Raw genomic sequence first — 72089 nt, forward strand, 5'->3', positions numbered from 1 at the left:
AATCGCTGGGCTGGCTTCTCTTAGTCAAGCTGGAGAAGGGATGCTCTCGACACTTCCCTGAGGCAGTAAAACAGAGAGGGAAGGGGATGTTTAATAGCAGCCTTCACCTGCCTGAAGAGTTGTTCCAAAGAGGATGGAGCTGGACTGTTCTCAGTGATGGCAGATGACAGAACAAGGAGCAATGGTCTCAAGTTGCAGCAAGGGAAATTTAGGCTGGATATTAGGAAGACTACTACCCTCATTAGGAGGGCAGTGAAGCACCGGAACAGATTACCCAGAGAGGTTGTGGCCAGTCCATCCTTGGATGTTTTTAAGACCCAGCTTGACAAAGCTGTGGCTGGGATGATTTAGTTGGAGATGGTCCTGCTTTGGGCAGGGGGTTGGACTTGATGCCCTCCCGAGGTCCCTTCCAGCCCTCCTTATTTAGTTAGATATTAGGAAAAACTTTCTCATGAGGAGGGCAGGAGAACACTGGAAGGAGTTAGGGAAAGAGGTGGCAGAATATCGGCCCGAGGAGGATTTGAAGACTGAGGTAGACCAAGCCTTGGCTGGGACGGTGTAGTTGGGGATGGTCCTGGACACGAGGTGATCCCGAGGTCCCTTCCAGCCCTCCTTGGCTACGGCTCCCTGAGCACGTGGCAGTGAAACGCGAGGTGGGGTGGACGGGGCAGTCTCCGAGTGCGGCTGCGGAGGGCGGAAAGGGCGGCCGTGCGAGGGGCGGGGGGAGCTGCCACAGTCTTGCAAGCCCCCCCCCGGTGCGGTCCCGCAGGGAGCGAGACTCTGCCAGGCGCGGGGCGAGGGTGGAGGCGGGAAGAGGCGGCGCACATTGGCTGCGGCGCCGGGGCCGAGCTGATAAGGGCAGGCTGCCCCCGCTGTGCTGCAGGACGGGGCCGCGGGCACGGGCACGACCAGGACCAGGACCAGGGGCACCGCCGAGCGCCATGCGCCGCGCCAGCCGAGACTACACCAAGTACCTGCGCGGCTCGGAGGAGCTGGGCGGCGGCGCCCCCCACGAGCCCTCGCCCCTGCCGCCGCCCCTGCCGCCGCCGCCGCCGCCCGCGCACCCGCCCGCGCCGCCGGCCTCGCGCGCCCTGCTCGCCGCGCTGGTGCTGCTGGGGCTGGGCCAGGCGGTCTGCAGCGTCGCCTTGTTCCTCTACTGCAGGGCGCAGGTAGCGGCGCCGCGGCTCTCCCCGGCGGGCGTCGTATGTATCCGGGCACGGGCGTCGGGGGTGGCGGGTGCTCCGTCCTCCGCCGCGCCGCGCCGCTGCCCCCTCCCCGGATGGGCCTCGAGGTGCTCCCTGCGGACCCTCGAGGTGGTCCGTAGGGAGGCGGTCGAGATGCTGCCTGGGGGCCCGCACGGTGCTGCTAAGAGGGGTCTCGAGATGCTGCCTTGGGAGGCTGCGAGGTGCTCCCTGAGGGGGCCCTCGAGGCGCAGGCTAGGGGCGTCTCGAGGGGCTCCCTGGGGGCCGCTGAGGTGCTGCCAAGGCGGTCTCGAGATGCTGCCTTGGGAGGCTGCGAGGTGCTCTCTGGCGCATGTTGAGATGCTCCATTCAAGGTCAGAAGGGTGCAGACTTGGTTCCCAAGTTAAACCCAGAGACCCAAGGCCCCCCACAATGAAGTCAGTCAGTAGGAAATTTAAAGTGAACCAAAGGAAGGTCTTTCCTGCCCCGTGGGACTCATTGCTGCCAGATGTTGTGGCAGCTGGAAGTGTAGCCGGAGTCAAAAAGGGATGGGATAGATCCTTAGAGGAAAGAGGCATCATAGATGATAGAAAATTAGGGCTGGAAGGGACCTCAGGAGGTCATCTAGTCCAACCCCTGCTTGAAGCAGGATCATCCACGACTAGATCATCCCAGCCAAAGCTTTGTCTACATGGGTCTCCAAAACCTCCAAGTATGGAGAGCCCACAACCTCCCTGGGTAACTTGTAGTCAGTAGCTATTGAGCAGGGGAGTTAGGGATATAGCCTCTGAATCAGAACTTCCTAGACCTTAAATGCTGGAGGCTGATAGTGGCAGAGGAACAGTGGGAGGTGGGAAACCATAATTCATTCTCCTTTCAGCATCCGCTCTCTGCCCCTATGTGACACAGGATGCTGGGAAAAGGGGACCTATGGTCCGGACTCAGTAAATGACCATTCTTTATGTCTTGTGTATTTCAACTAGGAAACCAGTGCATTTAAACAGCCTGCCCTTTTGGGTCTTTCTGGCCCTTTGCGCCATAGAAACAGCTCAGTGATTTTTTTCCCCCCCTTGCATAAAATGAATAAAAACAAAGCTCTGTCATTTTTTGAGAGGTGACTTGAGTCTGAACAGGTTGAGAACTGCTGTACATGAGAGGAGGGGATGGGAAAGCAAAGGAAGGGAAAGGGGAAATCTGAATGAAGGAAGAATGAGGAGAAAAACATGGTACAGTATTTTTTGGGTTGTCAGAGCAGTTGCAATGCAGCTGTAACATGGGGCACATGTTTTTTCTCATCTGTAACAGTGAACAGGGGTACAAAGCCGGGTAATGCACTTTAAAAGGGGCACATGTGCCTCCAAAACTTGAGAAGGTGGCATGCATCACCTGTGGCACATCTAAATGCCTCAATACTCCAGGGATAAGCCAGTTTAGGAATATGCACAGTAAGGCTAGTATTGTTTCCCACACATCCACAAACATTCTGGTAAGCAGAATTCAGAAAAATTGAAACCTAACATAGGTTTTTATCTGCATTTTTGTAATACAGTTCATAGTGAATGGCATTGTTAAGTCTTAGATACGAGGGCTCTTGTGCTATGCATTATCATCTTAGAAACAGTAATTTTTATGTTAGGCAGAGCAAAAAGCTGAAATCTGCATTTTGTTTAGGGATTGTGTTGGTCCCTCAGAGAATAATTGCCAATGGCAGGTGTCTTTTGCTTGTTTGTAAAACATTTTTGTGTATATAAAAGGAAATTTTCTCCTAAAGAGAAATCTGAGACTTGTGAATTTGTTTGAATGACTTGTTTTCCTTGTGAATTTGATGCTGATGCTGTTCGTAATGGGACTTTTGCAGCGTCTGCATGGGGCAGAAGTACCTCTGTAATTTATTAGTTCATTTCCACTAGAAAACAACTGCAATTCCTCAGCAGGCTGCAAAACTGGCTCTTATTTAACATTTGAGATAAGGCAGTAGTATGTATGTTAGGATGGGAGGAATTGAGCTACACTATATCTGCTTTCTAGCGGTTATGCCTTTAGCCAGAAAAGAGCTCTCTCTTCTTGGAAACAATACTGTTCATTGGTTAGATTCATTTGCATTACTTCTGTCTGGTACCACAAACTTTCTCAAAGGAAGTGGAGGGGCTGACGTTTCCTTTTTTTCAGGGGCAACATGAAAAAAGGGTTAGGTGTTAGCTTTTTGGTCTTTAAGCAGGCTGCTGAGTAGTAGAGTTTAACATCTGTATTATTCTGCCTTCATAGAACTAGTGCTTCTGTTATTTTCTGTTGATTTGAAGTCAGTGATTAAATAGGAATCAGGTTTTTACAGGTTCCTACAGTTCATTATTTAGATAGACAAACTATCAGTGGGGCCACAGCTGGACCAGAAACATCCAAATAGACTCCAAGACCTGACCATGCTTACTTTGGCTAGAATACAAATGCAAACACATTTAAGCAAATAAGTAGCAAAACAAGTAAAAGTATCAAACTTTTTGTAACATTGCCTATACCTGTTACTCGCACTTACTTTATTCTTTGCTATTCACCATTATCAGCAAATGCTTTGTGTTTGTCACTTACTTTTTATAAGATTTGTAGAAGATTGGAGCAAGTAATACAGTGCTTAATTAATTATTTTCTGTATATTTTAGTGGAGTGACATTTCATTCCCAGAATGTAGTGTAAAGTAGTTACAGCTACTTGTTTCCCTGACAGTGATGTATATTAAGGTATACGGTAATTCAGTTTGTAGAGTAAAAAACTCTTCTGCTACATCTTGTAAATCTACTGAGACATCTCTACCAGAACATCATAATTTGAGGGGACGCATTATAGAAGAGTAATTAGTATGCTTCAAAGTCATTATAACTAAACTGACTTGATATAAGCAGCCAAATTGTATTGAAAATATTCTAAAATGTCATCCCTTCCTCCATAGAGACATGGAATAGAACAGACAACCTTGTTCATTCACACTACGGAGTGATGACCTATTCCAGATTACTAACTTCTTTAAAATAAGGCAAACAGACAGGAATGGTAAACTATTATTTTACTGTCTGACAAAATTCCTTTATTCATGTGCAACATGATTTAATTCTCATTAAATCAATGGAAAATCTCTTATTGACTTGAGCATGAGCTTTGATGAATACAGCTCTGGTTCCATATGATGATGATGCTAGTGGAGTACTTTACTGATTTTTTCAGCATGTACTTAAGTGTTGTAGTATATCTTGGCAAATAACGATATTTTTAATAATAGAAGAGCACAGTTCTCAAAGATTCTGAGCTACTCTTCAAACAGGAGGGGGGAAACCTTTTCATAGGTGAATTACTGGGTCATGGATTAACCAAGTGTGAATTAATAAACTGGATAAATTAATAATGAGGCACTATGCAGGGACGTTTTATGAGTATTTTAAAGCTCCAGAGGAAAAAAAAATTCTGACTCAGTTCCAGATATTTTGTATTTTTATTTGCATAAAATAATTTGGGCTGGATCATGACACACAATGGAGGATGAGACAGTAACCGAAGTTTGGTTTTCCTTTGCTTTGTTTACTTTGTGGCTTAAGCATTTGGAATTTCACAAGACGTATAACTAAGAGTGACACTAGGCATTCATGGGTAAACACATGTTTGTGGGCAAGTATTGCAGCGTAATGCAAATGAAAAAAGCAACGTGTGTATGCAGTTACTAAAGAAACAGCTATTTTATGAATTGCAATGACATTTCAATGGCAATGACCTGCGTTTTTAAAGAATACAATATTTTACATTCTTTTCGTGAGCCATCTTGAGTAAAATTCATGTTACTTGCACCTTCCCCAAAAACCTTGGACACGAGCAATATTAGATGGATGGCCTTAACTGAATTTATCACTTGGTCATGCTTGTACAAAACCAATGAGAAAGTAATGAAAGATTTGCAGTTTACAGTGGAGCAGTATGTGGTAACTACTTACTGTGGCTTCAGGTGTGTTTTATTAGGAAGCACAAATAAATCCTCCTAAAGCGAGAGCTAATTTTTCAGTAATTTCTCATATTGGCACATATGCTGGCCAAGACCCTGGGGGTCTTTAAGAGGAGGCTAGATGTACACCTTGCTGGGGTCGTTTGACCCCAGTACTCTTTCCTGCCATGGCAGGAGGTCGGACTCAATGATCTGCTCAGGTCCCTTCCGACCCTAGAAACTATGAAACTATGTAAATGCTAAAGTACATTTCCAGAAAACTGATACTTTTAGCTTTTGTTTCAGATGCCTTTCATTAGCTTAAACTCAGTTAAAAATATGTATGGTCATGGCTTGATATAGATACCAACAACAGGATCTTGAGAAGATCTTAAGAGATAGGAACTTGCTCTACGGGCAGCAGATCAGGCACTATAGCCCAGTCCTACTGAAACTCAAGCTCATTTTAAATGGACTTGTTAGGTATTTCTGAAAATTCAGGCCTTAATTTATATATTATTTCTTTTAACTTCCCCCAAACTAGCACATATGTCATGTATTCTGTCTTACTAAAAAAAAATAGATGAAAATAAATAAATAGACTTGGAAGATGAAGTTTATTGTATTCATCTGAATGATGCAACTCAGACTTCTGCTACAGTGTATACAGGACAACAAAAAGTCCTTTTTCAAATACATAGGGAGTATGAGGAAGGCATTGGGTAATGTGGGGCCCCTGCAGGGTATGCTAGGCAATCTGGTGGTTGCACCAAAGGAAAAAGCAGACCTTTCTAACAAATTCTTTGCCTCCATTTTTTGTGTGCAGAGACCGGGACTCCCCCACCAAGATTCAGGACGGATTCAGGAGAGACTCCGCCAGGCCTAGGGTCAGGGAGGACTGAGTCAGAGAACTTCTGGAGGGGCTGGACTTGTTCAGATCAGCAGGTCCATATGTTCTCCACCCCAGGGTGTTGAGGGAATTGGCAGGGGTTATCGCGGGGCCCCTGGCACAGCTTTATGAGCACTTGTGGTGCTCTGGCCAGGTGCCAGATGACTGGAAGAGGGCCAATGTGGTTCCCATCTTCAAAAAAGGGAGGAGGGAGGACCCGGGCAACTATAGGCCCATTAGTCTTACTTTGATCCTGAGAAAGCTCTTTGAGAAGATTATCAAGGAGTACATCTGTGAAGGGCCAGCAGTGGGGATGATGCTCACGGGCAACCAGCATGGTTTCATTAAGGGTCCTGTCAGACCAACCTGATTGCCTTCTATGATCAGGTCACAAAATCACTGGACGCTGGTGTCGCGGTGGATGTAGTCTTTTTGGACTTCAGGAAGGCCTTTGAAACTGTCTCCCACCTCATTCTCATTAAAAAGCTAGGTGACTGGCATTGATGCCTACACAGTCAGATGGATAGCAAATTGGCTGAGGGGCTGCACTCAGAGAATGGTGGTGGACGGGTCATATTCGACCTGGAGGGATGTGAGCAGTGGAGTCCCCCAGGGCTCGGTTTTTGGGTCCGCACTGTTCAATTTCTTCTTAGCAACTTGGACGAGGGGGTGAAAACCTCCCTATTTAAATTCGCAGATGACACCAAGATTTGGGGTCAGGTGGGCATGCCAGAAGGGAGGGACAGGAAACAGCTGGACCTGGACAGGTTACAGGGGTGGGCAAATGAGAATAGGATGGGATTAAATACTGCAAGTGCAGGGTGCCGCACTTGGGCAGTAAGAACCAGCAGCATACCTATAGGCTGAGGAACTCTCTTCTTGAAAGCACAGTGGTGGAAAGTCATTATTGATTCCAAGATGAACATGGGCCACCAATGCAAGGACATGGTCAGTCGGGCTAACCGCTCCTTGTTGTGTATCCACAGATGCATCACAAGCAGGGCCAAGGAGGTGATCCTCCCCTCTATGCGACACTGGTCAGGCTGCAGTTGGAGTACTGCCTCCAGTTCTGGGCGCCACACTTCAGGAGAGATGTGGACAGCATTGAGAGGGTCCAAAGGAGGGCCACTTGCATTGTCTGGGGACAGCAGGGCAGACCCTATGAGGAGAAGCTACAGGACCTGAACCTGTTCAGCCTTCACAAGAGAAGGCTGAGAGGGAACCTGGTGGCCGTCTATAAACCTACTAGGGGGGGACCAGAGGGGAATGACAGAGAGTGCCTCCCAGAGTAATAAAGAATAATGGCCATAAGTTGTTAGAGAGTAGGTTCAGACTAGATATCAGGAGGTGCTACTTCACAGTCAGGGCAGTTAGGATCTGGAACCAACTTCCAAGGGAAGTGGTGCTGGCTCCTACCTTGGGGGTCTTTAAGAGGAGGCTTGACATTTGCCTAGCTGTGGTCATTTGAGCCCAGTTTTTTCTCCTGCCCAGGGCAGGGGGTCAGACTTGAAGATCTGTGAGGTCCCTTCTGACCCTACAGCTATGAATCTATGAATCTATTTCCAAACAGTGTCTCCTCAGACTTTTACAAGCATGCCACAAAATAGTAGATAAAGGAAAGCCAGCTTGTATGAGTTATGACTTCAAAAAGCCTTTGTCAAAGTCCGTTGTAAGAAGCTGTTAAGGAAAGTCTTGGGGTAAAATTAATGTTCCTTGATAAAATGGATGTTGGCTAAAGGATATAAATGGTCAAATTGCACGGTGGGAAAAAAATGTGTAGTGTCTTAAGGGCTAATAGTCAATGCATGATTGGGTCAATATTTTATACTTAAGCTGACTGAACTGTGCTAAACTTTTTTCAATGAGTACTGACATTTTTTAATATAGTTTATCTGACTTTTTTTCCAATGACAACTGAAAATCAAAAAGCTTTCCTGTGTTCATGGAAAATAATATGGGGCTTTCTTTCTCCTCTTCCTTCTTTACATTTTCCTCTTTTAATACTTCTCTGTTTTTTTTTGCTTACATGAGAGAAAGGGAAGAGGTAAAAACAAGAGTTTTCATTTATTTATTTTTTAAAATAAACCTTCACAAGGTTTTATGCCATGTTTAGTAAATAAATATCTTGAGGCATCTTCAGGAAATGATGCAAGACCTTTTTATTTGGGCAAGCTATTAGTAGAAGAGGTTAACTTTTGGAGCACCGTTTTATCTGTTGTTTATTACAAACTATTTTATTTTAGTATTTAATCTGTTTTTCTGTTTTTCTCATTCATCTTTTTGTGGAGGGAGATGGGCAACACACACATGGATAGAGAAATAGATATACATATAGAAATATATGTATGTACCTATATCTATATATCATCCAACTAACTTCTCTCATTTACAACATTTCTTACCTCACTGTTGACCCCTTTCCAAGTCACATGTACCAATTTATAAGATGTGATGACTTGGAAAGGGGTGAACAGTCAGGTGAGAAATATTATAGATGAGAAGTTACTTCATAGAATCGTAGAAGTAGGGTCGGAAGGGACCTTGTAGATCTTCAAGTCTGACCCCTGCCTGGGCAGGAGAAAAACTGGGCTCAGATGACTCCAGCCAGGTAGCTGCCAGCACCACTTCCCTTGGAAGTTGGTTCCAGATTGTAGCCGCCCTAACTGTGAAGTAGTTCTTATGGATGTCTAATTTAAACCTACTCTCCAACAACTTGTGGCCATTATTCTTTGTTATGCCAGGGGGCGCTAGGGGAAACAAGGTCTCTCCCAAACCCTTCTTGTCCCCCCCTAATGAGTTTATAAATGGTCACCAGGTCCCCCCTCAGGCTTCTCTTGTGAAGGCTGAACAGGTTCAGGTCCCGCAGTCTCTCATTGTAGGGTCTGCCCTGTTGTCCCCGGATCATGTGGGTGGCTCTCCTCTGGACACTGTCAATGTTGTCCACATCCCTCCTGAAGTGGGGTGCACAGAACTGGACACAGTACTCCAGCTGCGCCCTGACCAGTAGAGGGAGAGGATCACCTCCTTGGCCCTACTTGAGATGCACCTGTGGATGCACGACAAGGTCCGGTTAGCCCTGCCAACTGTGGCCTCGCATTGTTGGCCCATGTTCATCTTGGAGTCAATACTTGAATGAGTTGAAGCTGAAAGACTCATTTCAAATGGGCTTAATCTCCTAGGTTGATGAACAGCAAAATGACAAATGAAATCTTAGCTTGACAAATATAAGGCAAAGGGTAGTAGAAGGAAAAATGTATACATTGTTTGTGCTAAATTGATTGCAACTTCAGGGGGAAAAAAGACCTTGATGATAGAGGGGAGCTAAAGGGAAACACTGTTGTTCAATGCGCAGTGGTCAGAAAAGTAAGCTGACAGTGAAAATGCAATAGGTGGGCTAGAAAACACTGAACATGGTATAGTGGTTTTCTATTAATGGGTATGGCCTCACTCAGAATGCTGTGTTTAGTTGTGGGTTGTTAAAAGGGATCCAGAGACGGGCAAGAAAAATAAAGAAAGGCCTGGAAAGATTTCCTTATCAGGAAGCCAGGAACATTTTGCAATTTCAAGAAAAGAGACAAAACAAGCTCACAAAATAGTGGCAAAGAAGTAGTAAACTAGAAACTGTGATCTATTTCCAAAGCATCCTTTAAAATTCCTATCAATCACTTCTTGCACTGTGTTCTATTTTCAGTGTTGCATAATGTTAATTCACAGCTAAGGTAACCTAGTGAGTAATTTTTATAGATAATGTAAATAAATTCCTGTAAAGGCTGTGTTCAGACTTTACTCTGGCAAGCTAATTGTCAAAACCACTAAAAACATTATGGAGCTGGTGCTTGGGGAGTATTTCTTGAGCCACGGAGGCAAGTAGGAGGAAGGAGGAGAGGGAGCAAACTATATGGCAATCAGCTGAGCTAGCTGACCACCATAAATCACATATTTCCCTATCACACATACCCTGTAATGTTTCTAGATTTATTAGAATGTGTTAATTGATCTTGCAATTGATGGGTCTGGTAACATAAACAATATCTCCATCCCCATCACCTATGTTTGCAATGATGTTTCTTAGGGTTTATTAGATTAGGGCTAATCCAAAAATGTTCTTTTTCAATATGATAATCTCTCTTTATTCAACCAAAATGTCACTGGATGGGAATGCATTTGATTCCCCTCACCCCTTCCTCCACCCTGCCCACCCCCACCCCCGGGCAATGAATGATACGTATAGAACTGTGCTGCAGATTTACTTTGACTTGCTGGGCATTTCTAGCCCTTACAAAGTTCCTGGTCTCTTGCACCTGTATTACAGATGCATTATTAACTTTTGTCAGCTACTTTCAGAAGTTTGTATTTTGATTAAATTGTAAACTTAGGAGTTGCCTTTGAAAAGTGAACATCTACTAGCAGTTATTACTTTTGGCTGTGTGCCCCTCCCCCCAAAGGGACTCAAGTGAATTAGATGCCCACATCCTAGTGAGTAATCCAAATTCTCCTGAGTCCCTCTGTAAATCCCAGTCTGCTTTGTTTGCTGTAGTTCAGCAACTGTTGGCAAATGTTTTAAATGATGACCACTGTATTCCAAAAAGTTTGAATTACTCTCTCTCATTTTGCCCTGTAGTACCACATGGAATGCACTGTGGCAGGCCATCTGGCTAGCTGAGTTGTCTGTTACAGTTTGTTGCCTTATGTTATTGTCTTAGCATTAGAGTGGTCATTGTAAACCTAATGAAGCCTGCCTAATTTAGCTTTAGGGTCCAGTCTCTTTTTTTTTCAACATTACACTTAGTTTAGACTAGCTAGACTCTTTTCTGATTTTACAGAGGTCTTTATGCTTTAATGTGCATGTAATTGTTTTGTGTCTTAATAGCTCTTCTGTCCCACTAACCTTAAAGCTGGTAAATTAAATACTGAGGTCTGTTTTATTTAACTTGGTTCCCTTTGGTTACATGTTACACTGTCGTAACCGGTTTTCCTCTTCTGAATGATACATTTATTCATTTCTGTTTGTGATCCTCTGAGGGGCCTATGTTATTTCTTCAGGATGTGAAATAATGATTTTGCAGTTAAACTACTCCATGACACAGTTGCAATTCTTACAGCATTTAAAGTTGCAATCATTATTTTCAAGAACTTTGAAGAATTATGTCAACTTGGATGGAAATAGTTTCTAAACCCCTGGTTTAAAGTGGTAATGTTTTACTTAATTCAGTCACAGATATTAGACTGAAAATATATATTTTTAGATCTTCCAATCCTTCTCTGTTAGTGTAGAAGTCTCTATGGGCACATTTGAGTGATATGTTCCATCCTGCTCAGTTTGCAGGTCTGAAGTGCTGGGCCTCTGTCAGTTTTCTCAGGTGACTGTTTTAGACTGTTCTGTCTTGTCCACAAGATACTTTTCCTATTCTTCATCTTGACTGCTTTAAATAAAGATACACTGCTTTAAATCATTATTCTTCCCCCTTGATTTTTGCACCCTGCAAATATTTCTAGACAATCACCTTTCTCCATACAGAGATTTATTACAAAACTAAACTATACAGGCACATTTAACTATTCTTAAGCTTTCCATATAAATTCAGCCCCTTTGGGCTAGGGACAGAAATTACACATAAACTGGTATAAGTGATCAGAAACCCATTCAAATCTGTAACACAACAGAAGTTCAGTGCACAGAAACCGCTTTCAAAACAGTCGAAACAGGTTTAAGATAAACCTGGATGGGTGTAATATAAGACTTAACTGATTTAGGTCAAATTGGTTTACTAAACCTCTGTCCCAGATCCCCCTACACAGTCAAGTTAATTTACAGTCCCCCAGCCTTCCAGGGTGATTTGCACCTCTCCTGCAAGCCTCCCCCCACCCAAATCACAGGATGGGCAGACTACCCTTGGCCCAAGCTGTCTACCCAGGCTACCCTTGGCCCAGCTGAGTAGGGAGGCATGCTTTAGCACCTTCTGGCTTCTGGCGTGGGCTACTGCAGGCAAGTGGCTGCATTTCTAGAATCAAAAGTGAATGTCTGTCACTTGTTTATTAGTTCAATCTACACAGCTTAGACTCACCTGCAAAGATTTAATCGATTCAGCCTTGGGCTGTCTGTACTTAGTCTTGATGTACTGATTTTTTTTTTATTGTGCTTTTCTGTACTACTTCAGTTAGTAACTCCTAGAATATTTTGTGTGGAGTTGAATGCAGGGTTTTCCCTTGTCCCACACCAATCACAAGTAGAAAAAGACTTGTTCCTTACAAAAACTCTTATTTTTTCAAGCTTTCTAACTCAAATATTGATCCACATACTGATATCTTCCAATCTTGATAATTTCATTTATTTTTTACTATTCTCAGTGTACTTGGTTCAGTAGCATTCTCTAAGTGAACAAGTTTCAAATTGACTTTTCATGATGATGTGTGTACCTTTCACTCGGTCCTTGTGCACACATCTATTGCTTGTAAATTTCACATTATTCTTCAGGCTTGGTATTTTTTGGGGAGTGTGTTTGTACTTGTGTGCAGGGGAGTCTTATTAAATAAGAGATGGATGCACATGAAGTACAATAATATATTCCCCACCATGATTTCCTGAGATTGCTCTTCCCATTATTTTACATCTTAAAATTTTCCTAGGACGTTTGGGGAAAAAAATGGATGAATAAGTTAAAACAACTTAAGTTTGCCAACAAGGTACTGTGCATGTTAAATGCATATTTTATATCCCCCCCTTATACTAGAAGTCTGTACAAAGGTATAAGATGTAATTCTTTTCTAACATATATTGTAGCCCTGGTGAAGTTCTCTTAGCTGAATTTTCACCCAACTGCTATGTTTGGATTTGATCACACTCAGATCACATGCTTTTTAGGCTTTCATTATTGTTAGTAAACTGCAGCACTACCTCTTTCTTCGGCGTCTATTACATTTCTGGGTGCAGGCCTTTTCTTAGAAATTGGACCGTATCACTTGGCTGTCCTAGGTCTTTGTAATGACTCCTAGATATGTTCTGAGAACCAAGAAAGTTTCAAACAGCCAGTCAGACTCATAAAGATAGGTAAATTTTAACAAAAAAATCTATTAGTCATTTAGATGTTAATGATTAAACCGTACAGATGAGCCATAGCAAGAAACTGATTAAACATTTATAAAATGCACATTCATCTAACAAAACAATCTTGTTAACATGAGACAATTTAAAATTAATTTATCTTAAGTCCTAAAGTCTTAAAAAGCCTCTAACACAGGGGTGGGCAGTTATTTTGGCTGGAAGGCCACTTAATGAGTTTTAGTGAGCTGTCAAGGGCCGCACACAAAAAATCTTTCAGAACCTATCATTTTAACAAATTATAGAAAACAACAAGTTGTATACTAAAAATCAACCATTTGCTATAATATATTTTAATTGTATTTCAAAAAATAATTTTTGTCCTGATTAAGTTTTTTCCGGTAGTGTACATACAAGCAATTGCATTATAGCTCAAAATGGTATTACTCTTGTGTACTGTGGATGAAGGGTATGGATGGGGTGTGTGTGGGGGCTGGGTGTTGCCCCCATGCTAGGTCCTGGGAGCTGGCTGGGGGTGGGGGGAGGGAGGGAGGAAGGGGCAGGGGGGGATGTGCAGCAGAGCTCACCTGGGTGGTGTAGTTAGTGCATGTGCAGTCTGCCTCACACCCCTGCATCTAGCCTGCAGCTGCCCCTGTGGCATTTCGCATGGGGGTGAGCCCCACCCATTCCCACCTGGGGCAGTCCATGCTGTACTTCTGCTTGTGCCTATCAGACAGCGTTGCCCTGGCCCTGACCCTGGGCAATGTGCACAGCTTCCTGGTGGGGCTACTTCTGCAGCTGACTGGGTACTGTTTGGCTTCTCCTTCCCCTCCCTGCTTTAAGCAATGCAGCAGGGGCAGGAAGAGGAGGATGAGGAGCTGCTGGAAGTGGGGGAAGCCAAGCAGTACCTGGGCAGCTGCACAGTAGCCTCACTAGGAAGCTGTGTGCGCTGGCCAGGGCTAAGGCAGTGCTGCCTAGCATTTTGGGCAAATGTGGTTGGGAGTGCAGCATGGGCTGTCTTGGGCAGGGCTCGGCCCCATGTGGAGCTGTACAGGAGCAGCTGCGGATTTGATCCAAATCCAGTCAATTGGTGGGTGCCTGCCTGCAGGCCATATCTGATCAGCTGGTGGGCCGGATCCAGCCTGCATACTGTATTCCTCCCACCCCTGCTTTAACACCTGGCTAGCCTATTAAAGAAAAGGGCTTTTCATCTGAGTTTTAAATTAAATTATAAAATAGCTTATTTTAGTTCATCTGCAGATGGGCTCTTCAGAAAGAACTGTAGTTCAAGGCTGAAGAACTAAGATTCTAAGATGAACCCAGTTTTTTATAATCTATGGCTTGGTTAAAATATCAAAAAGCTTACTGAATAAAGTGAAAAAAAAAACAAAACCAACCCCCCCCCAAACATAAAAGTATTCCTGATTGGTTTTTACTTCAATTAATATTAATGTGCCTGTTATCCCCTATATAAGCTATATCTTGTCTAAAATTAGCCTTGTCTAACCACAGTGACCTCTAAAAAAAGTTTTTTGCCCTTCCAGCCCTCTTGAATTTTTTAAAATGACTGACACTTTGTGTTTTCTGGGCTGATCATTTCCTTTTTGTCCTCTTGTACCCAAACTTTGTTCAAGTAAATTCAAGCAAATGCTATAGCATTTCAAAATTAAGCATCTTAAGGCCTGTTATAGTCTATTATTGGAGCAAATGCTGAACCATAGCTTAAGGCCACCCTGTCCCAAAATGCCAATCTTGTGGGGTTGCTATGTTTATAGTTTACCTCTTCAGGCACACATGCCTGTTGAAGGGAACAGTCTTTATAAAATTTCCAAAAACAACTACTCTTTACTTTAGCTAGCATAATTTCCTCACCACTCTGCTATGTTTTTAGGGATACCCTAAAGCCAAGCTCCCTTTCCCCCAGATCTTGAGAATCCATGAGCCATTTCAAAACTTTTGCTCCAGATATCATTTCCTCCTTTCCCCCACTCTAAAAAGTTCCTTTATCTCTTGAGTTGGCAACATTTTTGCCACTGTGGGCCACTACTTACAGCCTAGCCCCTGCCATGGGCTGTGGCCTCATACCTGCTAGAGATCAGCCAATGCTGTGAGGGGAATAGATAGAAAAAGGCAGGTGCTAGGACCCTGGGGCTTGTGTCCTTTGTTACTGTAGCTGGAGCATGCTGCCAGAGGTTGGATCCAGTCTGTTCGTGGGCTGGATCCAGCCCATGGGCCATAGACCACCAATCCCTGCTCAGTCTGATTACTGTTGGCACAGTCATGCCAGGTGATCCAGAAGTTGTTGTCCTTCTTCACCCCCATTTTGAAATGGCTCATGGAAACTGGTTCATCCTGGTTGTAGTCATCTCTTTGTTCAAGTGCTCCATTGAAATGAGTGATTATTAAAGTTTAACAGCATGCTACATTAACGCTATGCTAGATGTACTCTCACCTCTAGTGGCATTTATTAGAGCTGTGCAAAGCTTCGGTCGCTGATTTGATTCAGCAGAGATTTGGCAGCCAAATCTCCAAATCTGAATCAAATCAGAAGACTCTTTAATCTCTCTGAATCGAATTGGAACCCTCTGAATCAATTCGGAGAGATTCAGAAGGATTTGATGATTCGGACATAGACACAGCTTTAAATGTTTTTTCTACATTCCTTAAGGTGTCAGGTGGCTTGTGAATGCTGAGATGGTGTGGTGAATGGAGCATCCCACAGGAGTGTGGAAGGCTCCCCAGCGTGCTCAGCAGCAAACCTGGAAGTGGGCCAGAAGCACTTCCAGTCTACTTCTGGGTCCACTGCCAAGGGCGATCGGCCATGGGGGGACCCTGGGTACCCCACCTCAAACCCAGGAGGCACAAGTTGCTAATAAACATGAATGGAATTCACATATTATAGACAGAATCCCCAAATTGTCTTTTGTGTGTTACCTTAACACTCATTGGTTTAACATGGGTAAAACAACTATATATAGAAAATCTATTTTAGAGTGGTAGGAGTAGAATGAAATTGTATTATCTGGGATAGAAGTGTAATTTTGGGTTATTGCTTATATTGATCTTGTTGTTTGGACAACTCTTAGACTCTGGATGCTTTTAAATTTATTTCAGATGGACCCTAACAGAATATCAGAGGAATACATACACTGTTTCAGAACATATCTAAGAACCCATGGAAGCACAGATCTTCAAGAAACAAAATTAATGTCTGAATCATGCAAGAACATGGAACAGGCTATTCAAGGAGCGATGCAAAAGGTGCGTGCAAGCTGAGTCAGCCTAACAATTTAGTGCTCACTAGCTCCATAAGCTTGTTCAACTTTAGCAAGCCCTGTACAGAGAGTTAGAAGAAATCAGTGTTGCTCACTATTTCACATAGTAACAGCAGCTACCTTTAAACTTTGACATTGGATACTCCATTGCATTTATTCATGTGCCCCTTGGTAATGGTTAACCATGTCTGTACCCAGGCTATTTGTGCTTTGACTATCGTTCTTTAAAAAAAAAGAAAAAAGATTTGGATTCACGCTTAAAGCACTATGTTTGTGGTTAGTTGATTGTCCCATTTGTTACTCATTCTCATCCAAATGATAGTAATTTATTCCAGCATTTGGTTTTAAAAATGTGGGCATATCTATTTTACTTTGTCTTTCTGATTGCATCTTTGGTGATGCAACTTCATTTCTTCCTAAAAGGCAATTGCTAGGCAGAGAGGAGATGAAATATAATGCCTTTGTCTGCCCTTAATTTAGTTTTTGTAAAAGGCGATAGTGTTCATCTTCTTTTTTCTGTCCTCCTTGCATGGAGTGGGATTCTGGGATTCATGTGACTTCCTTATGCAGGAGGCAGTAGCTCTTTCTCATTTCTTTCCACAAAGTAAACAGTCTTCCACAGTGCCACTTTTTTCTGCTCTCTGTGGGGACCACTCCTACCCAGGGGAAAGAAAGGGCCAGCAGAGTGAGTTGATATCCTGAAATTTGCTCAGCAGTGTAATCAGGAGCAGTGGTCTACTGGGATAATGAGGACAAATACAAGAAATGGTCCCAACTGATGCGAGGCACAAAATAATAGGAGAGTGCCTTACCGTCACTGAGAATGTGTATCTGGAAGGAAGCTAAAAATAGAGAGCATTTTCTTCAAAATCATTTTAGAACAGTTGCAGTGTACAAATGGAGTTTTAGATATGCTCATTAGCAGCTTCTTTGTGTTAACAAGACAGATGCAGTGAACACTGTAACAAGGAAAGCTTAATTAACATGATAACTAGGCAGGTCCTGCCTGACAGCAGAGTGACAACATCCTTCCAATGCAAACAGTGAAATTAGTCTGACACAGACATCATCCCTAATGAAGAAGGCTAGACAAGTTTGACATACTTGACGCAGTCACCAAGGTTCCTGAAGACAATTGATCTTTGATCTTCTAGCACATTTGTACAAGCACTTAGTGCTATTTCAACCTAATTACTGGCTAATCAAAGACTATTTACATGCTGAAAGAGTGCTGACTCTACCTCTTTCAGTTTGTACCATCTGTGCATCACAATCCCTTGGTTCATTACTTCTTTACTGTCTCTGTACCTTTGGGAAATCCTGTAAGGTTTTATTCATAAAATATAATGCATTGCATTTGAAATGCACCAATATGCAATTTAAAGAAGGAATTGGATTTGAATGAATTATACAGACCTATAATTGCACTAATGTATACTTTAAATACTGCACCACATATGGTACAGATTGTTTCTGTTTATGAAGATAATTATATGCTTCCCCAATTACATAAAACCATTAGATATTCTTCAGATTTCAGATGTCTTGTTCCCTCCTTTCTTTCAAAGACTCTCAGGAAAAGTTGAGCTCAGGTGTAATAGGTTGTTTTTCTTTCGGTATTTTTTTAAAATTATTCACACACGTACCAAAGCGTGAGCACTGAAAGCGAGATTACTATTTGTGGTAGGTGCATGTGTACTTATATAGGATATCTTGCTTTTCATGAAGTTCCTTAGTTAGAATGCTTAGTTACACTCATGCAACAGGCAAGGATTTCTTAGGATGATATCTTTTTTGAACCAACTCTGAAGGTCTTGTATTTGAAAGCTTGTCTAACTTTATCCCAACTACAGAGTTGGTCCAATAAAAGGTATCAACCTAGGAAATACTTGCCTGTTATATAATTTCTAGACCACTACAGCTACAACATCACTTTTATGCTATAGTTACACTAATCTGGGAAGTACTCTTGCTTGCTGACTGCTGGCTAATCAACAAAGAGGCTGGCTTTCGTGGAGGCTGCATGTGCTGCCATTGTGGATAGAGGATGAATGCTGCAATGCCCGTGGCGAAGCTAAGTAATGACTAGGAATGATTATTTTGGTTGATGGCTATTTGGTTGATGGTTTCAAAGAACAATGCAGTTTCTCTTGCCAAAATAATCATGTTTGAATTTACTTTGAATATGCTAAAGGAAACATGTTAAACAATGGGTAAATAAGTCTGCATCCTGGTTCCTTTGGTGCCATATGTTAATTTTGAGGGAGGCAAGGCAGACTAGAAAAGAATACATCACTAGGCTAAATTAACTAGGGTTAATGTCTGGGTTTTCCTGGACATGTCCTCTTTTATGGCTCCATGTGCTGCGTCTAGGCGAGTTTTTTAAATGTAAGCAAAATGTCCTGGATTTCCTCCCCCAGTCCGTTTTCAATATGATTGCTACTAGGTAGAACTACAGTTCCCAGAATACCCAGCACCACACCTGCATGACTGGGAGCTGATTTTGCCATTTTGCTTTGCTCCACTGGTGGGAGCAGGGGGAGGGAGATCCGAGGCAGCAGGGAGCACAGAGGGTCAGGAATGAGGGGCACTGACAGGGCTTGGGAAGGGGGGCAGGGGGCTGCAGATCAAGATTGAGGGGCACAGGAGAGGGGGGACAGGGCAGGTGGCTGTGGGTTGGATGTGCGGGGCACTGGTAGTGCCATGGGGCTGCAGGTTGGGAGTGAGGGGCATCAGCAGGGAGGGTGGGGCAGGGTACTGCCTTTTGGCAGTGAGATGCACTGGCAGGGCTGGGGGGTGGGGCTGTGGCTTGTCAGTGAGGGACAGCAGAATGGGCAGAGGCAGGGCACTTGCATGTCTCTGCCCCCCCCCCTCATATTCCCCCTGCCCCCCCTCCCCTCTCCTCCCCACCTCCACAGGTGTCCTCTTTTTTGGACCTGGAAATATGGTAACCTTAAATGAACATCACTCCAGCTGAATAAACTGATAATGTAAATGCTAAAGGGCCATTGGCAAGTTAAAATCATGGTTCAGATTTCTTTGGCCTGTGCTACCTTCTTTTACAGTACTCTCATGCACCAGTCAGCTGAAAACTTTCTGTTGGGTGAAAGTAGCCCCTTATATAAGCAGTAGGTTTTCCTGAATTCTTTGTGCTTAGTTTTCCAAGTGGGAACATAGACCCAAGTACTCTTTTAACATTTCTTAATTTGTGTTGTTTATACCCTATGTTACGAAAATGGAACATTTTAAAATCTAATTTACTTTTTGCCATTCATTATTGTTTCTTCCTTGCAATTCAGTTTGGGCAAGTGAGTTTAATTAGTCTTTATGGTCAGGTTGTGCTTTCTAGCCCATACAGGCTTAAATCCAAAATTGGGGCTGATGCTGGAAGTATCTAAGTGCTCTCATCCTGTAGGCTGTGGAAACTTTGTAGAGAATAGTTTAATGGTGGGAACCAAGACTTTATTTTTATAAAAGACACTTAAATTAATATTTTGCACAATATAGTATTTAGGCCTAAACTAATTCTCATATTCTGGGTGAGAGCAACTTCAGTGGCAGCACATTTAAACTACTGTAGACACATTATATGGTTTTTTTGTCTGGCTAATCTTGATTTTATTTTATTTTTGTATGTAACCCTAAAAGCCCTTTGGCAATCCAGATGCACTGACCGCACTTTCTGAAGTCTCTCATAATAAACTTGGCAGTAAAGTGAGAACTACAAACATATCTGGGGGCAGTTCATGAAATAACAGTTTTGGCAGTGCTCCCAGCCCCTGGCAGCTTGGGGAGTTCAGGCCTGAACTAGTTTTTCACTTGGCAACAAAACACTTTACTGCTAGACCTCCAAGATAGTCCTTATAAAGAGACTGTATATACTTAACAAACATTCTAAGTGCATAAACTTATGAACAACCTAATCTGGACTGAAGATTTAAATAATGGTTACTAGGGATCCTGGTTTTCTCTGGTAAAAAAACAACAACCCCAAAAACCTAATTTTCAGACTGAAAAAGTAACCCCAAATCCACATTTTAATCCACATGATTAAAATGAAACATCTCTAATATATAGATGCATATATAGTTGGGTTTCATTCTAATTATGAAAAAATGTGGATTTTGGGTTACTTTATTATTACAAATATCGGGGATTTTTTTTATCAGACAAAAACAGGATCCTTGGTAATTACTACAAGTTGTCCAACATTTTTAATCCTGATCTCGAACTTTTAGTATCCAAGTGTTTTAGGTGTAGGTAGTTGGGAGACCAATGTGAATCTGAGTTAAAGGTCTTGTTTCTGAAAAATACTGCTTCATGTACTTTCTATTTCATTTCCTTCCTGATTAAAAAATTCTTCAAGGCACTGAATTTCCTGCAACATAATCAGATGTGGCTTTTCTGGGTACCATTTAGTTTTGAAAGCAGAGAGATGGTAGCACAAAATCTAGTAGTTTAAGGGTAGCTTGAGGTCACCTTTAGAATAATATATGAGAATGTTAAAAGGGTCCATTTTGCTAGGCCTCAAGCTTGGATGCTTATTCAGATGCATTCAAATCCCTTTCGTCTAGATTATGGGGTAGGAAATCCCACAAAGTCTATCAAACATAATAATTTGTAGGTTCTCATACTTGGTATAGCTTTAATCTAAAATTGTTTTTCTAGGCATAGCAATACATTTTTCAAAATTATGATGAGACCTGGCCTACTTAAATGAGTAAATGTATTTTGAAAATTTTACTTGTAATTTTTAGGGCTATAGCTAGTTAGCTAGCTATCATCTATCCAACAAGCAGAATGAAATTATTTATTCCCTAATGGTTTATGAGTTACTACACTTTAAAATCTGCCCCTGGGCCATTGCAGAACTAAAGAACATTTTTTTTTAATGAGCGACTGCTTGCTTGTCATTCAAACAGTGGCTGCCCAAAGGTGCTCTGACGTGTGGAATCTTGAAAGCAGACCAGTAGAAATGAATTAGTGGGCAGAGGATGAGTGACACAGCCATAGGTGAACAAATGCAATTTATCACGTGGTCACCGCTGCAGAGTGTATTTGTGTACAGCTTTCTAAAAATAGCTTAACAGCTTGGCAATGAGCCTTCTGCTAACAAGAGTAATTTGAAGAGGTTTCATTGGCCAGATTTTGTGGAAGTACCTAAATACTTTTAAAAATCTAGTCTTAAGATGTTCCAAAGTCCATGGCAATTTGTGTGTTTAAGTGCTTTTCTGAACTGAGGCCTGAATCAATACCTTCACATTTATGGAACTTGGGAACCAACAGCTTTAGATTCTCATCAACAGAAATGCTGGGGCACATTTTCTTTATTAACAATATCACTGTTCTGTCTTTACTTTCTCTCTGCTTTGTGTTCCATGAATCTCTATCAAACCCACAAGACAACCTCTGTTTGCAGTAAAATTATGATCTCAAAATGAAGGGCTAAATATAGGGCATGACCAGACAGCCTCCCCAGTTATGGAGCTGTTAAGCATTATGATCACTGGAAACTCCTAACAGATTTTCAAAGTAAAACCATGTTCAGGTGAAAGGTAAATAAGGACCTTCTGAGTTTTCTGCAGGACATAACATTACTGTCAGATGGCTCTTTCAAGAGCAAATATAAACATTCTGTGGCTATTTGATTGCGTAGCTGGCGTACAATGTTATCTTGCAGTTAAGAAAAGAAATGAAGCAGTTTATGAAATAGCGATGCAACTCTATAAAACAGGCCGTTTATATAAAATGCTACAATTGTTAGGCTGCTGTAGTGGCAATTTACTGCTACAGTATCTGATAACCCAGCAGTGATATGAATGTTATCAAAAAAAATTCACTGCAGAGATAGGATACTCTCGAAGGCATTGTTCTGCTTTACAAATATGGACCTGGCTGGGGCCTCCATTTTGTTTTGGGGGTTGAACTAGATGACATTCTGAGGTCCTTTCTAGCCCTATTTTCCTTGTTTCTGTGAAATGCACCACATATTAAAAATATGCAGTAACTACAGCATCTTACAGCTTTTAACACTGATTAGAACTGAAACCTTGGGGGTAATTTAATCCTTGCACTCTTAATTTTGAAATAAGTTCGTGTGTATGTGTGTAGAATCTGTAAAATAATAAAAAATTATTGTACTGTATTTTAATAGGTAAAAAACTGCAATAATCTCTTAAGATCAGTGGGTTTTTTTACTTTTAATTGGTGTTAAGTATCCACAATAAAAGACTGAATATGTATCTGATCTGAAAATTAACATGAATTGGGGTTTTAACTTGTTCCAATGCCTGTTTCATACATGCTCTATCTAGTGTGCTGCAAATATTTGTAAGATTATCATTATTTATTAACAATATGAGTATATCTGTGAAAGGGTAGATGAACTCTGGTTGGCAAGCAAGAAGGGATTTTGTCCCTATATCAGTTATCTTCCATCTAGACAATTGGGGCATTTATACACATGCTCCAGGAGTTGGGGTGGGGGGCAGGTTAATTAGAATGGCTCTGAGAGTCGCTCTAATTAAAAACCTGGAGTATCTCATGTATGAGGTTTACATAAAGCGCCTCCACTGCCATTTTAAAGTGCAGGGATGGTGATACATGAGACACTGGAGGCTTCTGGAGCACAGTAATTGTCACGCTCTAGCAGACTCAATTAACTGGAATTACAGAGCATAGGAGCAGCCTCCTTGCTTGTGTATGGGCACCCTTGGTTTTGAGGTGAGTGTGGCCTCATGGGTGGCTGATTTAGAGCTTTTGGTACAAGATAAGTAATTAGTTGTCTTCTGTCTTACTGTGCGTCAGTCAAGATTTGCAGTAAATACTTCTAACCTTCATATTTTGGACTAAATCATCTCCAGATTACTCATAAAGAAAAAAAGACACATGAAAACAACAAGCTCAGAAGGGATCTTTCTAGGGAAGAGGCTAAGGACCTCTGCTGCTCACTGGTGGTCTGAGCATCGTGGGGGCATCCTCTCAGAGGGTCTGGCCATCAACGCACTTTCCAAAACTCCCCACCCTCACACAACTGTATTCTTTCTAGAAGCTTTATATATATTAACACAATGCAGTATCCAGTACCCCCCCAGTTACTGCTCCTATCATTTTAAATGAGGTTAAGTGGTGTATGTGGGTGGGTGGAGGCTCATATTCATCATTCAGATTAGCACAGGTAGAGTTTTCTGTCCGGGTTTGTGTGACTAATGCATAGCTTGCATTTCACCTACACGTTCTAATACGAAATGACTTCACTGATATGAAAACAAAAGAACCAGAGAGGGGAATGTATTATATCTTCCCACTGACACTGAGTAAGGAACACGTTTGCATTTTTGTTGAAGTTGCAGTTTGCCTGCTTATTTGCTCTGTTGTGTGATAGAAATTTTCTTAATTATCTTATCTATAAAATCATGTGTTTCACGGCTAAAATACTGTACTTTGATAGTCATACTACAACTTTCATGTCGCTGTGGCTTTCCATTTGGTTTAACATTTAAACGCCTACTGACTAATGTATTGAAAGGAGAAAGTGAGCATTATCTATATGCACTGAGTAAGTTCTTGCACATTACACTGTGGTTGCAAAGTTACATAAAAGCCACACTTCAATTGATATTTAAAAGCTGAATTAACATCTTTAGAACACCGCAAGAAATCAGTGACTCAGAATACAGTGGAACATTTCTAATTGGGATGAATGTCTGGGATTGATTGCAGACACCAAATATTGAGAACTGGCAAGAGAACAAATGGTAAAAGAAGTAGTGCATAACAAAAAGTGTTATTTTAATTTATTTTGTCAGTTTCTATGACAAAGATTTTAATCTGAAGTGTAAAGACATAGAAGGCATTGAGAAATCTCAAAGATGAGCAAATGATTTATGATGTCCAGGTTGCAAAGTCTCATGATACTGCTTTTTGGTAGTGCCTGAAGTCCAACAGAATTGCATTCATGTTATGCTAGGTACTATACAAGCCTAGCAAGCCTCTCCCAAACAATGCATAATCTGAAGAAGGGAGTCTTATCTCCATTTTACAGAGAGGAATTTAGGCAAAATGAATTAAAGGGACGTGCTATATGGTACACGATTCTAGCATAGAAATGGGAACGGAACCTCTAACTCCTGGGTCAGTCATCTTCTTACCTCCAAGACTTTGCTTATAAAGTTAGTCTGTATTAGTTCAAAAGAAGAGTAGGAATGCAGTGTTGGTACAGTCACAACTTATATATTTCTACGTCATGCTTTTGGCCAATAGTAATAGTTTATTTTCATTAAAATTCACCTACATTATAATTAACACTTGCTTTCACAGATGTCCAGACTGCTTGCCTCATGTATGGATGTGCAAGATGCCTTTCCCATCTTATTCTTGTGTACTCTATCAGGGGCCAGGCACATTTTCAGTCCGGAATTAATTTGAGAGTAAGCAGCTGTCCCTGCAAACAGGAACGCAAGCTACCCCAAAGGAGGCACGATTATTGTTCTCCTGCAAGAGACCACATAATTGGCTGGCTGTGAAGGAGAAAGATTGCTGTCCCTCCCTGCCTGATTGCCCATACAGAGTGGTTCAGTCAAGATGCTCAGCCTCTCTACATTTTTAGACTGAAACCACATGCTGGTCCCTACACAGAGCTGCCTCTTTATGGTACTATTTGGCCCCTGTAGATCCAAATTGTTCCATAAACCCTATCATTCAGTGTAACAAATATTTTGCAGCTGATATTTTGTTATTATAATAGTTGAGTAATTTTTGCAGAAATAACCCTAAGTGTAATAATTATAAAAGGTTATAGGCATCATCCTATTAGTGTGATCCTTAATTTTCAAATATTGCCCCAATAATTGCCCAACCTGCAATCTTGAAAATAAGCGTTCTTGACTCTTGGATACATGGTGCTGAAAAACGTTATTTCAAGATAGGTTGTTTATGTTGTGTTATCTGCAGTACGCTGTATTGAAAAAACATGACAGTATAATAAAGTAATAGTTCTTTTTCATTATAGGAGGTACAAAGGATCATTGCTGGAAGAGAGTCACCAGTATCAGAAAAGGGTAAGCACCAGCCTATGATAAGAATCATTTGAAATTCTGCTAATGTGTTCTTTGAAGTAATGCAATTTCTTTTTATCTCTAGCTATAATGGAAGCACCGTGGTCAAACCCTTCAAAGAAAAACAAACCTGAGAAACAGCCCTTTGCCCATCTTATTATTGATGATAAGAACATTCCAATTGGTGAGTCCACTTTTAATTAAATACGTCTAAGAATATTATGTCTGTATTAAATTCTGATATGTCTAAAATATTAAGTAATATATAAAGCATTGAAGCCAAGACAAAAGCCAGACATTGAATGCTGAATAGACAGATAAATAACATTTGCAGTTTGGTGTGTTCAGTACAAACATTGGGACTTGGCTCATCTTAGAATTCTGACAGATGCTTCCAAATCACAGGATGTGGTGCTTAGGGGGATGTTACTAACTGGGACCTCTGCAGTGTACAAGCAGTCCAGCAAATTCCTGAAATGTGTTGGGGATAACTTTTTGGTACAGGCAGCAGAGAGGTCAACCTGGGGGTGAGGGGAGGGGGAGCCCTTCTTGACTTGACTACTAACAGAGAGGAATTGGTTTAGAATGTGAAGGTAACTTGGGTAACACTGACAATGAAATGATAGAGTTCAAGATCAAGGGAAGGAGGGAGGGAGAGCACCAGACTAAGGATATTGGACTTCAGAAAAGCAGACTTTAACAACCTCAGGGAACTTGTAGGCAGGATCCCTTTGGAGGAAAGTCTGAGGGAAAAATGAGTCCAGGAGAGATGACTGTACTTTAAGGAGGCCCTTTTAAGGATGCAGGAGCAAGCTATCCCAATGTGACAATAGCACGGGAAGTGCAACAGGAGTTCAGCCTGGCTTGACAACCGTTTTTTCAGTTGGTTGAAACTCAAAATGGAATCCTACAAGAAGTGGCGACATGAATGTCACGTTCCCCCAGTGGCTGGGCGGGCACGGCAGTGGTAAACATGGAGCTCCCACAGATGCCGCCAGTGCTGTTGGTGCAGGGGGGAGAGGGGGAGGGAGGCAGTGGTGAGTTCTGAACAGGGGTTGGGGACCACTCACAGACAGCGTCGGTGGTGGCCAGCAACAATCACTGACTGCCTGCAGATGCCACTGGCAGTATTGGCAGCAAGGGGTGGGGGTGGCGAGTGGTGACTGACCACAGGCATGGGTGCATAGGGGATGCAATGTCTTGCTTAGGGGGTGCACATGCACCCGCATGCACCCCCTATGTGTTGCCAATGAGTGGCGACTTGGTCATAGTACCAGGGAAGAGCATGCAGGGAGAAAATTAGGAAGGCCAAGGAACGATTTGAGATGTAGCTGGCAAGGGACATAAAAGGCAACAAAAAGGAATTCTACAAGTATGTCAGAAGTAAGAGGAAGACCAGAGAAACCAGCCTTATGGAATGAAGATGGCAATCTAGCTATAGATGATGCAAGGAAGGCTAAAGTATTGAATGCCTTTCTTTCTTTACTCTTCACAAATGGGGGGTCGGGAGCAAAAGGAGTCATTCTGGGGAAGGAGGCAAACAACATAGACTAATGGAAGAGGTAAGGGATTACTTGGAGAACATAGATACATTCAAGTCAGCAGGGCCAGATGGGATGAACCATAAGTAGAGACCTACCTAAATCACAGTGAAACTAAACAGTTTTTGTGGGTTGGTTGTAGCAGAAAGAGCAAATTCTGCAGATATTTCCCAGAACTTCTCCGCTAGCCCTTCTCCTTGGCACTGATTGATGCAGTGGTCCTAATCGGGGAGGAGGGACAAGCTGTGTAACCCTTTCGGCTGGTGTCTTCCCTCCCAGTGAGCTGCAAGTCTGTGCCTCAGCAGCAGCAAGGACCATTGGCTCCCACTGGGGAGCCAGCATCTAAACTTTATGATTTTTTTTAAGTTGATTTTGTGGACAGTCCCAGATTTTGCGGTTTCTGTGAAACCTGCAGAATCAAAATTGATTCCCTAAGCGTAAGGAAAAGAAGGAATTGGCTATGGTCATTTAAGAGCCACTGACTATCTTTGTGAACTCATGGAGGTTGGGTGAGATCCTAGATGACTGGAACAGGCAAATATAGTATCCATCTTTTAAAAAAGAGAAGAAGGAAGATATGGGGAACCACCGACCAGTCAGCCTGACCTTGATACTTGGAAAGATCAAGGATCAGGTCCTATTGTGAAGTATCTACAGGTGATCAGGATCAGTCTGTGTGGACTGACCAAGAGCAAGTCATTCCTGATCAACCTGATTTCCTTTAATAGGGTGGATTGGGGGAGAACAGTGGATGTGATATACCTTAACTTTAGCATGGCTTATAATACCATCTTCCAGAACATCCTCATTAATTAGCTATGGAAATACAGACAAGATGAAAGTAATGTAAGGTTGTATCATTGTATGCAGTGACTAGTCATCAGTGGCTCAATGTTTAGTTGGGAAGAGGTATCAAGTAAGGTTCTCCAGGGGTCTATTTATGTCCAGTATTGTTTAGAACTTCATTAAAGATTTAGACAATGGGATTGAGCGCAGGATTAGCAAATTTGCAGACAGCACTAAGTTGGGTGGAGTTGCAGATACTCTGAAGGGTAGGGCTAGGATTCAGAATAACCTGGATAGACTGGAATGGAAAAACTGTTCACAGTCAACCAAATTAAATTCAGCATGGACAAATGCACTTGTATCCAGGCATGCAATTGTTCTGTCCCAAGCTGCTGAATGACTGGCAAGGCTGCAAAGCTGCAGAGGGACCTGGGGATTACAATAGACCATAAGCTGAATATGAGCCAAGAGTGTACTCTTGTTGCAAAACACCCCACAGCATATTGGGTTATATCAATGGGAGTGTCACTTGCAAATCAAGGAAAGTGATTCTTGCACTCTATTCAGTACTGGTCAGGCTATGTCTGGAGTTCTGTGTCCAGTTTTGGGCCCCACGTTTCAAGAAGGGTTGTGGGCAGTTTGGAAAGAGTTCAGTTGAGAGGAACAAAAATGATTAGAGGCCTGAGAGGTAAGATTTGTCAGCAAAGGTTGAAAGAACTTGGGTTATTTAGTCAAGAGCAGAGAAGACTGAGGGAAATATTTGGTAAAAGTCTTCAAATACCTGCAGGTTGATTATAGACAGGGTGGAGAAGGCCACAGGGAACAGGACTAGGAGCAGTGGCCTCAAGCTTCAGCAAGGGAAATTTAGGTTGGAGATTTGGTGGAACTTTCTGACAATGAGGGAGGTCAAATACCATATTTACTCAAATATAAAATTACACTGATTATAAGATGGACCCCCACTAATTAGATTCTTTATATGGGAAAAATTATAAATTTGTTTTAATTTTCCAGGCATAGAATCTAATTATTGGAGGTTTGCCTTGAATTTGCCCCCCCTCCTAATTCTGTAGCAGGGAAAATAAATCTGGGGGGGGGGCGGTCAGGTTGCCTCTGTACCCTCTGCCTCCCCACAGCTTCTTCCCCCTGCAGTACATTTCCTTCCCCCTTACTGTCAGACTCTACTCTCCCTGAGCACGTGGAAGTGAGGAGCAAATCTGGAAACAAAGACCTTGAAATAAACATGGCTGTAGTAATTTGCATATAGTACCCATACACTTAGTTTACCTAGAATTGATGCATTTTACCTTTTTTGAAACTGTTGCAAATTTTCAGGATAAACACACTTTTAAGCAGCACTTTAGCACTTACTTATATGTAGTAAAAACTATGCTATTAGTCCAAAGACAAAAGGCTCATGACTTACCATATAATTCATTGGGCTGGGCCCCAGTAGAGTTAACAGCATTTCAGACCATGGTGACCCCACAGCTCAGCTCGTCCCCATATGCATGTGTACTCCAAATACCGCCCCCCCCCTCCCTCCCCACCAAAAAAGGATCCATGTGCTAATTAGGCCTCCACTCATGACTGGAACCACCTGCTTTTGTAAGGGACACATGTGCATGCACACATTTGGTATTTCAGTACCTTCAGGCCACACCCATTCCCTCCTGGGGGAACAACTGCCTGTTTACTTATGCGCACATGCACATACATGTATGCACACACACTCCCATCAATATGTTTGCCCAATATGTGCCATGTATTTTATAATCATGCTCAATGTTGGCTGCATTTAATCATCTTCACACTTGGTTTCTATTACTGAGCATATGCTCCTTTTGGCAGCAGTTTAATGATAGATAGCATATTTAGTGAGGTGTTGCTGTGTGTGAATACAAGACAAGGGGCTTTTTTCCCTATGCCAACTGAGGGGAGAAACCTTGTCTTGTATTCAAGTAAATATGTGCAACCCCTGCTTAGCACTCTTAATTGGTTCTGGAAAAACCGAGCGTTAAGCAGACCACTCTAAGCAAAACCCAATTTCCCACCCACTTGCTGCCACTCACCGCTTCTTGCTGCCATTGCCACTTCTCCCAACTCCCCCACCTGCTTGATGACTGGCTGCTCTGGCACCATGTGCCAGCCCAGGCCCTGCGCTCCTGCTGCCCTGCCTTGGCCCTGGGGCACGCCTGCCCACCCACTCACTGCTGCTCACCGCTTATCATTGCTGCTGCTGCTGCTTCTCCCCACTGAAACTAGCTGATTCCACTGAGTGCTATAATGAAACTGGCTGAGCACTCAGTGGAATCGGGTACGAATTTTAAATGAGCGCTATAACGAAATAGTGCTAAGTAAATACCGAGTTAAGCGGGGGTTGCCTGTATTGGAACAAGCTATGTAGAGAAGTTGTGGAATCTCCATCCCTAGAAACTTTACAAATCAGGTTGGACAGACACTTGGCTGGGGTAGATTAGTCAGGGGTTATCCTGCCTTGAGCAGGAGACTGGATTAGATGACCTCATGAGATTCCTTCCAGCCCTAATTTCTTATGATCCTTTTTGAGAACTTTGAAACACTGGATGTGCTGGAAAGTCTCATTGGTCTGTGAGGATCTGAAATACCTTCTTCCATCTTCTCACCAGGTTTGTGTGTTTTACATGTGCATGGACACAATACCCACTCCAGTGTTTGGTATCTGCTCCCATCTCAACTCACCAGACATGCCTGAGTTCACTTGGGCAGTGAAAGCAATGTAGTAATATTAGTGTAGCTCTATCTAGAGCTAATTAGCATTATATTCTGCTTGGGGCAATGTAGCTTTATTGCTTCCAATACCCAAGTTACCTCATCACCACCCTAGGTTTGCAACTTGTCCTAGACTTATCGACCACAGTCAAAGCTGAGGCTTGTGGTATTCACTCAAGCATTGGATTAAGCCTCTAAACAAATGTTGCATGAAGAGACTTTTTAATGACATATTTGGTGTACAGAATGACTAGGAGAATATACAACAGGAACCATGCACATTATTTTGCTGTAGTAGAAATGCACAGTCATATTGATTTTTAGGGGTTTTTTAATCACAAATTAAAACCATGTTTACCTTTTTATTGCCTTCTGTTGTTAAATTTGTAGAGCATAACAAATTAAATATGACAACTTTATAGCCTTTTTATTGGGGGGAAAAATATTACTGTTCAACTCCCTGCACTCTTTTCATGTACTGTTTATTTCAGTCATTCATATGGTACCCAGCATCACAATCTTACTGGTTTTACATGGTAAAAACATTTACGTACACAGGCCTGTCTGCCCTGTTTTCCAGCTCAAAATCTCAAATTTTGTCTTCCTCAAGTGTGCATTCTAATAAGCTGCAGAATGAAATTGATAACCCCGGATGCATCTTACACCACTTTCTGCATATGTCCAGCCTTGGCTTTCCAAGCATTTCCAATAGTGATGAAAGTGCTCCACCTGCTATATGATTTGGAATATGCTGCCAGTGAATAAATTCAGCTTCTGCTCTGAAGCTTGAGACTAGGTTGTCCTTATCTTAGTCTATATAAATAGAGTTGCTGTGAATACTAAAAATATAATAAAGGTATTTGACCCTGCTTAACTTTGTATGAAGTGTCTGTAAATGGAAAGTAATTATTCTGCTAAACCTTTTTTTTCTTCTTTTCTTTAGGCACACGGAAAGTGAACCTTACATCCTGGCATCATAACAAAGGCCAGGCAAACTTATCGAATATGACATTCATTGATGGAAGGCTAATAGTCAATCAAGATGGGTTTTATTACGTTTATGCCAACATTTGTTTCAGACATCATGAAACTTCAGGAAACCTAACTAGAAAAGGGCTTCAACTGATGGTGTACATAACCAAAGCAAACTTTAAGACAAAGCGTGCTGATGTTCTTATGAAGGGAGGAAGCACCAAATACTGGTCAGGAAATTCAGAATTTCATTTTTATTCTGTAAATGTAGGAGGATTTTTTAAATTTAAGTTTGGTGAAGTAATAGGTATCCAGGTATCAAACCCATCATTACTGGATTCATCTCAAGAAGCAACTTATTTTGGTGCCTTCAAAGTCACAGAGATAGATTGAGTTGTTGCAAGATTTCATGTCTCAATGTATGTTTTCTATGGCTTTTTACTATAAAAAAAAAAGAAAAAAAAAAGAAAAAAAAGAAAAGAAAAAAAAGGTTTTTGACACTCTTATAGTGTGGTCAGAGACTACTGGGAGATGTAACAAAATCTTTCAGGGCCCAGTTGCTCCCGTGTAACCATTGGCAATGTATTGTTCACCTGACCAGGTTTTGACCTACAGTGACTCTAGTCACTGTAGATACATAAGAAGATAAGAATTGCCATTGACTAGGATGGACCATAGGTCCATCTTGCCCAGCATCCTGTGTCATAGTGACAGAATGGATGCTGAAAGGGTATGACCATGTTTTTTTCCTCCCGTTCCTTTCTAACTTGCAGCCCTCAGCATTCAATATCTAGGATGTTCAAATTCAGAAGCTGTATCCCTAACTCCCATGCTCAGTAGTTACAGTGCAAGCAAATTACACAGCAAGCCTGAGGCTGGTGTGTACCAGTTTAACACCTCTGTAACATTGTTGACTTCAACGGAGTTAGGATGATATTACAGCAAGATCAGAATCAGACCTGATATTTTTACGGTTTTGAACTGCTATTAGCAAATTCTGCCCCAGCTTTTACACCCCATGCTACTCTTTTGACCTCAGTACAGATGTAAGAGAGGACGGGAACTGGCCCATCAAATTTGCAAGAGGCTCAGTTCCGCAAGGGATTCAGCATTCTGGCCCTGATCCAGAAAAGCAGTTAAGCATGTGACCAGAAGCAGATCTTGGATTTTGAAAAAGAGGAGGTGGGGAAGAAGGGAATGTGGTGGAGAGCTCACTGGCACCAGGTGTGACTGCTTGCAATGGATGGATCACTGTGTGTGTAGTAGAAAGTCAAAGGGTAGTACAATTGCAGCTCCCCCTGCACCCACACAAACACACCCTTTCTTCTTGGTTTATCTCTGTATGTAACTAGCCCTATTGAAGGCAATGGGATCACTCAGATGGCTAATTAAATATATATTGACTTGCTGGGCTGGATGAAGGCTAGAGTGTTCAGTGCTTTGGCAGCATGAGCTTTAGATTTTAAGTTAATGCCAGTGTGATGATCTAAACAGATACTACATGTGGACTTTTCAGAAGGGCTGTATAGGGGTCCTGGGTTTACAGTTATAGAGAGCTAACTGCAAGACTGTTTTAGTATCATTGCACATGTGTGTACAAAAACAGAATTCTGATGTGTTGAGTCCCTTTGAACTGTTACATTATGCCAGAATCTGCAAATACTTCTTTTTAAAGCAAAGTATGTATTTTTGTATTCTGTAATATCTAAAGTTATATTTCAGATGTAAATTATATTTGTCCTATAGTATTTGATACAAAATATTTAAAAAACCTCCTGTTTGTATATTTTAATGTTTTTAATATACAGACATGTTTAACTGGTGCACTTTGATCCCAATGGGAAAAATTGCAGCTAAAAAAGATTGTTTGCAATTAGCAAATGTAATATATTTCTTTTGTTCTTTTTAACTTAATAGATTGCTGTTAAACTTGTCAGTATTAAGAAAGCTAAAACCAAAATAATAAATAATTGGATCAGAATTTTGGTCAACAGGTTCCTTTCAAACATACAAGGTAAATGACTTTACAAAGCTGGCATTACTTAAGAATACCTACAGGGCCACATGAATCTGTCAAGAGTATTTATAGTGTACTCCACTTATATGCTTGCCAGACAAGTGCATAATTTGCTTAACTGCATAATACAATGCCAGTCCCAATGTGTTGCCTGTTGCTTATATTTGAACAAATACTGATGATCTGTATATCAGTTAAGTGCATATCTGCTTAAGTGCATAGCATCTTTCAGCCACTTTCTGTAACTTAATTGTACTCCATTTAACTGCACCAGACACAGTGAAAGAGAAACAGCTGTTAAAGCGCTGCTATTAGAAGCTTAGAAACCAACTGGATCCCATCCTATCCAAGATTTCTAGTCCAAGCTCTGAAAATGACAGGAGCTAGTCAGCTTGAAGGCTGCTAATAGCCAAGTGCTGACACTGCTGTAAGCAGTGCTTGTTGGCACTTTGTCAACCTCCCAAACTGATTAATCAACCCTATCTTCAAGGCTTTTAATATAACCCTGACAGTGAGGGGAAATCATCAGTTTTGTGGTGGCTGGTACCATAATATAACCAGCCTTGTTTATGTTAAGATTAGATAAATACATATTCCAGGTAAGTACATATGGAAGTCCCAAAGCTGTGCACTTAAACAGAGTAGGCTGTATGTAATTATTGAACTGGCATTTATTTCCTGCAATAGATGCTGCAAATTGTAAATTCTGTAAAATAATTATTGTATCATAACTGTTTTTATAAAATAAATCGTCAGAGGCTTATTTACTAAGAAAACAAGCTGAATTCACTAGCAGTTATTTTATACTGTATAATAAACTTTTTTTACAAAATACATTTCCAAGAAAACAAAAAAGAACTGTGGCTTTTTCTTGCCCCACTTCCTTTCACTTTTGTGCTTTTATAACCCTTTTGTTCACCATAGTAGAGTTTGCAGCCCTCTTATAGCATATCTCATTTTATGGAAGATGCATCAATTTATTATTATTTAGAGACAGATTGTATCTGTTAGAGCTTATATTATGGGGTGTTGATTTTGCTTGAAAATTCTGGAATCCCCCATAAAAATAATCAAATATAAACTTTAAAGGGAAAAGAGATTAAATGGTTCAAATCTGCTTTTGCTTACACTGAAATAATGCAAAACCTCTCATCTATTTGGAATGGATATCGACAACAAAATCAAGTCAGGATAAATACCAAGTAAAGTAGCAAACCTTAAGTGTTTTTAGGGCAAAGGGGATGAAACTCGCATTTTGTGTTAGTCTAAGACACCCTGTGGATGAATATTAGAAATGTTAGAATGAAATACTAATGCTCAAAACATTGGCAGTAGTAGGGTTATTATCTCTACCAACTTGACAAAAACAATACCATCTCTTCTTGAGAGGGTGGGTAGTAAACCCTCACAGTCCAAAACCTACCATGGTTTTATGGAGACGTACAGAAAATATATGGTCATTACATGAAGATCAGCTTATATTCTTCAATGTAAGAGCAGAACACTTTGATTCCTCTGTCCAGCTAGTCCTACCCCACTTTTGGATTTGCCCTTAGGTTTGTATGTGCTTTTGCTGACTCATTTGCTTTCTTCCAGTACTCAGCCTATTGGAGTTATCATCTTTCGTTATTGCACACTCAAATAATATTAATTTGGTTGGACAGGTATGTAGCTATCAGTTTTTAAAGACAATATCCTGAACTCAAGACTGTTTAGCACCTCTGCTTTCAATCATTTTCCTTCCACAAAGTTTTGATGCAACTGATAATATCTTCTTTTACATTGTCCTGAATATAACAGCTAAGAACTAGTCCCCATGTCTCCTTTATTTTCTGTTAGCAGGTAAGAGGGTCCCCCCCCCCTTTGTTATAGTTAAAAATGAAGTTCCCTGCAATATTGCAATTAGTTTTGTTTTTGTTGAATTAATCAATCCTTTTACAAAATTGGCATTGAGGAAAATCATAAGAATGACAATTTATGGGGAAATTGAGAAGCTGAATGCATAAAATTAGGATTGTCAACAATATATTGATAGATCAGACCATTCTTTCTTTGCAAATGAGATTGGAGTAAGGCCTCTAGGCTGATATTTCCTGTTGTAAGAGAAGAGGAAGCTCAGAGTTATAGGTCACCAGCCATCTTAATGCTCATTTCCCCCCCGCCATTCTGGTCTAAGCTTATAAACTTTTATATTTATTATCAGTCATATTTCCAAAGTGGTGGAAAGCTTCCATAGCTTGGATTCTTTGAATAGTCTTTTTAGTTTCCTTTGTAATTCCATTTCTTGTTAGATCAAACCAGACTTTTTACTCAGATGGCTACAGTGGTGTCAATCTGTAACACTGTTAAATCCGCATGAAACCTCATTTGCCTTTAATGCCTCTTTCTGGAGTTACATATATAAAGTGATATATATTGATGTGTCTTTCTTTGTACTTGATGCAAACTTCAGCAAGTCAATGGTAGCTGGATAAAAATAGATTGCATCCTTCTAACTTCAAATGAATGTCACTAGCTTTTAGCAAGAAGCAAGGTTTATTTGAGAGTTCCTTTTATTGGACCAACTGCATAGTGGGGAGTGATGTTAAGCAAGCTTTCAGGCTCAAAGTACTTCTCCCCAGTTCTACGAAAGAAGCAGATACAGCCAAATGTATAATATAAAGCTAAATTCGAGATACCTGGTGTTTAGGTTTTACCTAGCATTTAGCTTAGGCACTTTGAGCCTGAAAGCTTGTCTAACATCTCTCCCAACTATGCAGTTGGTCCAATAAAATTAATCATCAAACAAATCTTCTTGTTTATTGTATGTTTCCTGGATCATCGGGGTATACCATCACTGCCCGTACTGCTGACTTTCAGATAGTTCTGAAACTTAGGGGTTGCCAACCTGTGGCATGAGTGGCATTGGCAGCTTCTGCATGTGACACATGATAGATCAAGGAGGGGACAGGCAGCAGAGCAGTAGTTTGAACAGGAAGCAAGAGGGAATGCAGCAGTTTGGGCAGGGAACAGAAAACTGAGCAGGAGATTGGGGAGGGAGCACAGACTGCAGAGTAAAAGGAGAGCAGCAGATTGGGCAGAGGAAAGGGATCAGAGCCATGCTAAATGAGCATGTGGGACTAATTTGTGGCATACCTGCCAAAAAGGTTGGCACCCACTACTCTTATTGAGCACTTACACAGGTGCTAAACACCTGCTCTGATGCACGTAAATTAGCATGCATTGGAGCAGACTCAACTGAGTCAATTAGCACACTCCAGCAGCATTGGTGTCTCATATATGCAGCATTCCTGCTCTTCAAAATGGTGGTGGGGGCTCTTTACAGCTTGTTGAATGAGCTTTAGGTAAAGCGCCCTCACTGCCATATTGAAGCGCAGAATGCTGAATACACAAGAAGCTGCAAGCGCTTTAAGAGTTCCTCTAATTTAAAGCCCCCCGCTTAACCCCGGAGGAAATGTAAACATGGATGTTCCAGATTAAGCCTTACAGCTGGTCATCACCATAATATCCTATTTCTCGCTTTTTTTTTAAAGTTGTCTTTTCATTTATGGATTTTCAGTCTGAGTTGAATGTTCCTATTTGGTTTCCAGTTAATTTCAAAATGATGTACAAATTTGAAAAATGTGGGGAAACCCATAACTCTTGAAGAGACAGCTGTTGGCTGAGGGATTTTCCAGGAGAGAAAACAAAACCAGGCTTTTCTTGACTCTGACAGTATTCATTTTTCTCTAAACCCCACCACATATCCTGTCAAGGCAGTTGTGCCTCAGTATTGTTTTATATGATTCTTTCGAGTGGTGCAATGGCTCCGGTTTTGGTAGCGCTTTGTGCATTAAAAACAGACAAGATGCAGTTTATGCATTATATTGATCCACTATCAACTGAGTAATCCCTGTTTGTCACTAAAAGTCTTAGCTCAGTTTAAACTAATGACAAAGGAAGGAAGGGTTTTGAGTCTTGATTCCTGAAGTCACAATTCCAGAAATCATGAAGGAAGGAATTAGTTGATTGCTTTGATTATTATTTCCTTCTGCTTTGTAGTAATGAATTCAACTGTATTGTCCTGAACATAATGGTGGAGAGCTAGTCCCCATGTCTCCTTTACTTTCTGTTTGCAGGTAAGAGGGTTTTCCTCCTCTCCTTTGTTATAGTTAAAAATGAAATTCCCTGCAGTATTGTGATTAGTTTTGTTTTTGTTGAATTAATCAATCCTTTTACAAAATTAGCATTGAGGCAAATCATAGGAATGACAATTTATGGGGAAATTGAGAAGCTGAATGCATAAAATTAGGATTGTCAACAATATATTGATAGATCAGACCATCCTTTCTTTGCAAATGAGATTGTAGATAAAGACAAATAAATCAATTTTTCTCTGTCTCTCCCTCCTCTCTAAGGAATTTATTATGGCCTCAGAAACCAGGGGATAACGGTTTAGAAGGCCTGCAAAGATCTTAAGGCTGTGTACAGTACAATAGAGTACAATGAGAAAGTGAAGCTATCATTGTGAAACTGTGGGGGGACAGTGATAAAAGGACTCCTTGGATATTGCTTATGTTGTGACATGGGTTGTTTTATTATATTAATAAATAAAGAATCCAAAGTGTATTGTTGGCAAAAAAAAATGATCTGGCCAAAAGGTATAGAGTTAGCAATGGCAACAGATAGATGTAGCTACAAGATGTGCACCTGGACTGTTGGGATAATCAAACTGAACAAACTGCAAAACCAGCTGAGTGAGGCTCCACACTTAACAAGAGAAAGCAGAGATGGCTGTTAAACAGCCTCTCTAGACCAGGAGAGGGAGATGTCCTCAGAAAAACAGTTGAAAAGGAAGAAAATAGAGGGTTTTTTACCACAAAGGAAGAGAAAGCCCTCACTGACGATGTCTACATGGTAAACCTAAATGCTCTCAAACATACTGCTGCCTCATAAACCTAACTGTATTCACATGGCAGCACAGGTACTTTGCTTGGGAGAGCAGGCTAGCTGGCACTTTCATTCAGCAATGCTAATTAGCCAGCTTGAAGTGCTAGGTGGACACAATTATGTTGCTTTCAGCTGTGGCATGTAATTGACAGGGCTGCTAGTTAATATGGTAAGTTTGCCATGTAACCATTGTTCCTATGCACCATTTAAAAGGGAGAGAATGGGACCTTATCAAATAATGGTAGAATTAAGCAATTGGACCTTGTGGAAGAAGAGCTAAATGCCTCAGTTATGCTGAATTACTACTAGCAGTACAAAGCAGGATTGGACTCCCTTATGACTCTGTGTACTTACACTATGGAACATATCCAGGTTATAGGTTCTGTGAGCATCCCTATAAGACCTAAAAGCTACAACCCCCCCCTCCCCCCCCCCCCCCCCCGCCCTAGCAATTTAGGGACAATTCTGTGGGGCAGAGATTGGTTTCAAGGACTAAATCTCAAGGGTGAGGAAATTATCAAATTAGATCTTAGCAAATCACTTAAGAAAAAAGACCCCAAGGAATAAGATGAGAGAGGGCTTACACAGAGTCTAAAAAAATTGGAATTCCTTGGAACTCCCATTTTTGATCTGAGCAAAAATTTAGTCTAGCCATGTAGGGTAGCAGCAGTTTCATTACTGACTAGAGCAGCTATCGGAGAGCAGCCAATTGGATGCGTCTCCAGGTCACTATATAAAAGCTAAATTATGTTATTGCCTGCAGTAGAAAGAAAGCTGAACTGTTATTTTAGGGGTGAAAAAAATCTATTTGTATCTACATAGGAAGCCTTCTCCTGTATACTAACACATTATAAAACACCTGTGGGACTCTTCAATGGACACAAAGGCATGCTGGCTTCAGCCTTGGGTTTTAACTGCCTATGAATCTAAATTAATCTATATGGCTTAGCATCGACATCCCAATACAGATGTCATGAGCAGCTTCTTTCATAGAATAACCTGATTCTATAGAGCTTCTAGGACAGAACATAATTAGTTGTAAGGCATTAGGCCTGTGCAAAGCAGCAAGTATTCACTTTGGATTCAGATTTTGCCGATTTGAAGGACAGTGATTCTATTCGGAGATTTGAATCATTGTCCCAATTCAATTCGGTTGATCCAAAAGATTTGGCACCGCTTCAGGGATTCAGCCATAAACTAAACAGGCAGCTGAGAGCTGCCTCCAGCTGGTAAGTTTGTTGGGGCTAGGGGAGAGAGGGATTGGGGCTGGGGCTGGGGCTGGGACAAGCTGCCCAGCTGGGGCAGGGGGTAAGGGATTTGGGGAGGGGAGGCAGTGGGTGCATCATTGCTGGGAGTGGGGGCTCTGCCCTGCTGCCACTTGATAAGCCAGGGCAGGGTGGGGGGGGGGGTGAATGTGGACACAGCTTGGTCTTGGCGGAAGGGGGCAAGCGGCAGCAGAGCCCCCGCTCCCAGTGCTGCTGCACCCGCATCCCACACTCCCCCCTCCTGGCTGACAAGCAGCAACAGTACCTGGTGGCAACAGTGCCCAGCGGCAGGGCAGTCTCCGTTGCCACTGCTGATGTGGGTGCGGCAGCACTGGGACCAGGTTTTGAAGTTCTGACATGGGTTTCAACTTTGAGATGCTGAATGCTGGATACAGGTCTGTCAGTGGAAGGGGAGGGGGAAGGAAAGGGCCATAGGAGAGCAGATCAGGGCCCGTGCGGGAGGGTGGGGGTGGGGGTGGGGCTGGGGCTGGAACAGGGGGTTGGGACAAACACTGCCCAGCTGTGGCTGTGCTGGGCTCTGGGAGCGGGGGCTATGGGTGGCAGGAGAAGCCGCAGCTTGTCCGGCTGCTCCCCCGGCTGCCCCCACCGGGGCGAGCAGGCAGTGCTAGGGCTGCATTGGATGACTGCAAGAGAAGCTGCAGCTGAAGCTGCGGCTCATCTGCCTGCTCTACAGGCTGCCCCCGCTGAGGTGAGGCAGGCAGTGCCAGGGCTGTGCCGGATGACCATGGGAGGAGCCATAGATCAAGCTGCAGCTTGTCTAGCTGCTTCCCTAGCTGCCCCCACCGGGATGAGGAAGGTAGTGCCGGGGCTGAGCGGGGCAGCCTCAGGAGAAGCCGCAGCCTGTCCAGCAGCTTCTGCCACTTGTCCAGGAGGTCATAGCGGGGTGGGGGAGAGACATGTGACCCCCCAGATCTGGTATATTTACAATATAAATATATAAATAGATACATATAGACAGGTAATATAGCTACATTTATTTATTTTATATAATTGATTGAGTACTGTACACAATTCTGGGTTATTTTGGGTGAAAATAGGGTATCATACCTTGGTTTAGGAACCAATCCCCCATTTATAACATTGTTTCCTATGGGAAAATTGGTTTTGAGTCACAACATTTCGACTTAAGATGTGGTTTTCAGGAACCGATTATGTCCTGAGTCTGAGGACTGCCTGTAATCACCTCTGATGGAGAGGTGTGATTTGAAGACTGACAAAGATAAGAATAGCCTCTAAAAGGAGTACCAGGAGAATAAAGGAACAATCAACTTAAATGTGATCCCCAAATAGATCGCAGAGCAAACCACTAAATACTGAAACAAATGACTAAATAGGTTTGCAAGAGCAAGGAGGATGGAACAAGTGCAGGCCATTTACAATGTGGCCTGTGCCTGCACCTGTAGTCACAGCAGTGCTGGTGCCACAGCTTCTCCCTGTTGCCTGGCCACTGCTTGAGCAAAGCCACCCTACTGCCAAAATGTCACAGAAGACTCCAGGTGAAATAGCTTTGCAGGCCAGATCCAGCTGGCAAGCAATAGGTTGCCAACTCTTTTTTTTAGAGGATAATAAGGTGATAACAAACAGCAAACTCAGATTTGTCAAAAATAAATAATATTAAATTAATTTAATTTCCTTTGACAGGATCTAGTAGAGAGGGGAAAAGAGCAGACATATACATCTTGACTTCATTATGACAAGGTTCTTTGGGTAAATGTGATATTTTTTATTAGACCAATTATATAGCATTTATTAGACCAACTAAATCGACTCTTACGGCTTTTAACATCATCTACTAAGCAAAGTAAGGAAATATGGTCTAGATGAAATTACTATAGGTGCACAGCTGGTTGAAAAATCAGTGCTCCAATAATAGTTATCAATTGTTTGTTGTCTAACTGGAAGGACATTGCCACATGGGGTCCCACAGAGTTTTGTCCTAGGTCTGGTATTACTCAATATCTTTGTTAATGACTCTGATGAGTACATTTATAAGATTTGTGGATGCCATCAAACTAGAAGTATTTGCAAGCTCTTTGGAAGACAGGATTAGAATTCAAAGTGATCTTGATAAATTGGAAAAGGGGACTGAAATCAATAAGATAAAACTCAATAAAGGCATACATAAAGTACCAGGCTTAGGAAGGAAAAATCAAATGCATAAATAGAAAATGGGGAATAACTGATTAGGCAGCAATACTACAGAAAAAAAATGTGTGTGGTTTATAGTAGATCACAAAATGATTGAAAGACAATAATACGCTGCTACTGCAAAAAGAAAAAAAAATTCTGGAATGGAGTAACAGAAACACTGAATGTAAGACACTGGAGGTAATTACTCCCTTCTTCTTGGCACTAGAGAGAACTCAGCTGGAGTTCTGTGTCCAGCTTTGGATACCATCCTTCACAAAAGATATAGATAAATTAAAGAACCCAGAGCAACAAGAGATTTAGAAAACATGCTCATTGAAAGAACTGGGTTTTCCTAAAATAGAAAAGATAGAAGAAAGGATATGAGAACAGGCTTAAAGTAAGTGAATGATTGTTAAAAGAGAATTGTGGTTGATTGTTCTTTATGAGGCTCAGTTTAATGTGCAGCAAGAGAGATTTAAGGTAGTAACTTACAAACTAGAAGAACAATTAAGCAATACATTAGGTAACCTAACTCTATTCTGGAATTTCTATTTCTGGGCTCTTTAAGAAATGCTTAGGTTAACATCTGTTGGGGATGGTGTAGTTATACTAGATCGGGTCCCAGAGCAGATAGTAGAACTAAATGACATCTTGAGGTCCCAACCAACCCTACATTTCTATTATCCCTTTGATTAATAGATGGTCTTTGAAATAAAGAACACTTCTGAACACTAGGATGGATGAGTCTAGCCCAGCTTTTGATGGAAAGGAAGACAAATAACTCATTTGCAGTTAATGAATTACAGCTGCGAAGGGGAAAGTTTAGAGAAGCAAACTTTTCAAAAATAGACTGTGACTATCATGCCAAGGCCAGAGAACAGGGCCAGAAGAGTTAAATCCATACAGCGGTCTTTCCTGCTCACATGCAGGAGGGCTGGACCTGATGATCTGTAAGGTCCCTAACACCCATGAAACTATGAATGTGTTTCAGTATGTTTAAGGGAAATCAACTGGAATGATCTTGCAGCAATCTAATCCCCAGTTTGGAGTAAAAACAGACATTAGTTATCAGTGAATTGGGAACCTGGTAATGAATTAAGAGGTCTTCTTGGCTGGAAACACCTTTAGACGAGCCAAATAATTTGTAAATGCTTGTGCTGGTAAATTAGTTTTTAGCCTTTTTCCTTGTAGTGAGACATTGCAGCTATAAAGTAAATGGTATGAAGGGTTTTATTACAGAGATTTAAAAAAAATTTAAACAAATCTCAGTTGGCCTCCACATCCTCCTCACATTACCGGTTGTGTTCTTGCCCAATACTGCCCAGCTGCTTGTAGCCAAGACCAAAGACTGTGAATGTTTTAAACGACATGAAAAAAGTCTTAAGCTAAAATGCCACATTTTAGTATTAAGGCTCTGATTCTGCAAACACTTACATGCTAGTCTAAGTTTTCTGTGAAAAGGGTGAACATGGGAGGCTTGTCACTTGATGTCAATATTATTTTTTCCCTTTAACACTTGAACTTCTTGGGTTCCTAATATAACCTCAGCACCTAGGCTGTTGTTGCAAAGATTGGGAGTTTTACCCTAAAATAAGTCTGAACTTAGGCAGAAGGTAGGGCTGGGTGGTACCCTAGGGTATTTACACATGTGCTTCAGGAGTGGGGGTGGGGTGGGGGAGGCGCTTTAATTAAAGCAGCTCTGAGAGCCATTCTAATTAAAGCACTTGGAGCATCACGTGTATCAGCATCCATTTTTCAATGCTGGGGTGCTGATATACATGACAGCGGAGTCTGCTGGAGTTCAGTAATTACTATGCTCCAGCAGACTTGATTAATTAAGGATGCTCAGACATGCTATAATTACAGCATGTCAGAACAGCTTTGCTGATGGTGTATAGGCACCCTTAGAGGTCAACTGGTTCAGAGAGACATAAGCTTCTGTAGGCAACAACTCTGATGCTAACATCTCCCCTCAGCCTTCTCTTGAGAAGGTTGAATAGGTTCACGCCCCATAGCCTCTCCTTGTAGGCTGCTCTGCTGCCCCTTATCATGCAAGTGGCCCTCCTCTGGACCCTCTCCATGTTGTCCACATCCCTGAAGTGTGGCGCCCAGAGCTGAACGTAGTACTCCAGCTGTGGCCTGAACAGTGCTGCATAGAGGGGGAGGATCACCTCCTTGGATCTGCTTGAGATGCATCTCTGGATGCATGACAAGGTGTGGTTGGCCTTCCTGACTGCCTCCCCACACTGCCGGCCCAGGTTTATCATGGCATCAATGATGACTCCAAGATCCTTGTCTGCCTCTGCACTGATGAGAAGAGAGTTCCCCAGCCTGTAGGTATGGTGCTGGTTCTTCCTCCCCAGGAGCATCACCTTGCACTTGTCAGTGTTGAATCCCATCCTGTTCTCGTCCGCCCACTTCTGTAACCTGTCTAGGTCTGATTGTAGCCTATTCTTTCCTTCTAGCATGCCCACATCCCCCCACATCTTAGTGTCATCAGCAAATTTGAACAGGGTGCTTTTTACCCCCTCGTCCAAGTCACTGATGAAGATGTTGAACAGTATGGGCCGGAGGACCGAGCCCTGGGGGACTCCACTGCCCACATCCCTCCAGGTCCAAAATGACCCATCCACCACCACTCTCTGGGTGCGACCCTCCAGCCAGTTGGCAACCCGTTTGACTGTGTAGTCCACAGTCCCCCAGTTTCTTAATGAGAACGGGGTGAGAGACAGTGTCAAAGGCCTTCCGAAAGTCCAGGAAGACTATATCCACTGCTACCCCTGCATCTAAGGATTTGGTGATCTGGCTGTAGAAGGCCACCAGGTTGGCCTTCTTACACAAGAAGAACTTGTGTAAGTTCTGCTTCAGCTCTGTTCTCTTAGGCCCAGATCTTCAAATGGACACCTGTCTGACTCCTTAAATAGCTAAGCTACAATTCAGGCACTACTGATGTCTTTGGAACTACTATTCAGCTTCTGCCTAATCCTGTAAGTATCTAACTCCCACAGCACTTGAATTTATGTTGGTAGGTAGGCACGTAGTCACCTATGAACACAGAGCTAAGGTGACATTACAACTACTGAGTACCAGGGGCTGCAAAGCAGGATGGTCAAACTCAATACTCCCTCACCTATCTCATCTGGAAATCCCAATTTCACAGGTATATTCAGAGCATACCTAAGCTGGATGCAGGCTATACAAAAGACAACTGGCCAAGATTTGTGTATCCCCCACTTCAAAATATCTTAGTGGTCTGCGCATTCAGCTGGGATGAGAGAGATAAACATACAAATCGCAGATGAGCCTTCCAGACACAAGGTATTTTATATTCTGTGATGAACCAGTTTCTGTGACTGAAGCTATTCCAGTTAGTGTAATAAATTAAATGTTTATTGGAGCAAGGACTTGAACCCAAATTCTGATGAGGGCCATTAGTAGTGGCACTCTGCTCTGTTTTTCACTTGCATATTGCAGATTTTTTGCATGTATTAAAGCATGAAACTGATTTGCCTAGGAAAAAACAAGTCTTCTAAAAGTTGGTTGTGAGACTTGATAAATGTAAAACAAGAAAAAAAAATCCCTGAATATTTCTACGTTCAAGTTCAAACATTCATTCAGTTGTATTCATCTACCATAGTGTTGTTTGTGCTGCTTCTTGTTTTCTCTGAATTGCATTAAACCAGCTTAGCAAGGGATGGCATTGTTCTACTCTATCTGCATTAATTACCCATATATAATCTAAATGGGGTAAAAATACAATAAGAAATTAGAATAGACATTTTCTACAAAATGTGCAAATTGATAAATATGTACATGTTATTCTTAGAAAATCTCTCATGAGGTACATTTCTAAATGACACCCATCAAATCTGTCATTGTCTTCTTATGCCATTTTTATAAAGAAAATCAAAAATATTTAAGTACTGTCAATTAAAAGCAGACAGATTAAAATGAGGAATGTGATTCTCCCATGTGCACCTCTGCAAAGTCAATGCAACACATAATTGCATTGACCAAACAAAAGAGTTCATACTTCACACTGGCCCGGGGTTTTTTCACTTTGGCTTCATTCACTTTACATAGGTGTTAATGGTGCAAGGCAATGGGGACTCCACACACCATCCCTTGCCTCCATCCTTTCATACAAAACCCTGAGAGCCCAGATAGACTTTATGACCATTATTGTTTAGAGACACATTAAATTAAAAGCAATTTAAGTCCTTAAAGAAAAATATATGAATGTGGGTTCACTACCAACTCGAGACAGTCTGAATCAACAATGGGAATGGGCCAGTTACCAAAGAGTCTGCTGGAGAAAGTCATTGCTGCCAGTTCAGGATTTCCCTATCCCTCTTGGCCATTAGAGGGAAGAAAAAATAACAGTACAAGAGCCACTAAAATAAGAACCAACACCAAGAATGTAGCATGGGTTTAATACCAGCCCCTCTTCTTGAGGTAATTATAGTTGACACTGTCCAATTGCTGCAAAGGAACTATCTTGTATTGAGGTCTGTCCTTTCATGTCTTGGAATGAAGATCAAAACTAGCATATGCCAACCAGATGCTCACAGACAGCAAGATGGAAATGAGGTGATCTCAAGCAAAGGGCTGTTTCATCCATGATAATTCACAGCAGTATTAGACTACAGTAAAGCACTTTCTATTTGCTTCCTTCCTACTAGATAACCTTTACTTGAAAGTTCACCACACTGCTAATTTTAGAGTGAAAAAGACCATGCTGAATTAAATACTGCCATTTCTCGTATTAATGTGACTCCGATGTACCTGGAAACGTTGCACATGTTAACTTCTGAGTTTTCTGATATTTTTTTCTCTGAATTTCTTGACGTGACCCAGATTTTAATAGTCCAGGTAACCCATGAATTGGCACATTCAATTGACTTAGTACGTGGAAAAAAGATGATGTGTCAGCCCATGATTTCTCAGTCCTTCCAATTCTTAATCAACCGTTTTCTGTTGCTAAGAAGTATATTCTGACTGTTTTCATTATTAATACACTTCCAGGTTATGTATTACTTTGGAAAGTACATGCATTCCTTCTCTGAATCTCTGAACAATGTATCTGAAGTGCCCTTTCTGTTCATCTGAATGGATATCTCTTTACTCCAAAGCCACTGCTCCTCTAAGCCTGATTATTGTATGGTAGTCTTCTATTTAAATAAATAGTTACATATTTGTTATAATTCTGGCTATGGTACTTTTGCTGGAAGCCCTATAGTTGACCCATTGGTGTTTCTCTTTTCATTCTTCTGTCTGTCCAGATTTATCAGGATGACTTTAGAATACCACCTCTGATCTATGGCATAATTTCAGAGAATGTACTAGGTATCAGTGGAAGACAAGTTATTGATTTCAGTTAAAATTGAGAAAAATGAAAGGGAAACACTCAGAGCCCCTGGTATCTGGTTAATCCTCCCATTAACTCTAAACTAGGCGGTTCCCCATGGATCCATGACCAGCCTATGGACTGGATGAATGGTGTGGGGACCAGTTCCTTGGGCCAAATTGGCCCACGGATCCACCCCCCTACCCCTCTGCCTAGCATGCCAGATCCCATGGTGCTTACTCCAGCCAGTCCAGGATGGGTGCGGTATGCAGCCTGGATCACAGACTGGCCAGAGCAGGGGCTGGATCTGGCATGTGGGGGACTCATGGAGCCTCCCCAATCCTGGTATAGCAAATCCAGTGTCTACTCTGGCTAGTCCAGGACTGTACCGTATACAACCCCCACTCTGGAAGCCATGCTGCATGTAGCTTGTGTCCCAGAGTGACCAGAATGGCTGCCATGGGTACTGGATCCATCATGTGCAAGGAGAGTCCTGGACTGGTCCCATGGAGGTGCTGTGTGCAGCATAGTCCTGGAACAGATGATGTGTGTGTAGTATAAGTCCCTTGCCCAGTCTGGGGTCAGTTTGGCAACTCAAGACATTGGGGGCTAATTGAGGGGACTCCATGGGCTTTGACACCCCTACTTTAACTAAGTCTGTAATTGTCTGCAGATGGAAGAACAATGGCTGCTAACACTTTCCAGCATAGCACGGCCTATTATATCAGCTGTTGGACCTTTCAAACAACTTATCTCCATGAGACAGGAAAGTGGCAGTTCAATAAATCTTAATTAGTACACGCTTTAGTGCTTACATTTCATACATATGCCTGAAATTGGGAGGGGGGCGTACAGGGAACTTCCAGGGAGCAGACAAGAACAAACACATTGTCTTTGGGATCAAGGAATAGGGGTACAAGACAAATCTACACCATATACCCCAGCTGAGCCATTCTTGAGCACACCCTGCTGCTGCTTACATACTGCAAACCAGAAATATGCCAGGGAAGATGCTTTGGGGCATCCCTTTGCAGCTGCTCTTGAGACCTCAGTCCACCACATGCATAACACTGGGCTCTAGGGTGACCCCAGTGTCTTCACCAGAGAAGGCCTGGGTTTGGAACAGGTAGGTGGGATGTGCTCATGGCTGTACAAGCCAGGGTATCCGCTACCATGGTGCAGGTGAGCCACAGAGTTCCTGGCAAGTGAGCTGGAATAGAAAGGCAAGAGTCTCTGAGCCCTGGGCTGCATGACTCTGGGACAGCAATTATCCTGGATTTGCAGCATCATGCAGGGATCTGGGTTTTCCCTTGCAGGCAGGCAATGATCCAACCTGCAAGGGGTTTTTGGGATGCAGGATCAAAACATGTTGGGGAGTGCCGCATGCATGTGCAAATCTACACACATGCATATGGCTGGGAAAGAGCCTGGCAACTTAGAGAGCAGTTTCCTGCAGGTAAGTCTGTGCAGGGTAGGGGGGCAGATCAAGGCCCCCATGGTGAGGGAGGGAGTGAGGCAGGGGCTGGAAGCACCGCCCAGCCAGGGGAGTGCATGGGACCCAGGGGCCGAGGGTGGGAGCGGGACAGTCTTCGGTGGCTCATCCAGGGAGCATGGGGCATGTTGCGGGGTGGCTCTCCACTGCTGCATGCACCCCCCCAGAGGGGCACATGCCTCCAGAATTGTGTGTGGGGCAGGGGCAGATGTGGGATGCCTGTTGCATGGTTGGGGCTCCCTGCCCTACTGCCCATCCACCTGGAGCCCCACAGCGCCATAGTGATGTGCCCCCTGCCTGCCTTGCAGCAGCTGCGGTGGCAGAAGCTTGGAGTTGTGCTGCCCACTGCTGCTGGGTGCACGGGGGCACGTGGCTGGCTTGGGAATCCCAGGAGAAGGGCAGCAGGGTGGGGGAGCCCCGACCCTGCAGCCTGCATCTGCTCCCATCCCACTTGGCTCTCGTCTGGCATGACCATGTCTCTGGTGGCGGTGGGCAGGGAGGGTGGGTGAGGGGAAGGCAGGCATGTGTCCCACCTTCCAGTTGGGAAAAGGTGGTCACCTTAGCCTACAGAAGCCATGAACTGTGGGACCCTCTGGTATCTGCAGTGTCACCAACTTACATCTGTCCTGCTGTAAGTATTATTTGTAGTTAAAAGCACATTAAAAGAAGATACCTGCAGAAAAATGCATGTACTTTCTGCTTTCAACAATCAAAGAACTTTATCATTTGAACATTAACCACTTTGTTCTATCAGTAATAACTAGCATATCAACTCAAGATCCCTGACACTCATAAACCATTCCTATTGATCCTTTTCAGCAAGCAATTGACTGCTGCTTGAGATGGTTTTGCTTTAGGTCCTGCTTTTTTTTTTCTAGGCCTGTAAGCTCAGTTAGCACTGCAGACACTACATACTCTTCCAGAGGAAATGTATCTATTTTCCTGAAGTGTGACACCTGCAGGTAATCCAAGCAGAGCAGAGGTGGGCTGGGGGAGCAAGAACCCAAAATACCTCTAAAAGAAGCATGCTGAGACCAAGATGGGGCTTCTAGGGTAGAAGAGTTCAAACAAGAACCGTCTTCTACTACTATTGCAATGCTTAGATGTGTTAGAACATGGCATACATGACTTTTCTGTCACTTGCCTGTATTTCTTTTACACTGCTTGCTTGGTTGCAGTACCTGGCATTATACCAGAGCTTCTGAACTGTCAGTTTTACATGCATACCAGCAAGGCTGACGTAGCCGAGAGGCTGTTCCCCAGAATGCTTTCCTTCTGTTAGTCACAGAAGAGGGCATTTTTTTAAACAAAGCAGAGTTATGCACTTAAATACCTGGGCATAGATGTCCCTGAACTTTCTTATTGTGGTGTGTAAGTAACTTTTCAGGTTGGCGGGCATAGAGAGAAAAACCAGGGTTAGGAGCTTTGGTGGCCTGAGTTGGAGAGAGATGCTTTGAGGGAACAATACTGTCTACTAGCTATGAACAAGAGATTTCCAATTTTTAAAATACTATTAATTTATGAGTAAAATGGACCACATCTTAACTAGGTCACATCTTCATACTGTATTTTAAACTAGGTCATGCATACTGACTAGTTAAGAGGGGGAGTATATGTTTCTAAATCTGATAAATTTTCATTTCCTGGAAAAGCCCCAACAATGATAAAGTGCTACCCAAAAACTCTGCAAAGCCACCTAGTCACAGAAGAGGAAGCTGACAAAACATCACTTTATCTTCCTCTGTCTCATGAAAATGGAAATGTATTTCCCTTTCAAAATAATTGATGGCACAAACATCTGTGTTGCTTGTGGTTTAAACTATCAAGTCATTTAACACTATGTGAACAGGGAATTGAATGCAGCCTTTTCTGTGTCTCTTCCTACAAATTACAGTGCTTGTAGGGGAAAAAAAATCTTGCTTGGATTTTTCAAGGGTTAGAGAAGAATTCAGACCTTCATCTTCTAAAGTCAATAACTATAATAAATTTAAGAAATATTAATAACCTCACAGCACCCTCTAAGGTAGATCAGATGCCAGCTGCAAACTATTATTCAAGAGAAACTAGGATACTCAAATGATTCTTTAGACTTGCTAATGGAAAAGGTTGCCTCAGATGTATACCACATCCACAGAGTCAATTGACCAAAACCGAATGCTCTGACACTTTGACATCTCTGCTGATACCTGTTGAGTATTGATTTTGTGCAATAAATGGCTGATGCTTGAGGATTGCTTTTAAATTTCCTGAAGTGTTTTCTGCCTAGCTATTATAACAGACAATAACCAGGGCATTAATTATTTAGAATCATGAATAATGTGCCCTGCCAAAAGTTCTGAATAGAAAATAATAACAAATAATTAGACTGGGGTATTGAAAGCTGAATTAGAGGATTCAGCCATGTGACTTCCATTAAATTCAATGGTGAAATCTCCCAACTGGGCTTTGAAAAGCCCAATCTCAGCTGTTCTCCATTGATTTCAAAGCGTTTTACACAGTAAGGTAGGTGTCCAAATGGCTGCCATGAGGAGCAGCTGCAGAACAGAGGAGGAACAGCTACACTGGAGAGGGAGAGGATGTGGCCCAGCTGGGACTGCTGCCTCCCTAGAACCAAACGGGGCAGAGCAAACTCCCCTCCCGGATCAGAGGATAATTTTGCTCTGAGTTATACGATGATGACACGTGTGCTTTTTCTTCATAATGTCACAGGAACTGGGGGAAAATCCACAAGGAGGCACAAACTGGTCAGAGCAGCTAGAAATGTGTCTAGGGCTGGAAGCACTGGACAGTCCAAAAGACTTTCTGGGCTTCTGACTGAGATTTCTCTGCTCTGTGCTAACTGGCTGGCCGGCCTAACCATCTCCCTCACCATTCATTGCTTCATTCCACATCTCCCTGCCCTGTCATCCCCTGTCCTGGACCCCTTGCTCCTTTCCCATCAGCATCCCCACTTATCCCCTTCCTTATTGTTTCCACTTAGTTTGTCCTCTCAAAAACAAATCCCCTCCCCTGAGAACCTAACAAAAATTGCTGCTATCACACTGGTCACTCTGCCTATGTGTCTAACCCTACCTATACCCTGTGTCTGTTGTATCTGTTTAGAGTCTGCCTGTGACCCCTTGTTTGTATAGCACCTAGCCCAGAAGGGCCCCATTCCTTGTTGGTCCTTAGGCACTACTGTCATACATATGATTGAGGATTATAAGTCATTTATACATGAGAGAAGTGAGGTATATAGAAATGAAATGTCTTGCCCAAGGTCACACAAATGATCAGTGGAAGAGACAGGAGTAGGCCTAACTCCTAGCCCGGGCCTTTATTTATGGGAAAACATTCTTTTAAAATAAAATGTATAGTATAAACTTCCTATGCCTTGTCTCAATAGCCCAATATCCCCAATATCTAAAGCCTAAATCCTTTTCAACCCCAAGCTTATATTCACCAGCCCCATCCAAAATATAGGAAGTCCATCAAATCTGGCATGTTGGATAGGACCCAAAATGAAGGCCTTCCACAGCTAATGTCTTGGAAGCACCTTGCTCCAATGTCAGCCAGAAGTGACTGCTATCTGGAATATCACATTTGGCCCCAGTTCCTATCATAGGTTCAGGGAAAGTTTCTGATTTAGGACCCAAACTAATTATAACATAATAGGCTAAGTTCAACAACACTAAATGATACTGGACATTACAAATGGGCAATATATGGCATAGGGTAATGCATGCCACTTAATGTATGGGCAGTGGTAACACCTGAAATGTCCTTCTTCTTTTAAAAACATTTCTATAATCCAATTATCAAAGAAACCAGAAGCTGATTATTCTCCAAAATTTAAAATTATGCTAATATCTAATGGAATCAGCACACACACTAAAATTCATCAGCTGCCATTGCCTAAAATGGAACAACATCAATATAATAATCTCTTAATAACTAAAAAAACTCCCCTCAAAGTAGAGTAGACTTAAATAGTGCATTGCGCCTTAAAGTCTGTAGTCATTCTTTCCCAAAATGCCATGATCAGCTCTTAGCTGGCAACCAACATTCACAAAAGATAAAGTGAAAGTAGGGATGAGGCTAAATATTACTTTTTGGAAAATCAAATGCTCCCTTCTGAGGTGAATTTTCGTTTCTTGTACCCACAACAATGTAGATATAACCTTCAATCTAAATACTGTCTGGCATGGGCAAGGTCTTAAGCTGGCTCAGAAGAGTTCACATGTTGGCACACCTGGGCCAAAGGTCAGCGAGGAACTAGTTAGGGAGCTTCTGGAGGGGCTGAACGTATTCAAGTCAGCCGGCCCGGACGATCTCCACCCTAGAGTTCTAAAGGAACGGGCCGAGGTCCTTTGCAGGACCCCTGGCATGGCTTTATGAGCACTCGCGGTGCTCTGGTGTGGTCCCAGAGGACTGGAAGAGGGCCAATGTGGTTCCCATCTTCAAAAAGAGGAGGAAAGAAGACACAGGAAACTATAGGCCAGTTAGTCTTACCTCGATCCTAGGCAAGCTGTTTGAGAAAATTGTGCTGGCACTCATCCATGAACAGACAGCAGGGGACTACATGCTTAGGGGCAACCAACACGGGTTCATCAGTGGCAGGTCCTGTCAGACCAACCTGGTGGCCTTCTACAATCAGATCACCAGATCATTAGATGCAGGGGTAGTAGTGGACGTAGTCTTCCTGGACTTCCGGAAGGCATTTGACACTGTCTCTCACCCCGTTCTCATTAAGAAACTGGGGGGCTGTGGTGTAGACATCCACACAGTCAAATGGGTCACCAACTGGCTGGAGGGCCGCACCCAGAGGGTGGTAGTGGATGGGTCCTTCTCAACCTGGAAGGACGTGGGCAGTGGGGTTCCGCAGGGCTCGGTCCTCGGGCCCGCACTGTTCAACATCTTCATCAGCGATTTGGATGAGGGGGTAAAAAGCACCCTGTTCAAATTTGCTGATGACACTAAGATGTGGGGGGATGTGGGCACACTGGAAGGATGCAACAGGCTACAATCAGACCTAGACAGGTTACAAGGGTGGGCGGATGAGAATAGGATGGGCTTCAATACAGACAAGTGCAAGGTGATGCACCTCGGGAGGAACAACCGGCACCATACCTACAGGTTGGGGAACTCCCCTCTTGTCAGCACGGAGGCGGTAAAGGATCTTGGGGTCATCATTGACTCCAAGATGAACATGGACTGGCAGTGTGGGGAGGCAGTTAGGAAGGCCAGCCGCACCCTGTCATGCATCCACAGTTGCATCTCGAGCAGGTCCAAGGAGGTGATACTCCCCCTCTATGCGGCACTGGTCAGGGCGTAGTTGGAGTACTGCGTCCAGTTCTGGGTGCTGCACTTCAAGAGGGATGTGGACAACATGGAGAGGGTCCAGAGGAGGGCCACTCGCATGATCAGGGGACAGCAGGGCAGGCCCTATGAGGAGAGGCTACGGGACCTGAACCTGTTCAGCCTCCACAAGAGAAGGCTGAGGGGGGATCTTGTGGCCTGTTATAAACTAGTCAGAGGGGACCAGCAGGCATTGGGGGAGTCACTGTTCCCCCGAGCACCGCCAGGAGTGACCAGAAATAACGGTCACAAGCTGGCGGAGGGTAGATTGAGGCTGGATATCAGGAGGCGCTACTTCACGGTCAGGGCGGCTAGGGTCTGGAACCAACTTCCAAGAGAAGTGGTGCTGGCTCCTACCCTGGGGGTGTTTAAGAGGAGGTTGGATGAACATCTTGCTGGGGTCGTTTGATCCCAGTATTATTTCCTGCCATGGCAGGGGGTCGGACTAGATGATCTACTCAGGTCCCTTCCGACCCTAGAAACTATGAAACTATGTAGATACTAGACCCTCAGAAGACTCCACACTTAATGCTTAGATACTCCAGTGACAGCTTCTATATAAAGCCCTGTAACTACCAGATTAGATAACATGCACGTGTGACAACAGGGTTCTTGACTTTTCAAATGTAAGACATGTGAAAGTCACTCAAGTGCAGAGAATCAACCCAATCTGTATGCAACACTTAATCCTACTGCAGGCCTCAGAAAGCCCTAAGCGGGATACAAAGCATTATGTTGGTTCTTTGCATGGAGGTGAGTTTTACTTAATATTATATATCAGTAGGAAAATGGATTGTATGATCTCTGCCAAATCACTGCAGTAACTTCATGGGGCATCACAGATGCCTTCTTGGTCAATGTGCCTGGAATTTGACGGCTAACAAGGGAGCACATGGAGTGATAATTATACCTGTAGGGCCAGAGCAAATGTCACCATCTAGCCTTTACATTTGTCCACTTGCCTGTGCAGCCTCTTCTGCCCACTCTGATACTGTTATTGGCCTCAGATTGTGCCATTATCGTAGCTAAATTGTACCAGATTATAAGAACTGTTTGGAAAAGAATAATACTTTCCCATGAAAATTTCCATGCCTTCCCCCTTCCCCCACCTTAATTCAAGCTGAATTACAATGAAATGTCAAAACTGCAAAGTTGCATTTAGTTTCTTGGCTAGTTACCTGGAAGCCTCATGTCTCTCATCAGTTTAACCTGAGGCCAACTGACTTCTATGGATCTAATTTGTCAGAGAAGCAGCCAGCCTTATCTTCCCTCCACAACTCAAGGGTTGAAAAGAATGAGATCCTGAATGCTCTCCCTCCCTCCTTTCCTTTCCCTTCCCTTCCCTTTCCCTCCACTCCTGCCCCACCTTTAGAGTCACAGAGGGACAGAGTCAGGATGCTCACCCTCCTTCCTATGTCATCAAAACTTACCCGCCTCCACCAAAGCAGCACAGAGCCTGGTCAGGTATGCTGTGCCTCTTAGTTGGTCATCCAGCGCCGGGAGATGGAGGCAGAGATCTGGGGTGCTCAGCATCTCCAGCTCAGCACTATGAGGGAGACAAGGAGGCTTAGAATCAAGCAGGCTAAGCCAAGGCACTCACTTGCAGCAACCTCAGCTTTGGCTTTTGCATGCATGAAGTGAATCTTACAAGAGCCCTCTAACTGCAAGTCAGCAGCCAGAGAGCTGTCATCTGAGATTTCCTGATGGAAAATGGGATTTTTTGAGCATACCACATTAAAATTTTCTCATGACAGTTTTGATTTAGAATTCAGAGGTTTTTTTCCCCATCAGGAAATCACCCCTGCACATTGCTGATACAAGGCTCGGTAGTCAGCCAGGGGAAGCTTTCTTCCCCTTCTCCCAGTGGCATATAACTCAGAGGGTTGCGATTCTCAGGAGGCACCTCCCATTGTGGGCTTTGAGGAGCAATCCCAGGGCTTTGAAGTTACATCAGAACCCTTCAGGGTGTGGAGAAGACAGGAATGGTGTGTTTTTGACTCGTTTTCCCAGTATGGGGGCAGGCTGTTGAGTTCTGTGCAAGCTAGAATTTTTCCATCTTTCCAGGTCAGCTTCATTTCAGCTTTTCACATGTTCAGTTTGAGTCTGCTGCCTTTTCATCCAGGTCCTAATTGCTCTCCTTGGTGCTAAGACATCATTGTAATGTTATTGATCATGTCTGCTCCCAGGCAGATACCAGTCTGGATGGCATCAATACATTATTGGCAAAGAGCCACAGAGCACATCACAACACCTTCAAGGAGCCTCTTTGAAAGAGAAGAGAAACACTGTACTGATTCCCAGGAGTCAAAGCACTTAGGTCCAGGAAAGACCTGTCCATCACAATAATCTGGGTCCTGTTTTATCTTGCTTGATTTAATCCTTTCTATTTTATAGTTAACAGGTTAAGGAATAACATAGTATTCTATAGAGCACTCTGAAAGCATGTCTCAAAAGCACAATGCTAGCCTGAGGCCTTTTCTTCATAACTGTTTGCCATTAAGGATATGTTCAAATACAAGTCCTAGCAAACAGAATCAGTGCATATGTGGTATTCAGGCAGCCCACTGATGAAAAAGATAATGATCTGTTTTCAAATTTACCCATTCATTCTAATGGAGTTTTGAATCAGACTGAAGCGACCTCGAATCATGGTTGGCAAACACAGCGTACCTGAATCCAAGTGAGACTTATTCCATTGTTTACAGAGCAGCAAATGATGTGCTTGCTAGGAGCTGTAAAGACTTCTCTATGCTGGCATGCTGATCTCTGTGCTGCATGTACCATGCACAGCTTGGCTTCGTTTGTTGCTGCCAAATTATTCTATTTAAATAAAAAGGCTGCATCAATTTGAAAGGATAAAGATTGCACACACAGACTTCAAAGCTCTATGGATTCTTGTGAAGGAAATTTGAAAAGAAGATTCAAAAACTAGGGACAGTTAAGAAGAAAAGGGGCTTGCTGGTAGCTTAGGGAAACTTAGGGATCCATCAGAATCTGCAAAAATTCTAAGAACTGGTAGCATGGAGAAGAATTACTCAGGTTACATCTCAGGCAATGGCTTGTGGTTTGCCTCAGGTGGTGTCAGACCGCAGGCATGAGTGCTGAACATCTGCTCGAGTGAGAGGATGCGTTGCAGAAAAGGGTTCTCTTTTATCCAGAATAAGGCATCTTTACTTGCAGTGGGGGCCTCCGGGCAATCCCAGTGGGGAGAGACTGCCTGGGGCACTAGGGGTGCAGTGACTCCCTAGTCTCACTGGCCAGCTCAGAGCCTTGTTGTGGAAAAGACAGCAGGAGAGACAGAGCGCTGAGAGATCTGACAAGCCAGAAGAGGCTATATCTGTAAAATGCATGTGTGCATGCGTCCACACATGCACCCCCTCCCCTTTTATTTCACAGACATGTAACTTTTGTTCCTTAGGGCTCCAGTGCTCTGCAGTCACTGTGATTGAGATCCTCAGACATGCTTAGGTGTCTGACTCCCACTGACTTTAATGGGAGTTAGGTTCCTAAATATCTTTAACAATCTGGGCTACAGTGACTGCAGTAGAAATTACTACAGTTTTGTACTGGGACTGCCTGGGACTGGCAAAGTGTCTTCTTCCAGGGTTTCCTCTCTGCCTCATATCTGATTTTCTCTGGGCCTAGGGTCTTGCCCTTTTCAAAATGTTCCAGCTTGCTGTCCAGACTTTCACTGGTGTAACTCAGAGCAAGATAGCTGCAGTGTGTGTGCGTGTACGTATGCATGTATGCATGTCTGTGGGAGCTAAAGCACTTGTATCATGGTCAGAGAGGAGGGAAATGTCAGAAGTTCAAACTTTTTACTTTTGTGAAGGATACAGGAAACACAGACCTGCAGGTTAAATAACATTAGTTTATGTAATAACAAATGATATGCCCAAAATGCAGCATAAAATGTTATAGGATGATTAGTGTGTTGTAGCCATGACGGTTCATGAAATGTATGAGTGGCAAGTGATTTGGCGGATACGTTTTACTGGAATAATTGTACAGTTGGAAGAGATGATGGCCAACCACTTTCTGCCTGAAAACTTGTCCAACATCTATCTCAACTTTATCGTTGATCAAAATAAAAGGCACCAAAAAACCCAAAAAGCCAACCCTCCCACCAAAATGCTTTGCCTTTTGTATAAGATATCAGCATTTCCCTCAGTTCATCTAGGTTTTTTTAGGACCTATCTTCAATCTCTCTATTGACTATTCACTCAATATTAAGGCTCCATTTCTAATAGCATCTAACAGACTAGCAAACAAATAATTACCTAAAAAAATAATCAATTGTTACAGTGTTTGACAGACTGAAAGGTTGTTTATGACTCTGTAACAGCTATACCACTCATATTTGTAACATGGTTATAATGTCTTTTAGTTAGGCATTAACCTTTTAGAAACAGTCTATAACTGGAACCTTAATAAAATGTATGAGGAAACATTCAATTGACCTTCAGGTAGATGCAAAGGCCCATTTCCTAAAACGCCACATCTACTTCCCTACCAAGTCAAGCTCAGTCTCTGAGAAATAAGTCTAATCAGTTGCTCCATTTCATGTGTGTCCAAGCCTGACAATTAGGCAATGTAGACAATGCAGAGGAGTGCTAAGCACATGCCCCAGTGCTCCTCTAAGCCATTTCTTCTGCCTAATGGCCAGGCACGGTTGCATGTGGAGAAGAAGCAAACAAGCAGGACTTGCTTTTTGGCAGTATAGATATGGTCAAAATTATTTAATTGCCTTCTAGGGAGAACATCCCCTCAGAGGGCCTAGACCATTTGTGGGGATGGCCCCCCCAGCAGTAATTGAATTTGAGGTAGTATTCAGTAGATGGTTTGGAGTATGGAGGTTATTTGCTTCTGATGTTTTATTGCCTAGCAGACAGACTGCCACACTTCGAATAAGTTGGAGCTTTTTCAAGGCTCCTCTTTTATTATCAACTGCAGAGTGTTGCAATAGTTCAACCCAGAAGTGACAAAGTGTGAATCAATATGAGCAAGTCTGTATCTGTTAAGAAAGGGCACATATATGCACCCCCCACAAGAGAAAATGTTCCCAGAAGAGATTGTTTGACAATCCAGTTCTACCCTACAGCAGCTTCAAGAAGAAAGAGGCACTCCGCTTGCCATCCAAAAATGAACATGCTTGCCTCATTTCCATCGACTGTGGTTCAAACCACAACGGCCCAGATCTTCAAAGGTGGCTTAAGTCACCATTTGGGTATCATTGACATTCTCAGTATCATAGCTTAGCTGCAGCCTAGTCCCCAGGTACCTACATTTCTAACAGCAGACATTTATAAATTGCAAGGCCATATAAAATGTGATGCCACCACAAAGCTAAGATGTTACTCAAATATCTTAGCTCAAGTGAAGTCTTGGAGGCCCCAGTGTCTTACCAGTGACTATAAAGCTAGTACCTAAAAAACCTAATCTATAGATGTGTGCATCTGTAGTATATTATATATAAAATGTCAAGTTTAAGCAATGCCCAAAAGATGGCACTGTTTATTTGTAGTAGTAACATCCTTAATTGCATGCACTGTACTCTGCTGGCATGCTGTCTGGCAGAATGAAGACAGGACCAACATACTGTACTTAGAGATAAGTCACAAATCAAAATGTTGCTGCAGTATGGCCTCTCATAACCTTTAATGAACAATATTTTTGTGCAAATTAACTTACTGACACTGTTTAATGTTATGACCACAATGCAGTTGCCCTTGTATTATCAATGCTATTTTTCCCTTAGAGAATTTTGTCTCGTATTTTTCACCTGACATCTAACTCTTGAATAATATGTATAAATTATCAAGAGACCGAAGGAATTATAAAGTAGACATAGATCAGAACCAGAATCCTGGCTTGAAATTCCCCTAAACTTGGGGTAAGATTCCTTTGCTGACCACTAAATAACTATACTAAGATGTTGAGAAAATCATCCAGACTATCATAACATACAAAGTTCAGCTAGCCAGTTTATCTTTTCTGTGTTTCAATCTCCACTATGCATAATTCTGTCTTCCTGGCTTTTTATAGATGTAAAACAAGTGGGAAGGTGATAATGCAGTTTACTTATCAGCAATGCATTTACTGAAAGGTTTCCCAGTAACCATAGCAAATGACAGCCATAGCCATGTGTCAGACATCCTGTTTTTCAAACTCTGTGAAACTGGATGGCCTTCAGGATAATACATAATTTTAACGCTAATAATGCCTTCTGTTATTGCCCTACAGTTCTTCACTAACCATATACATGAGGATCTCTTCAACTAGTAGTGACATGCAGCCAGCCTTGGGATAGAATGCATCAGCTCCATTTCAGTGCAAAGAACACTGGGCTGAGTGGGACACAGAATAGTTGGGTGTTGTTGCTTACTGTTTTATGAATAGAGAAAGCAGAAGTAATGTGTATGAATATGCAGACATCTCTGGCCTCTGCTGGGTGTCTGCCCCCTCCCTATTTGATCCCTGTCTGTCATTGGTAAGAACAATTTCCATATCCCCCATTCTCTTCTTAGTTCTTTCCTCTGGTCCTTGAGTCCCTTCTTGCTCTTCTCATGCCCTTGAATGTTTACTGTTCCATTCTCTTTCCTATTAATGTCTGCTTCCCCTTCTCATTCCTAAGGGAACTGCTGAATATGCAGTACTTGTGAAAACCAGGCCACTTATTTTAGATGTCTAAATGTGGATTTGAGGGCTATCTTTGCAAAAAGGTCTGAAGTAGGAGTTAGGTGTAATGCAGACACCTCAATCCAAAATTGCAATCCTGAAAATGCCTACTTATTGAGGTGCCTAAACTACCTAGGCAGTTTACTGTTTGAATCCTCTAAGTGCCTAGAGCTGCATTTCTATGCATCCCCAAAACTGGCTCAGACTTGATAGGGCTGGGCAACTTGGTTCCTAGCTAAGCAGGATCCAGTCACCCAGAATTCCTCTGCCTGAGTCTCCTTCCAGAGTGGCCAGCTCTAGTAGATTTTCTCAGAACATGTCTAACATATGCTGACTGGATCTGGGCCCTCAGAAGATGCCATTGGATAAATACCAAATATATTCCTTGGAGCAGGAATCAGAACTCAGCACTGTGCCCTTCCTGATGAGTGTGCTAACCATTAGGATACAAAAATATACTCTTGCTTGCTATCTCTCTGACTCCATGTATCTTGTACGCTTGGCTGAGAAGCAGCTGAGCTTCAATGGGAAAGAAAGAAACCCCATCCAGAACAGCTTTGTGATTGTGGTACTTACTTGAGAGATGCATGTCACAGAGCCAGTGCTGGGAGCTCCCTGTTGGCAGGGCCTGGGGAACTTGATCCCCACCCAGCTCCATGAGCATAGAGCTGAGGGTGAAAAGAGCTTCCCAGCCTGTTCCCGCCACAGCTCCTCAGTTGTGGGAGCTCCCAGCACCAGGTCCGCAACCGTGGTGCCAGTGCTGGTAGATCCCGTAGTTATGGAGCCAGCACTGGGAGATAAGGGTCTCCCAGCCCCCACCAGGCCCAATTGTGAAGAATCTCCAAGCCCCTCCTCCTCAGTTGCAATCTTGGAGCAAGGAGCTTGGAGCTCCCTGCTTCTGGAGCCATAGTCCTGTGGTGGAGCCCATCCTGGCAGTAGGCAGCTCTTGGGGTTAGGGAGGTAATCTCCTGCCACCTGGTGGGTGGCTGACCGGGAACAGATTTTGCTCCCAATCAGACATCTACCTGAGCACTCTGGTGCTGTTACTAACGCTGAATACATTTGCTACTTGCCTTTGCAGGTCGATGCACGTGCAGATAGACACACATGCTTAGTTCACAGTAATCTTTGCTAATACAAAATTAAGCGTCTTGTGTAGACATGCCCACTGTATGCTTTCTTTCAGGAGACAACTCTGAGAGCTGTTTGTCCTGACTGGATAGAGGAACTTCCAGCAGCTCGGAGTCAGGGACCAAATTCAAGAAACATCCTTGAGATCAGCATTTATACTAATCCCACTGGGAGATGGGGGGACTACTGCCACTGCTGGCCCGCTGAGCAACCCCTGCAAAGCCAGCAGGCCAAGGCACTTAAGGGAGCCCACCCCTGCCCCATCCCTGGTACACTTTGTGAGTAAGGCAAGAGCCCACAAGGAGACACTTGCCTGCCTGTACACAAATGCCAGGACCTTGGGAAATAAGCAGGAGGAACTTGTCCTCCTGCTTAACACAAATAATTACGATGTCATAGGGATAACAGAGACCTGGTGGGACTCCACCCATGACGGGACCATGGGTATAGACGACTATACCCTGTACAGGAGAGATCAAGTAAATAAAAGGGGTGGGGGTGTAGCTCTCTATGTTAAGAAAAGCTACACATCCCTGCAAGCTGATATCAGCAACCAGGGTGGATGACTGGAGACCCTTTGGGTTAAAATCCATGGGAAACACAGCACAGAGGACAAAACGGTGGGACTGTACTACAGACCTCCCACCCAAAGTCAAGAGCTTCACCAGGAGTTCACCCAGGAACTGGCTGAGGCTGCATGCTCCAGGTCCATGGCTGTCATGGGTGACTTCAACTACCCAGACATCTCATGGGAGGATCACTCAACAAAATCCAAGCTGTTGCAAAGCTTCCTATCATGGGTGGATGACCTCTACCTGACCAAAAAGTCTACGGGCCAATGAGAGGTAAAGCGCTGCTTGACTTGGTACTGGCAACTGGGAATGACCTAATAGGCAACCTACTGGTTGATGGGAAGCTGGGTGACAGTGACCATGAGCTGATCACCTTCACCATCCACCATAAAGCTGGCAAGTCAGTCAGCAACACTGAAGTCTTTGACCTCAGAAAAGATGACTTTGATAAGCTCAGGAGGCTTGTCAGTGAGGCCCTAAGGGACCACGACCCTAGGGGGAGGGAAGTTCAGAAAGACTGCTTGCTCCTCAAAGGAGTGATCCTCAATGCACAAGCTAAGTCTATTCCATCTCAGAGGAAAGGCAACAAGAGGGCAGAGCAGACCCCCCGGCTCTCCAGGGATCTAACAGACCTCCTGAGGCTAAAAAGAAGGGCCTACAAAGGGTGGAGGATGGGATTCATCTCCAAGGAGGAAAATTCTGCACTGGTCTGGTCCTGCAGGGAGCAAACCAGGAAAGCCAAGGCTGCAACTGAACTCAAACTAGCTTCGAGCATCAAGGACAACAAAAAGTCCTTTTTCAGATATGTGGGGAGCCAGAGGAAAAGCACGGGGAACATTGGACCCCTGCTAAACCAGATGGGACATCTGACAACTGACACCCAGGAAAAAGCCAACCTATTAAATGGGTACTTTACATTGGTCTTTCATTCATCAGTCCCATGAGACACCCATGCCCACTACAGGACAGGGAGGTCCGGGTGAGGGAGATCCCCTGCCCTCCATCAATGCTGACCTCATGAAGGAACACCTTGAGAAGCTGGAAACCTTCAAGTCAGCTGGCCCTGACAATCTACACCCCAGGGTACACAAGGAGCTCACGAGCATCATAGCCTAGCCCCTGGCACAGATCTTTGAGAACTCCTGGTGCTCTGGTGTAGTGCCTGAAGACTGGAAGAAGGCCAATGTGGTGCCTATCTTTAAGAAAGGCAGGAAAGTTGATCCGGCTAACTACAGGCCCATCAGCCTGACCTCTATCCCGGGGAAGGTCTTAGAAAAGTTTATTAAAGAGGCCATCCTTAATGGACTGGCTGATGCCAACATCCTGAGGGAAAGCCAGCACGGGTTTATTGTGGGTCGGTCTTGCTTGACCAATCTCTTTACCTTCTACGACCAGGTGACCTATTACCTGGACAAGGGAGAAGGTATTGATGTTATATATCTTGACTTCAAAAAAGCCTTCGATCTGGTATCCCATCACCTCTTGGTGAAACTGGCCAACTGTGGCCTTGGATCCACCACAATCCGCTGACTGGGAAATGGCTCCATGGTTGGACCCAGAGGGTGGTGGCTGACAGAAGTCAATCGTCATGGTGCCCTGTGACCAGTGGGGTCCTCCAAGGCTCTGTCCTTGGACCCATATTGTTCAACATCTTCATTAATGATGTGGACATTGTAGTCAGAAGTGAACTGGCCAAGTTCACTGATGACACCAAACTCTGGGGCAAAGCATCTACACCTGAAGACAGGAGGGCGATACAGGCCAACCTGGACAGGCTCAGCAAATGGGTGGACAAGATCCTGATGGTATTTAACACTGAAAAAAGGAAGGTTCTCCACCTTGGGAGGAAAAACCTGCAGGACGCTTATAGGCTTGGCGGTGCTATGTTGGCTAGCACTACGACCGAAAGAGACTTGGGGGTCATCATTGACCACAAGAGGAACATGAGCCTGCAATGCAATGCTGCGGCTAGTAAAGCAAGCAAAATGCTGTCTTGCATCCACAGATGCTTCTCAAGCAAATCCCAAGACATCATTCTCCCCTTGTACTCCACCTTGGTGGGGCCGCAGCTGGAGTACTGCATCCAGTTTTGGGCCCTACAATCCAAAAAGGATGTGGAGAAGCTTGAGAGAGTCCAGAGAAGAGCCACGTGCATGACCAGAGGTCAAGAAAACAGACCTATGATGACAAGCTGAGAGTTATGGGGCTCTTTAGCCTGGAAACGTGCAGGCTCAGGGGTGATCTGATGGCCACCTATAAGTTTATCAGAGGTGACCATCAGTATCTGGAGGAACGTTTGTTCACAAGAACTCCCCAAGTGATGACAAGGTCAAACGGTTATAAACTCCTGCAAGACCATTTCAGGCTGGACATAAAGAAGAATTTCTTCACTGTCCGAGCCCCCAAGGTCTGGAATAGCCTGCCATCAGAGGTGGTTCAAGCACCTACAGTGAACGCCTTCAAGAGAAATTTGGATGCTTATCTTACTGGGATCCTATGACCCCAGCTGACTTCCTGCCCCTCGGGCAGGGGGCTGGACTCGATGATCTTCCAAGGTCCCTTCCAGCCCTAATGTCTATGAAATCTATTTCCTATTGGCTAGCTCTTCATGTTTCTGCACTGAATGTGTTGGCTTTGGATGGCCAGCCAGGTTCTAGTTGTTACAGACTCCATTTTAAGGCAACCACCTCCTTCCATGCACCAGATAGGGAGACAAGGACCCTGACTCAGCTGTCTGGATTCTGTTTTGGAGGCCAGATGCCTAAAAGTCCGGTGATGAAAAGTTAGGCACAGCCATACCTAAGAACTTTCTTGCATGTGACCACAGGAGCCTAGCTTTAGGCAGGCATTTTAACTAGACCCCAGCTATCCCACCCCATGTTATATACACAATTTACATCCATAATTAAATGCAGGCATAAAATTGTGGGTATAATCACTTGTGCTTGCAATTAAATACATACAGCCTACCTAATGAGCAGACTTGTGGGTTCAGTCAGGATGTAATGGCTGCAATTATAGATGCCAGTAATTGTACCCACAATACTGGAGGCTGTTGTTGAGAATTTGGGCCAATGTGCAGTTGGAATGAAAAATGACTTCTTGGTTCTCTATACTTATCCAATGACTTCTAGGTCATATGTGCTCACATTAGAGTTCAGTTAAAATATAATTTTTTTTTTAAATGAGAGAATTTCAAGAACCAAATAGATATCTGGAAAATCAAACCCTCTTCTTCTGGCTCCATTCATCTTCATTGCCAATAATAAAAAGTCTGAAATCAAAATTTAGCTGGCAATTTTGATGATGCTGCAAGAAGTAAATTAGAATACAGCTTGCTGCTCAGCTATATTGGCTCTGCAGTGCTGGAAGCAGTAAACATTTGATTGTGTCAGTAAACTGAGCTGATATGTCTTGGAAGATACATAAGAGTAAATTTTCAGTGGAATATGCAGAGATGTAGCCACAAGACTCATTAATAATGGGAACTGGATGACTGTTTGCACTGAAAACTTATCCCATAGGAAACAGATCTGTGCAGCTATATGGTGTCATTTTATAATCACTTTATACAACCATAATTTAAGAGGGCATTTTCCTTTTGAATTGCCCTTTTTAAGGGGGTACTGCTCATTGTTTGCTGCCAGCAAGTGGTTTAGCTAACAACTCTGGATCTGTTTATGTATCTGTGTATGCTTGATTTGTCACCCTCTCATCTGGTATATATGTATCTCTAGGGGAAGATTTTCAAAGACCAAAAAGGAAATTAGATGCTGAACCCCTACTGGCTTACGGTAGGAGGCCTAGCTCCTGTTTGTGCTTTTGAAAATTTCCAGAGGTAGATGAATTGGTAGCTACACCCATATATAGGCATCCATTCTAGCTGGCAGTGTGTTAAGATCTGATAAAACACAAGATTAGATGCTGTCCTCAGGAAATTAAAACTATATGTGTTGCACTCCTGCTACAAGACTACCAGCCCTACACAGCTACTGTTTTTTTTCTCTGAGGTTTCCTTGTCACAGCAGGGCCTTTAATGGAGCTGTAACTGCCCTTGAGGGCAGTGTTGCGGGTGGGGAGGGGATGACTCTGACCTTCCTGTTTCACAACAAGCAGCTTTATTTCCTTTTAAACACCCCCAGCTGAGGAGAACTCTTGCTTGACAGGCTAAATTACATTTAAACACTGATTCTCAGCTGGTCCCTTTTCTTTTCTCAACTGATAAGACACTTGAGTGCAAATAGCTTGATATATATTAGCCAAATTTATGTTAAAATATTGTCATAGACATTACTGTGCTTGGAAGAACTGATGGTTGTTTGTGGGAGAGAGAGGGGACACAGACTGAAAATATAATCATTACAGCTGATGAATCTGAGGCAGTGATGGTGTGTGGTGTGCCACATATATTTGCTTCCTACTGGGCATTTCCTTCCGCTGATATATCTGCTGCAATGACTCCCCCTGCAAATCAGTTGCAGTCAGAAATTGGTTTCTCGTTATACATACCCATCTTTTTCAGGATCAAAGTTACTGATATAATTTTGTTTTGTACACGAATGTAAATTATGCCAGGATCTGGAGTGGATGGACATGCAGCTGCCTTAGGAGAACTTCAGGATATAGGCATCAACTGCTGTGCATCAACATTAGAAAGAGGTAGAGCAGATAGTTGCTTGCTTGCCATGGGTAAACACCTAACCCATGATAGCCTGTGGACAGACAACTCCTATAGTAGTGTAAACTCCACCAGTATAGTTTTCCCCTTGATTCTTTCTACACTGGTTGGACATAGTTACCCAGGTATAGGAGTTTATTTTGTCCATTTGTTGCTTGCACCAGTGTTCTATGTGTCCAGGCCCTAAATTACTACCATCCACATTTTTTAAGAATACTCTGTTAACTCCATGGCTCACTTTGATCTGGGACAGAAGTTCCGTAAATCATTTGACCAATATCCATTAAGTCTGATACTACATCCACTCAGGTTTATCTTACATCGATTTTGGCCATTTTGAAAGTGGTTTATGTATACTAAACTTCTGTTCTGTTATAGGTTTAAGCCAATTTCCAATCATGTAAACTGGTTTATGTGTAACTTTTGTCTCTAGCCTTTATGATAAGTCTTCCCTGTCTTCTCTTCACTCTATTTGGTGACTTCTTTTTGCCGCATCACATGTCTGAATAGTAAAGGGGCCTGACTAGCTTTTATGCCACCTACTTCCTTCATTAAAATAAATGGCAGTGCTCAGAATACTTCCCGACCTAAGAGAGAATGTCACCGTCTTCTTGTCACTGATTCCATCCTCTTGCAGTATGTCCTATTGAGGCCCTACACTCTTACCAGGAGAATATGATATCAGGCTTTTATCAGGATCATTGTGACATGTCCTGGCAGTTGCTTAGCCAGGAGTATTATGTTGGCTTGGATAACCTCAAATCACCAGGGATAAAATACATTCTCTAAAGCAGAGGCGGGCAATTATTTCAGGTGGAGAGCCACTTACTGAGTTTTGGCAAGCTGTCGAGGGCTCCATGGGTAGCCCCACTCCTTGATAGGTGCCCTGCCCCCTTAGTCCCAGTCTTGTGACCAAAAGTCATGCTCCTAACCCCTGACTTTTATCACCAGAATTCCCTCTCCTTGCCCCCAGAAGTACTCCTTTTAGTAAGGGTTTTTGCAATCTTAGAACCATAACCATACCAAATTATATTCTAAAAAGTAAACATCTACAACATACATTAATTTGATTTCAAAAAATATTTTTGTCATGATTTACATGCGTTTGTGTAGTGTACATAGTGGTGATTGCACAATCGCTTAAAATGAAGTCTTACTCTTGTATAATGTGGGGGGAAGTGTGAGGCATGGGGGTGGATATAGGTTTGGGGGCTGTGGGTGTGTGGGTATGTTAGGTGTGGGGTTGTCTGTGGGGGTGTCTGTGGGGGTGGATAGGTATGGGTGTGTGGATATGTGGGGTGTGGGTAGATATGGGGTTTTATGGGGGGACTGCGTGTGAAGGGGGAGGGTGGCTGGGGTATGTAAGTGGTGTGTTGGGGTCTGTGTTTATGGCAGTGTGTGGGTGCATGTGTGTGGTGGGGTGCGCATGTGGGACTTGCCCTATGAACACACAGACACACACACTCTCCTCCCTCCTGGCCCCAGGATACCAGCACGTGCTGTGGTCTGGTGATGCAGCCGGGAGGAACTGGTGCAGGAGCAGTATGTGGGCAGGAAAGCAGGGAAATGGCTGGGGGGGGCTGCTGGTCCTGCTGCTGGCTCCTTCTGGGTCCTACTGCCTTGGCTCCTGTAATCTTTGACAGGTAGCCAGGAGCAGATAAATATTAATTTTCTAAACTTGTTAGGGCCCCTGCGGGCTGGATAAAATGGCCTGGTGGGTCGGATCTGGCCTGCGGGCCATATTTTGCCTGTCCCTGTTCTAAAGGTTCTTTGTGTCTTCTAAAATGTATCTAACATTCACTGATTAATGCACCAGACACCCCCAAATTGCTAATAAATCTCGATTCCCTGCCTCCCCAAAAAAGCTTTAGAATTTAGTCACTCTCCTTTTTAGCTATTTAACTCATATTTAACACTTTAATTCTTCTGAGGTCCTTTTTTTTTTTACTTTTTACTGTAATCCTTTAACACAGTCCTCAATGTTGTTAATCATTATCCTTTCCCATGATTTTAGGTTTTCATTAAACTGCTTTCTTTGCCTTAATCACTTGGCTAATTTTGATCCAACAAGAATCATAGAAGCAAGAGGGGGCAAGGCCTGATGACTAGTCTGTCTACTGTATCCCCTCACCAGGGAGAGACTGTTCATTTCAGTCTGTTTTGGAATGTTTTGTTCATCAGTCTAGGCTTAAATGTTTGAAGCTGTGAAACGTCTGTCATTTCCCTTGAGATACTGTACCATCAGAGAATAAACCTCACTGCCAGGATGGATTTCCCTGAAAACGGGCAAAGCTAGTATTGTGCATCTTTAATTCAGGTATTTTCATATTTTCTCACACACCACACCACCTCAAATAAATCACACATCTTGTTTTTTGGAAGGCAGAATAAAGAAAAAAATTTTTTTTGCCTCAGAGTTATGACTGCATAGAGCAGGGACAGAGCCTGATCTTCAGCTCACTCACCACCCTTTCCTGCTTTGCCAAAAGCTCAAACACTATAGGTGATGCTGAAGACTGGTCTCTGGTGTGGAGTAAGCAGGAGTGGGAAGGGGGAAATGTGAATTTGAAAAGAAATAAAACCAATAAGTATGGGACCCAGAAGCCAGAAATAGCTACCAGACAGCAAAATTACCAAAAGAAAGGTTAGCTTGGTTAGTGAAACATCAAAACCATTAAAAAGGAAAGACAGCTGATAACATCTGTGGAGTGAAGAGCAATGAACCATTTAGTCAATTGACTCCATCAGCTATCTGAATAGCAATGTCACTGTTGCTGCTGGTCAATGGGTGGAGAAGGAATCAAAATCTGGGTAGAACACTCAACACCTTGCTTAAGACATGCCGATTTTGGAAGGTTATTTTTGAGGAGAAAAGTGCCTGTGGTATGCAAGTAAATACAGTATTCTTATATGCTTCAAGAACATGACATTTCCTATAAGGCCCACCTCTTCTGCTTATGCTGTAAATGATGTAGGAACACCTGCATCTGCTGCCCTGGGTAAACTGGTAAATGTACTCCCCTCCTCTTCATACTATAAAGCCACTATAAACAAATGGCTTACCACCACTGTTTCTGTATTGCTTAGAAATTTCCCTCCCTGGCATGTTCCTTGATTGTCCAGAATGCACTGCTTGTGCATTCTGTTTAACATATTATGCTGAGGTATGCTAGACAGAAGGGATCTTGAATTCTCTCTTTCTGAAGGATTTTTATAATGCTTTTCACCAAGATATCTGAGCACTTACTAATGTCAACTCTAATAATTACTTGCTTTGTAGATATGAATACTTCATTTGGGGCCTGATCCTGTGCCTTTTGAAGTCAGAGTTTTAATTCCCATGGACTTTAATGAAAGTGAGGAAAGACCATTAATTAAAGTTTGCAGAGTGCTTTGAAAATGCATAATGCTATATAAGTGGGGAGTGCTATTACCACCCAGCTAGTTTGTTAACCTTTACTTTCTTGGGGCCCTTTTTGCTTTAGTTGCTCATTTGCTTAATTATTTCTAAAACTTCTGCTTAAAAAAGTCTAAATGTATAAGTGATAGCCCATATCTCAGGATGAAATGTTACAGAGGGAGTTGCAACCCCACTGGTCACAATCTCATTTCCATTTACTTACATTGTGCCCTCCTGTGGATTGCTGGCAATGTACTTACTTGATATATTGGTTGGGCTCATGGTTTCACAGTTAGCCTGACAATACTTTTTTCCCCCCCAAGTGACTTATTTTCCACCTACTCATTACTTGGCTCCTCAGTGCTTTTTTATAATTATCTTTCTAGCATCCTTAAAAATGCTTTCGCCTCATTTACAGTTTGCTCTAAATGATGTGTTTTTGATAAATTAAGCAATAATCAGAAAACATTTTCAATATTCCATAGTTTTCCATTAAGTTACAGCTATAGTAACACAGTTTTCTCTGCTACAGTTCACAATGCGTTAGCCTTGCTTTCATTAAAAACCTCATTATTTAGAGATTTATAACTCATCCACTGAAATTTGCTCTAGGGTGAAACTCGACTGTGTTTCAGCTCTAAAGCAATTTTCCCCCAAAATTAAAATAAAAATTGGTTCATTTGTTTTAGATTATGTGATTATTTTTAACTAAAATAATCTACCTGTTTAAGTGTTTTGTGCTCCTGTAGCTCAAAAACTGACTCAGTTTTAGAAATGCCATTAATTATAATTGTTGTTGTTATTGCATTTTCCATTTCTATAGAAACAATAGTGTTGCAAAACATTTTAGAGACAAGAAAAAAGTGAAGGTACCCTGTTCTGAAGAGTTTATAACCTATATGATAGGATATACTCCCCTTTGAATTACTAAAAAATAGAAGAGAGTAGACTAGTCAATTGGGTTCACAACTTATTTGCCAGACCTGAACACTGCAACTATTTCTTTTAAGTCTCCACAAGGATTTTGACTACTGACTGGTCTAATGGGGTGGTGTTTAGGTCACTAGTCAATTTTTTGGTCCTATTCAAGATATCAGAAGAGCTTTGAACTTGAAGATAGAAACCTCAAGAAAGATGGGGATAACAGCTATCAGTGTTCGTGTGTTACAAACCAGCCAAAAGTACATGGAGTTGTATTAACAGGAGTGTCACCTGCAAGTCAAGGAAAGTGATGCTTCCGCTTTCTCAGCAGTGGTGTTGCCTGGAATACTGTGTCTAATTTTAGGCACTGTGCTTCAAGAAAGTTTTGGACAAATTAGTAAGTCTGCTAGAAAGCAACAAAAGTGATTAGAGGTCTAGAAAACAAGACTTATGAGAAAAGGCACTAGAATTATTTAGTTTGGAGAAGAGAAGACTAAGGGGGGATTTGATAACAGTCTTCAAATACCTGAATGGTAATTATACAGAGGATGGTAATAGGTTATTTTATGTGGCCCCAGGGGATTGGACAAGGAGTAATAGTCTTAAATGGCCACAAGGGAAATTTAAGGTTGGATTTTAAGAAGAAACTTTCTACCTAGGAGGATGATTAAGCACTGGAACAGATTACTTAGAGTGGTTGTGGAATCTCTATCTGTGGAA

The 72089-nt window shown here is 42.8% G+C and overlaps 1 protein-coding gene across 2 annotated transcripts; it reads left to right on the forward strand.

The window, feature by feature from the left end:
* Positions 1-813: 813 nt before the first annotated feature.
* On the forward strand, positions 814-34295 carry TNFSF11 (TNF superfamily member 11). 2 transcript variants are annotated; one of them, XM_090025194.1, is made up of 5 exons: positions 814-1202; positions 16185-16331; positions 25356-25404; positions 25487-25585; positions 31423-34295. In XM_090025194.1, exons 1-5 carry the CDS (start codon positions 942-944, stop codon positions 31842-31844), a joined length of 978 nt encoding a protein of 325 aa, XP_089881320.1. In that variant the 5' UTR covers positions 814-941; the 3' UTR covers positions 31845-34295. The 2 variants fall into 2 exon arrangements, with proteins under 2 accessions (XP_089881320.1, XP_089881329.1); XM_090025203.1 differs by having other exon boundaries at positions 814-1169.
* Positions 34296-72089: the final 37794 nt, after the last annotated feature.

Source organism: Crocodylus siamensis, chromosome 1, assembly GCF_052110815.1.
Source record: "Crocodylus siamensis isolate JL-2025a chromosome 1, ASM5211081v1, whole genome shotgun sequence".
In the NCBI taxonomy this organism is placed as follows: Eukaryota; Metazoa; Chordata; order Crocodylia; family Crocodylidae; genus Crocodylus; species Crocodylus siamensis.

Excerpts from the sequence above, each read along its gene's own strand:
- TNFSF11 (XM_090025194.1), top strand. The coding sequence starts at position 942 with ATGCGCCGCGCCAGCCGAGACTACACCAAGTACCTGCGCGGCTCGGAG. Across the intron at positions 1,203-16,184 it reads GGCTCTCCCCGGCGGGCGTC|ATGGACCCTAACAGAATATC; the intron begins GTATGTATCCGG and ends AATTTATTTCAG. Across the intron at positions 25,405-25,486 it reads GTCACCAGTATCAGAAAAGG|CTATAATGGAAGCACCGTGG; the intron begins GTAAGCACCAGC and ends TTTTATCTCTAG.